General features: G+C 39.8%; 3 long non-coding RNA genes across 3 annotated transcripts; 1 reads left to right on the top strand and 2 right to left on the bottom strand.

Annotated features, from left to right (window-relative positions):
• Window positions 1-22,558: 22,558 nt before the first annotated feature.
• Window positions 22,559-28,964, bottom strand: LOC124857696. The gene is made up of 3 exons (XR_007035655.1): window positions 28,903-28,964; window positions 25,434-25,490; window positions 22,559-22,743 (listed from the first exon to the last, which is right to left on the bottom strand). It is a non-coding gene; the product is annotated as an uncharacterized LOC124857696 (long non-coding RNA).
• A 458-nt stretch (window positions 28,965-29,422) lies between these two features.
• LOC124858482 lies at window positions 29,423-34,252 on the top strand. Its single transcript, XR_007035856.1, has 4 exons — window positions 29,423-29,461; window positions 30,388-30,448; window positions 30,523-30,628; window positions 33,935-34,252. It is a non-coding gene; the product is annotated as an uncharacterized LOC124858482 (long non-coding RNA).
• Window positions 34,253-39,462: 5,210 nt separating this feature from the next.
• Window positions 39,463-50,696, bottom strand: LOC124858384. The gene is made up of 3 exons (XR_007035820.1): window positions 49,759-50,696; window positions 42,667-42,907; window positions 39,463-40,169 (listed from the first exon to the last, which is right to left on the bottom strand). It is a non-coding gene; the product is annotated as an uncharacterized LOC124858384 (long non-coding RNA).
• Between the last annotated feature and the right edge of the window lie 21,393 nt (window positions 50,697-72,089).

Below are 72,089 nucleotides of genomic sequence, written 5' to 3'. Positions count from 1 at the left end.
CCCTGCTGCATCCTGCCCCCACCACATAGCATGCAGCGACAGCAAGGCAAGGGCCCCGCTCACAGGCGCAACAGGGCAGACACCACCAATCTGCACCCACAACGGAACCCCCGACCTCACCAAGGTGGGACAAACTCATCCTGCAAGAGGTGCCAAGCAAGTGGCAAGCACCTGGGGCCGGCATCCCCCACAATCAAACAAATACACCACTTTATCGCCACTGCAACGATAACCCAGGGAGAAACATTATCCAGCTCAGCTCTACCATCGCCACTCAGCTGATCCAAATGCCGGTGACCCCACATCCAAGAAGAAGACACAACCCCAAATAATAACATTGCCACGTTGTGCACTGTTACTACCCTTGACTACACTCGCATTGTTCTTATGCGCATGCGGGTGAGTTTGGAGCCACAACATTTTCAAAGTAATGTGAACGACTACACAAAAAAATCTAATTTCTGAAAAAATCAGATTTGAGCATTGAGACCTGCATTGTGAACGTAGCCTAAGTTCTACCAACAACAATGAGTGATCTGACTAGTGATGTTTGGTTGCTATAAAATCTTGACACAATCTGTTTTTATATCTACAATTCAAGTAAAGGGAACAAAAATTACATTATTCTATTTACATATATACACCTCAAACACGCTGCTTCGTTTTGTGACATCATGGAAAAAAGATATCAGGAGGAGGATCGTGGAGCTCCACAAGTCTGGTTTATCCTTGGGTACAATTTCCAGATCTCTTAAGGTGCTTCATTCATTTCTTCAAACAATTAAATATATATATATAAGTATAAGCAGCACAGACTGAGCTTTTGTATTAATGAACATGGGTGATATTCTTATTTAGTTGCACCTGTCAACATGTAAAAGAACTAAAAAGTAGTGAAGAATAGATATTTAGAAAATGTATGTAACTGAATAATAAACTAAAATAAAACAAAGAGGAAAACACAAACAAAAGCACACGTTTTGGACTGAATAAGCATTCGACAGTCTCAGCTTTCCACATCGTTTTATTGGTGGAGTCTCAAGTCTCTGTGTCCCACTTATTGCACTTTATATGGTGCCATGTGTGTCTCTGGGGCCTCACCAAATAGGAAACAGAGATCCTTACGAGACAGTGGAGACATGCTTAGCATATGAGGTAGAACTGTAGAACACTAAGACCCAACAGGACTCCCAAGCCGAGCCTTCCTGTACACTCTTTCTATCTGTTCTTCCTTTTCATGAATGCATATATATGTCTCGATGTGGCCCCCTGAAATGCTCAGCTTCATAATTGCTGCTGTTATCTGTGACTGAACTCAATTTGTGACAAACAATTTCAAGGAAATTCATAAAAATGACAACATCAAAGCCCGGCACGTCTGAAAATACCAAAGAATTTTCATTCAGGGTTCATTTATGAGCAAGCAAATTATTTCTCACTGTGCGCCACGTAGGAAGTCAATTTAATATAATCACTTCACTCCCTCCATTTAAAATGTGTTTGTTAAACACAAGAAGACGTTACGTAAAGGTTTTATTTCAGAGGGTCAGAACAGAGCACAAACATATCAAAAACAAAATGATTCCTGAAGGTCAAACCCGATTACGATTAGTTGTTAAATTTTTATTCCGTTTTTAGCCATTATTACTGGTTATGGTTACGATGTTTTTGGTGGCTTGACCTCATTGGAAAATGCCACATTTATGATAGGAAAACAAATAAAACAAAAGCACTAGAAAGGGGATGATTTAAAAACAAATATGATGAGCCACATTATTAATAAATGCTAAAAAGCAGGTAATGGAAACTAGGCAGAAAAAACATTGAATGTCATTAGGGCTGAACACAAAGTTTTAATTACTAGAGATAAACCTGTCAAAAACTGTAACAGAATAAAAATGTTCAGAGCCATGCAGTTCAGATTACTTAATGCAAGAATCTATATTTATATGTTGCTTTGCAAATAGATTTGCCTATATTTGGTTTAAAGGACAAAGCAGCTTCAGACCATCACACCACCACCACCATGTTTGACTCCAATTATGATGTTCTTTTTGTGAAATGGTGCTTTTACGCCAGATGTTATACGACACACAGCATCCAAAATGTTCCCCTTTTGATAAGTCAGCAGTGTGTTCTTGGAGTAATTTTGGTTGGCTGGGCCGCTCCCGCTTTATGTTTCCTCGATTGGTGGATAATACGTCTCACTGTGGTTCACTGGAGTCCCAAAGCCTTAGAAATGGCTTTATAATCCTTCCCAGAATGATAGATGTCAGTGACTTTGTTTCTAATCTCTTGTTGAATTTCTTTAGATTATGGCATGATGTGTTGATCTTTGTGATCTCATATAGCCTACTTCATGTCGTCAGGCAAGTCCTATGTTAGTGATTTAATGAGTCTTAAAGTCTGGTAGTAATGAGGCCTGGTTGTGGGTAGAAAATGTGATCTTAGCTTTGAAAATATCTGGCAAATCACAGTAAATTAATTATTTAACACAGGGGGTAACAGCTGGTTTGGATAGATTTCTTTCCCATTATTAATAAAATAATCATTTAAAAAACATTTTTGTATTTACTCAGGTTATATTTGTCTGATGTTAAAATTAATTTGATGATCTGAAACATTTAAGTAGGACAATAAATCAAAAACAGGAGAAAACAAGAGTAAATTGTAAATATGTGGCACTTATATATGCATATATTTTAAACAAAAATAATCCTCTATTACTAATTTAACACACAGTTGTGTTTTTTTAAGAAAAATGTTTTTTTAGATTGTATTGTTTCTTATATCTACAGGTAAATACTATGTTTCTAGCTGGAATTTAATTTAAAGTGGTAAACGTGTTTAAAAAAAGTAAAATATGATAAAGAAAAAGAAAAATCTGACCTGTTTGCATCTAGGAAAACATTTTGAGCTCTGTTTTGTTTTCATATAGGTGCACAACTTTTACTGATTTAGAAAACGACCTCATACAGTATTATATTAGTTACAGATAAGTGAGGAGGCTCCCCTAATGTTGTTATGATCACTCCAAAGCAAGTGCCACAACAATCAAGTGGGCCAAAAAACTGACGCTTTGCCAATTGGCAAGCGGTTAGAGGTCAAGTGAGAAATTACAGGAGTTTGCATTGCAGGTGTTGGAAAAGCAGACAGCAGCAGGTGGTCTCATCACGTTGTTGTGCTCTACTGTTGCTTGTAGCAAGTCATGTGGAAAAGTGGAGAGGAGCACTTAGGGTTGTCTGTGCCTGATTAATAAGGACACAGAGAGGCAAATATGTGCACACAGTCAACGGGTAATGAGCCGCAAATGTGATTAGGTCTTTACGCCGCACCTGCTTCCAATTGGGCTTAGAGCTTAGCAACCCTGTGCAAAAACAACATGCGAGTGTGTGTTAGATGAGGGAGGAGGTGTGCTCCGTGTCTTCTGATCTTCTTGAAAATGTTGACAAGTAAGCACTTGATTGCATTGTTGTATCCTCTTTAGACTTAAGATACAGATGTTGGATCCTTTTCTAACAGATGCTTGGAGTGTGCAGTGTTGTACAACCAGCTCACAAAGGCTATGCAACTGCCAGCAAGCAAACATATAATTTCTTATTTTATTAAGCACTCTAGTAAAGGTTAATATTTAATTATGTAAGCATTTTGAAATATTAAAAATAGTCTTGAGGATGGCACTATATTGAATAGTCAGAGATGATCTCTATCAAGGAGAAAGGCTAATGTTAATTACGCTTGTTGTTGAAAGGTAGGAAGTGAAGAAGTGGGAAGGATCAATGGGCAAAAAAAAGTTACACCTTTCTAAATTCAATGCTGCACCTGGTTTTATACACGATAAAACAAACCCACTGAGCTCCTAGCAGCGCATTGCCTGCCTCCTGGTGATGAATATTACAGAACAGCATTAAATGAAGACTCCTGATAAACTCTTTTTATAACAGGTTGCAATATTCTAACATTACAGCCAAGCTCAACTTTGTTAAATTATTTATTTTACGAATATGACATCAAGACTTTTAAATAAATTGTTGAAAAAGAAAACCAAAGCCAGAAAACCTCTGTGAGGTGTTCAGGGTTCCATACGTTTCCTGTATTTTCGTAACATTTCTGTTCTAAGTATTCACCTCTGTAGATGCCACAAATAATGAAAATACCACAATGCTAACAATGCTTGGGCCTTTTCACTACATTTATGGCACCTGGACTTAAGGTGTTTTCACACTTGAGGTGTTTGGTCAGTTTAGAATGAACGCTGGTCGGGGTGCGGTGGTGGCGCAGGTTGTAAAATGCACAACACATGTTATGGAGGCATTAGTCATCGACGCAAGCTGTTACGGGTTCGAGTTCAGGTCTGTTGACCTTTGCTGCATGTCTTCCCGCACATGCGGCTCTTCCACCTGTCCTGCGCAACCCACGCTTGACTTATCTGACAAGGTTCTCATTTTAACTACAGTTTGGTAAACAGTAAATGACCTGCACTTATATAGCACTTTATCAGGTCTGAGGACTCCAAAGAACTTTACACAACAACCAGTAATCCACCCATTCACACACTGACAGTGGTAGGCTATAATGTAGCTAGCCACAGCTACCATGGGGCTGACTAACAGAAGTGAGGCTGCCATACAATCGAATGGAGTAGGGGTTCAAACCGGCAACCCACCAGTTATAAGGATGAACCCCACCACCTGCTGTCAGCTGTCATCTCATAACATTTACTGGCCTGCTGTGCCAACAGGCCAAAATTAATTATTGGCCTGTTGTCACAGTGCACAGATATGCTGCAACGCCTGCCGCCTCCCCACCAAGTAAAGAAGAAGAAAAAAACATTTGCAGCCTCATCCACGGAGATCTACCATCCATTTTAAAACAAATTTTGCCAGATTAAGTCCCAATCAAGATCACGGTAGGGCCGGAGTGCAGCTAGTTGATGAGAGCCAGGATTCACATGAACGCAAGTTTAGTGTTATTGTATCAACATGGAGTCAGGGAAGCGCAAAGCAGGAATAATAACAACTTAATGTTACAAAAACTACAATCAGCAAAATAACTGCTAGTGGTAACAATACCTGTTGCTTATTAAGCTAGAAATCATATAATATAAACACATTCATTAAAAACCAAATAATTTTAGCCCAACAAAATGTTTTATAATAGCAAACTCATGGCAGAAGAACAGGTATATTTAAAAAAGAATTTTTTAAACTTTGAATTCAGGATGGCTTTCTTAGCCTGCGTAACCTTATAACACCAACACAAATATTTCTGAGACCTTTAACTTGTTAGTATAGGTAGTACATTCCTCCAAAACCTACTTTAATGAGTAAACACACTATATAGCCAAAAGCATTGGGTCACACAACCAAATCAATGAATTCTGGTGTTCCAATCACTTTTATAGCTGCAGGTGTATAAAGTTTGGTGTGGAGAAACTTGACGGGCCTCCACAGAGTCCTAAACCTCAACCTTCTTGAATGCCTTTGGGATGAATTAGAGCAGAGGCTGCAATTCTGGTTTTCTCATCTAACTATGAACACATTCCTAAACCTTGTGAAAGATGTTTACTGAATAGTAAATATAAAAGTGCTAAATACTGTTTAAATGTACTTTGTATTTTTATAATGCATAAAGTAATACAACTGATTGATTATGATAGTTCCCTGACCACAAAAGCCTAACATATCAATCACAAATAAATGAATGCTGAGGTGCTAGTTTACCAGAGATGCATGGCGTCGAGGTTAGTCCTCGATGCAGGCATCCGGCGTTTGATTCCTGAGCTTCTGACCTTTGCTGCATGTCTACTGTCAATAAAAGCTGCTAATGCCATAAATTCATGAAAGAAAAAAGAATTACTGCTTATATTGACAATACTACATGGGTTGGACAATGAAACTGAAACACCTGGTTTTAGACCACAATAATTTATTAGTATGTTGTAGGGCCTCCTTTTGCGGCCAATACAGTGTCAATTCGTCTTGGGAATGACATATACAAGTCCTGCACAGTGGTCAGAGGGATTTTAAACCATTCTTCTTGCAGGATAGTGGCCAGGTCACTACGTGATAATGGTGGAGGAAAACGTTACCTGACTCCCTCCTCCAAAACACCCCAAAGTGACTCAATAATATTTAGATCTGTTGACTGTGCAGGCCATGGGAGATGTTCAACTTCACTTTCATGTTCATCAAACCAATCTTTCACCAGTCTTGCTGTATGTATTGGTGCATTGTCATCCTGATACACGGCACCGCCTTCAGGATACAATGTTTGAACCATTGGATGCACATGGTCCTCAAGAATGGTCCAGTAGTCCTTGGCAGTGACGCGCCCATCTAGCACAAGTATTGGGCCAAGGGAATGCCATGATATGGAAGCCAAAACCATCACTGATCCACCCCCATGCTTCACTCTGGGCATGCAACAATCTGGGTGGTACGCTTCTTTGGGGCTTCTCCACACCGTAACTCTCCCGGATGTGTGGAAAACATTAAAGGTGGACTCATCAGAGAACAATACATGTTTCACATTGTCCACAGCCCAAGATTTGTGCTCCTTGCACCATTTAAACCGAAGTTTAGCATTGGCATGAGTGACCAAAGGTTTGGCTATAGCAGCCCGGCCGTGTATATTGACCCTGTGGAGCTCCCGACGGACAGTTCTGGTGGAAACAGGAGAGTTGAGGTGCACATTTAATTCTGCCGTGATTTGGGCAGCCGTGGTTTTATGTTTTTTGGATGCAATCCGGGTTAGCACCCGAACATCTCTTTCAGACAGCTTCCTCTTGCGTCCACAGTTAATCCTGTTGGATGTGGTTCGTCCTTCTTGGTGGTATGCTGACATTACCCTGGATACCGTGGCTCTTGATACATCACAAAGACTTGCTGTCTTGGTCACAGATGCGCCAGCAGGACGTGCACCAACAATTTGTCCTCTTTTGAACTCTGGTATGTCACCCATAATGTTGTGTGCATTTCAATATTTTGAGCAAAACTGTGCTCTTACCCTGCTAATTGAACCTTCACACTCTGCTCTTACTTGTGCAATGTGCAATCAATGAAGACTGGCTACCAGGCTGGTCCAATTTAGCCATGAAACCTCCCACACTAAAATGACAGGTGTTTCAGTTTCATTGTCCAACCCCTGTACATGACACATATAATGCCGTATATGAGTGTATAAAATCAGGACAGTAACAACAATGGATACAACCGAATGAAAACACATGGGATGTTTGAAAATGTTAAAAGGTGTTCAGAATCATAATATTTACTGTACTTTTCAGACAAATACATGTGAATATAAAGATTAGGATTAGTATTAGTGTTCGACTTCACCTGTCTCTAAAGTCCTCCTCCAAACATGTATTTAGGTGGGACGAGAACACACTCTGAGGACAACATATTCATTCAGTCTCCAGCAGAAGTTCACATTTAAAGGGACAAGTTGCAAATAAGGAGAGTGGACATGAATACTGATGCTTTTCTCACATTTCTGCCATTTAGACATAGCAGAGTTTGTTGTGGTTGGTCTATTTTGCTCAGCTTCAGAGTGTGATGTTTTGTAGCTTTTTTGAGCAAGTTGTGCAGGGAATGTTTTGGTCGATATAAAATATACATTAAAGGTTCTACTGTAGACAATAGAAATTGAAAAATAGAATAGAAAACTTCTTTACTGTTCTGCAGTGGGGTATTTCAGATGTGTCAACAGCAAAGTTAAAGGCAAACTGAAGCATACAGGTGCTCACAAAGGTAAAAACTATAAGAGTAGAGTGTACAGTTTACAACATAAGAAAAATAAATACTGTACAGTTATAAAAAAAATGACATTTTCTGATTTAATGAATTGTGCATCTCAGTAGTGGTGATTTGAAAATTTACAAAATGTGCATCAGTAATTGTTCATGAGAAAACAGCAACAAACTATTTACAAAAAATGAAAAAACTGTGTAAATAACAGCAGGGGTGTGAACACCTATTGAGGTTGTTGGGAGCAGCGATGGTTATAATGTCTAACAGCTGCAGAGGAAGGATCTGCAATAACAGAAAGTCTAAATAACTCTGCAAACAAACTGAGTTTTGAAGTGTTTTGTTTTTAGAACAACACACGTTTTAACTTTTCCCTTCGTGCAATCAAGTCTGAATTCCACTTGGCCAAGAAGAGCTGGTCATTACAGGCAATTACATCAGCAGGACCACAAAGTTTGAACAGCATTTTCTTCAGCCAGCTGTAATGGACGTCTTAGCTGTGGCCAGCCTTCACAGGCCAACAACCCCGCCGACTCTCCGGTTGCTTAGCTTTAACCTCGTTCCATTGCTGCTCGCACTGCAAATGCAAATTAAAAGGTAATGTCCTCTCTGCTGGACAATCAAGGCTTTTCATGACCAAACAACTTTTACTGCTACCAAAACAAACTTATTTTGCAGTACGTTGGATGCATAGTGAGTGATTGGATGCAAAGTGAGCGATTTGTGCCCAGGATCAACCTTCAGTCTTTTTTTAAAATTTTTTAGCACTGTTAGCCATTAGTGCAACTGCTATGCGTGAAGCCGTTTGGTGCTGAATCTTTCAGTAACTGGAGTTGAAGCTCATATATATTTCATGTCATCTACCACTGGCCAATGTCAGGACTCAATAATAGATGAGAGGTTTCAGAGTTGGCATACACTTCTCATCTGCTAACATGTCTCTATCTACATTACCTAAACAGCTAACCTTCTGTGTTACTTTGTTCTTTTCTTCCACTGTCTTATTTTTTTGGGAGGAAACTAAAAAAAAATCATGTAAATTAAGTAATTTTAATACTCGCCGCCAGTCTTTGATGTTTCCCCCCCTTCAGAGTGCCTCAGTCATACAAGGTAAATAAACATGCCTTTATTGAGTTATAGTTGTGTTCACACGCAGGGTGGGTTCATCGAACCAGCTGAACCTGAGAGCTGTAGCAGGAGCCTGAGGTTTTTTTTTCAGCATAAACACAAAATATCTGATGGTTTTCAGATTTTGTTTGAGAAAAAAAAGAAAATTACAGATGTTCTGACGTCTAATTTAATTACATAATAATTTATTATAGTTTTCCTGAACACAAGTGAACAGTAAATTAACAGCCAGATGGAGAACGGACAAACACGCAGGCAGACTTATGCTCAAATCATAAAAGAAATCAAGGATTAAACAGAACGGTGTTGATCCATATGGCCGGTATATGTGTTGTGTTGTTATGCTGTTTGGCAGGTTTTTCCATATGGATGGCGACTGCATTCTGATTATAATAAACAACTTGACAGTTTTTTGGGGATACGTGTAAAAGTGTAGTCAAGTGGCAATATCATGTAAAACAATAGTTGTGTGGTGTAAAAAATAAACAAGAAAACCAAAGGCAGGTTGGTAGCCAGTTCCTACAGTGTTGTGAGGGATAAAGACTGGACGTGTTCTGCCTCAACTGTTAACAGTATGGCTCATTATCTGCACGTAACACCCAACAAAACCATCTCAGTTATGGTTGAGGTGCAAACACACCCTCCATTTCTGCTACCTGTATGACCCCTTCTCTTTTCCAATGGTTATAATCAGTCTGACAGAGGGAGGTATCCCAATCCTTGTGGTTTTTAGTATAACAATGACCATCAGTGGGATTCTTTGTGGGGTGCCTTGAGACGACAATGTTGTAAATAACGCTATATAAATAAATAAACTGAAACTATCTGTGTAGTTATGCTGCTATAGGCTTAGGCTGCTGGAGGACATAATGACCACTTTAACCCTCTTTGCTACATTCTTACACTACTCTCCAATTTTGCATCATTTGCTGTTATTTCAGCTTTTAACTTTGTTCTCTCTTTTCTCTTCCTAGAAGCTACACCTGGCCTGACTCTGTGTCTACATGTGACACCTTTCTGGAGAGGGGCATCGTCCGAGCTTCTACTGGCAACAACTTAATGCTCACCCTCTACCGATGATCCACATGACCATGTCTTTTAGTGTCTAACCTTTTCTCTCTCCTAGACATGGAAATTGACTGAGCTTTACTGTAACTAACTCTATGTGCTCTCTTTCAGACTCTAACCTTGAAAACTGGCTCAGAGTTTATCTGTTCTTTCTTTCTAGAAGAAACGACTAAAGGAGCTACATCCATTAACATATACTTTTCCTTCCCTTAGAAAGTACTCCTGGATCAGTGCTTCTTTTTTCTTTTTGTGTCTCTGCTCTGTTCTCTCTAACCCCCAGTCGGTCGTGGCAGATGACCGCTCACACTGAGCCTGGTTCTGCTGGAGGTCTCTTCCTGTTAAAAGGGAGTTTTTCCTCTCCACTGTCGCTACATGCATGCTCAGTATGAGGGATTGCTGCAAAGTCAGCGCCAATGACTGTCCACTGTCTCTACATGCTCATCTGGGAGGAGGGAATGCTGCAAGTCACTGACTGGATGCAATCTGCTGGGTTTCCTTAGACAGAAAAACCTTTTATCCAATTTGAATAAATAACTGAGTCTGACTGCGCTGTTCAATGATTAGGATTAATTGGAATGTATGTACCTGACTTTTGTGAAGTGCCTTGAGACGACATGTGTTGTTAATTGGCGCTATATAAATAAAACTGAATTGAATTGAATTGAACTAAACCCAGAAGAACAGCGGCAGGAGTACCTTCTATGGAAAAAACTAGTTATTGTCAGAAGTTTCTCAGGCTACGATTCTATCCAGGAAAGAGAAATTGTTAAAGAAGTGCAGAACCAGCGGTAATTTATTTTGAAAGAAAAACAAAAGTACACAAAGTGAATAGCAGCAACAACAGTCCAAGAATAAAACACAGCTAAACACAAAAACAAAGAGTACACACAATAAAAGGGAGCCCAAGCTGCATCAATAACTCAATCCAGGAAAGAGACACAGCTAAACCATACAATACTATACCGTCGTCATTGTTTTCTGTTTATGTGGGACTGGGTCGCGGGGGCAGCAGTCTCAGCAGAGACACCCAGACTTCTGTCTCTGAGACCTCTCCTCCAGCCCTTCTGGGGGGAGCCCAAAGAGTTCCCAGGCCACCCAGGAGACATCCAGGGTGTTCTGGGCCATCCACTGGGACTCCTCCATGTGGGACGGGCCTGAAACACCTCCCAAGTGAGGCGTCCAGGGAGCATTGGAGACAAATGCCCGAGCCACCTCAACTGCCTCCTCTCGATGTGGAGGAGCAGTGGCTCTACTCCAAGCTCCTTCAGGATGGCCGGAAGAGGCTCGGAGTGACCATACCATACCATACCAGATTTATTTACAATGTACTTTGAGAAAGTAGTTTGAAAAAGCTGCCTTGAAACTGCCTTGGTCAACTGCCACAACTGAAAAAAAAGCTAGATTTAACAAAGGCCTCGATCAGGCTTTTGAGTTGAAGATCTGCATCCATTTGAACTCCCACAACACATAGACACAGATCCAAGAGGACTTTCTATAGAAAGAAAAGGGAAAAAATGGCAGAATTGCTCAGGCAAAGTTTCCAACCAGATAAGACAGTTACACAACAAAGCAGAGGACCAGGAATACTTTCTACAAAGGGTCACAAAATACTGAGCAAAGTAAATGATCATAACATACTCCTCAATGGTTGTAGCAAGAAATAAAGCAGAACTAACACATGAACACCCTAACTATCATTTATAACAAAAAGGACTAGTTATAAAGCTGTGGTTTTAAGTATAACAATGGCCACCAGTGAGCTCTACATGGACACACTTTATCAGTGTATTATTTTACTCAGTACCCCTACACATAGCCCATTCTAAAATGGCCAAACTCTAACACTCAGTAGTTTAATCTAACCTCCCCAACAACCCTATACCATTCCAAACCCTTTGTGAAGTGCCTTGAGATGACATGTGTTGTGAATTGGTGCTATATAAATAAAACTGAATTCAATTTTTTGTATGTTCTTTGTGAACCCAGGAGGCTGCAGTCAGAATCAGCTGTCAACAACTCTATCTCAGCAAGAGCCACAGGTAAACACCCAAGCATTGAATCAGGAGTACTTTCTATGGAGAAAAAAATGAAGACATGAAAAAGATGCATGTTCAAACAACAAGTTAAAAGGTATAAAGCTGTCAGGTTCACAGAATAAAAATGTGTCTATGTGAAGTTGCTTAATGATGCATCAGTGTGGATAACAACATTATTAGAGTCGTTAGTGATTCTGACCACACAAAAAGGGCAAATTAAGCTAAAATGAATTACTTTTAATGTATTTTACTTTGCTACATTTTGATAAACTGCTTTTTCAGAATTACCATTGTCTGACATCTTACTTAGTAAATACTAAGGCATGTATACATGTATATATGTCTAGAAGCAGCCATGGTAGTTTTTTAACAAAGGCTCCAAAACAAAACCCCTAAAACAGACAGTTAAGCTGCATAGGAAATGCCTCAGTACTGTAGTCCACCAAACAAAAGCCAATGAAGAATGAACTGCTTGATGAATTATATGCTTGTGGCATTTAAACATGCTTGTAGAAGCACGGAAGCTGCTGCGATACAGAATGAAATGCAAATACTTGACTTACACTGACATTAGCTTTCTATCATTCCTGCAGCCTTCTTGAAAAACAGTGGTTTGTGTCCATGTGGGACTGGCAGCTGCTGTGCAGAAATTGGCCACCGCTGGAGCCAAATCCTACACAAATAAAGCCAGCCAGGGCACTGCAGTACAAACCATTTGGGTAACTTCTGAGGCAGCTTTAAGCTCCATCAGATATGTTCTGCTTTTCATTCAAGCAATGATTTCTGAAGAGATGCAGCTTATCTGTGGAATAGCAATAAGGAGCGTATTTGTTAGATGTTAATGCTTAATGCAGCTTTGATTCGCACAAACCAAACAGCAAACTAATCAGCGGTTACCCCAGCAGGACGGTCTACGACAGCAGGTTATATCACATGACGTGCAGAATAATAGTGACTGCAGAGTTTCCAGCTTACCTACAAACCAACAGCGCCTGCCAGGGTGACAGATGGTTTACTCAAGGTTATTCAAAACTACGCTCCTGACTTCTCTATTTTTTCCACTGACGACTATTCAAGGTTGAAAGGTGTAGATAGTGGTGTTATTCATCCTGCTGATGAGGAGCTCATGATGAAAACATTTAAACAAAGAAAACATGAGTTTGATTTAGAAGATGAACAAACTGACTGGAAATATGCTTTTAATTTTGTTGCACTAAAATAAAAATCCAAAACGTTTTTGTATTCAGCCCCCTTTACTCTGATAGTACTAAAGGGCGTACGGCCCATACATGGAGGTCTCAGTCCTTCACGCAAAAGCCCCAGGTTGAGACCCAACCCGGTGAGACCTTTCCTGCTTGTCTTCCCCCTTTCTCCACCCCATTTCAAGACTGACCACTTTGACATAAAGGTTACTAGTGCCAAAAACAAATTCACACTAGATGCAGAAGTGATAAAAGTATAAATATATAGATGTTGCAATAAAAAAAACTGTAGTTACACATAAATTAAACAATATATTGCCTGTTGGTTCCATTTCTGCAAAACCTTTTTCTTACATGGGCATCTGAGGAGAATGAAGTAGGTGTGCTAAAGTAGGACAGACGCATGAAGACTTCCTGGGAGATCTGCACTTTACTTCCTGTAAAGAATGAAATGTTCTTGTTGCAGCCTTAAGTAACAAAACAAATCTCTCTGTTCTTGCAGTGTTTACTGGCTTTTATTTTGGGGTCAGAAGGTGAAAACATCTGTGTAAACCTGCGTAAAATCTGATGTCAGTGCAAATGCAGCTGTTCTGCGAAGGTCGCCAGTGAACTAACAGCATCATGAAGTCCAAGGAACCCAACAGACAGGTCAAGGAGAAAGTTGTGGAGAAGTTTAAAGCAGGGTTAGGTAATAAGACAAAATCCAAAGCTTTGACCATCTCACAGGGATCTTTTCAATCCATCATCTGAAAGTAAAAAGAGTATGGCACCACTGGAAACCTACAAAGACATGGATGTCCACCTAAAGTGTAAGACCGGACAAGGACAGGATTAAGAAGAGAGGCAACCAAGACACCCATGGTAACTCTGGAGGAGCTACAGAGATCCACGTTTCAGGAGGTAGAATCTTTCCACACGACAAATTTTACTTGTGCACACAGCAAATCTGGCCTATATGAAAGAAAGGAACGAAGAAATACCGACACAAGAAGACAGGTTTGCAGCTAAACACAAGCCATGTGAAGGAAACAACAGGTAAGAGGTGCTCTGGTCAGAAGAGACCAAAATTTTACTTTTAGCCCACATACCAAATTCTATGTGTGATAGAAAAATAACACATTCCCACTGTGGAGCATGGATTTGGCACCATATTGCTGAGGGAATGTTGAGGGGATAGGGAAAGGACAGGGTCCGAAGTTTGCATGTTCTCCCGTGCATGAGTGGGTTCTCTGCAGGTACTCCGGTTTCCTCCCACAGTCTAAAATCATGACTGTGATTAATTGCTTACTCTAAATTGCGTTTAGGTATGGGTGTGCATGGTTGTTTGTTCTCTGATGGACTGGTGGGGTGTTCCCTGCCACTCCCCCACAGACCTATAGAGATAGGCACCACTATGCTTTGCTTTGTGTTGGTTTATTACATAAAATCCCATTTTAACTGGACTACACCAAACTAATTAGGCCATTGGGGCAAGATTACATGTTTGTAACTTTCGAACCTTTGGCAAAATCCGATTAAAGATCAACTCGGACATCTTTAAGATTCGATGGAATGCAACTTTTAAATCCACAATCAAAGTTGTTTTGTACCTATCACAATTTCCTATTGTCTTAGCTTGTCTTCATCTGGATTTCTGTCTGTCTCCCGCCCAAAAAATAAAAACATGGAGTATTTCTGTTTTAAACAGAGCCCGGATGTCATCGCAGTACTTCACATACTTCATGACCATCTGCCTTTCTTATTGACCAACAAAAACAGGTTAGAAACAATATATAAATTGAAAATATGAATATTTTGAAATCTCTAGCGCTGATTAAGCTGTCATAAATCATAAGCTCTGACATTTTATACCACTCAATAAAAATGTTGGAGCTGTGGTCAGGAGTGACTCATTTACAGATGCTCTGCATGAAAACCACTTTCCACCATAATCACCAGTTATGATTGATGCTGACTGACTTCTTAAAAATGTAGACAAATCGGCAACAAGAAACCAGATGCTTATTCACAGCATCTCAATAAATGATTAAGCCGCAATCGGTAGGCTGCTCGTCGATGCCTCATCCTATAATGTCAGTTTTATGAGCTTCAGTGAAAGAGACACTAATATCCCACACGAGTAGTGTAACCATTACATGAACATAAAGTCCATCAAATCAGAATGTAAATCAGAACTTATAGCAGAGTATTAGCGGTGGAAGATAGATTAAATCAGCTCTTCCTCTGGTTTAAAGAGGGAGCCGTGTGCAGCTGGGACTGCGTGTTTGGAAGATGGTGTCGATGTGATGCTTAAAGTCTTTACTTCACAAGCTTAGATTGGAGATTTGTAGGAGGATGGACAACCTGGGACACACATTCAAAGAAATAGGGAGAAAATCATAAAATTAGTACAAACAAAATACAGAAAAGGTCACCTGGTAGACCTTATCGGAGCTGAAGTCCTCACTGTGGCAAGACTTTGATTTTGAGTTATCATATCATTTCTAATCATATAACAGGAGCAAATACAAAACACAGTTTTCATCTAATGTTATTAAGTAAGGGAAAAAAAGCAACCCTAAAGCAACCTGGCCTTATGTGAAAAACTTTTTTTAAATCTGGTGCTAAATGAACTCCATTTTAGAAAAAGAGCATCATAACAACAATTAAACGCGGGCGTGGTAATGTGATGGTCTGGGGCTGCAATTACTTTTTTACAAAAGGTCAGCCTGGTCTGAGTAGCTTTTTTTGTAATAATTTGATCACTCAGATGATCTTTGTCTCATAATAAAATAAGCATAAGCTGAAGCATTTAAGTGGGACAAACAAGCAAAACAAAGACTGTTTTTTGGTCCAGCACCATTCCCAAAGATTCAAAACACTCTTTCCTCGACACATTTAGGCTCCTTTTTTAGTTTATCAGATAAAAACAAACATGTCTATTTCAAAATGTGTCCATAGGTGTCCCAGAAACACGTCCTACTAAAGTGTGTTTCTAACAGTCTTAAAAGGAGCACACTTTATGTACACGCTGTAGCTAAATGTGATTTACGTGACAGTTTTGCAGTGTTGTAGCTTGTTTACTGCATATCTGCATCATTTAGATGGTCATTTAATTAGGCCGGGATATTTGTGGGGAAACTCAACATAATGACATTCTCACAAAAATGTCCAGTTTATTCAACAGAATGTAGTCTAAAGACAGAGCCATGGGCAGAGAGAACAGACAGTGACCTCTTTCTGCATCAGTTTACCCTTCGTCTACAGCCTGCAGTTACTCCCCAGAGGTAAAGCAGTTTCTCAGGGAAAGAGCCAAAGTCCTGAGTTATCGTGCCTTTGGATCATGGATAAAGGTGCCGATTGATTCGTTATCCTTGTGCATGAGCCCCCTGAGGTTGAGATGGATACTTGTCTGAGCTTCGGTAGTTTAACAGGCAAACATTCAAGGTCACGGGCAACAAAATAAGGCAATAAGAAAACTAAAAGTGATGCAGTTTACTCTGATTAGCAGCCTAAATTAAAGGGGGTATTTCTATAATTGATGCAAATGTTTGTAAATGTGATCATTAACACCAGAGTGAACTATGTGCAAGGAAAACATTCACATGCTTTCTTAAAACATGTATAGGTGTATTCCAATCTGTCCTACTTTCATGATAACCATACATAACAGTATATAGGAGTACATTACAGTACAATGTCTTGCAAAACTAATGTACTGTAGGTATTTTACTGGGATTTTATGTCATAGACCAACATAGAGTAGCACATAACTGTGAAATGGAAAGAAAATAATACAGTTTTTCAACATTTTTTGGAAGTAAAGATCAAAAAAGTATCTCTTGCATTTGTTTTCAGCTTCCTTTCCTCTAATATCTTTCAATAAAATCCAGGACAAACAGCTGCAGTCAGAGGTCACTGTTCTGTAAAGGCCTCAGAGGCTTGTCGGAGAACATTATCGAGCAAACAGCACCATGAACTCCAATAGACAGCAGCAGACAGCTCAGGGATAGAGTTCTGGAGCAGTTTAGATCAGGGTTAGCAGCCATGAGAACCCTGTTTACTTTGGGGGAGCTGCAGCTCAGGTGGGAGTCAGCACAAATATCAGTTGTGGACTACACAAAGTTGGTCTTTATCGGAGAATGGCATAAAGAAAGCCATTGTTAAAATAAAGCTACAGAAAAGGTACATCTGGAGGAAAACATGTTGAAGGCTTCGATAAACTGGAGGGGTGAAGATTATTCTTCCAGTACATAACAACCTTAAACATACATCAGCGCTGCAATGGACTAGTTTGGATCAAAGCATATTTATGTCTTAGATGGCCCAGTCAAAGTCCAGGCCTAAGTTTGGTTGAGAATCCATGGTAAGAGTTGAAAGCTGGTCTTTGCAGATGTTTTCCACCCAATCTGACTGAGCTTCAACTTTTTTAATTTGCTAAGAAAAATTGATAAATATTTCAGTCTTTATATCTGCAAAGCTTTTTGAGAGAAACCCAAAAGACCTTTAACTGTTCTGCAGCAAAAAGTGGTTGTACAAAGTGTTGACTTTAGAAGAAGATTGCTGGCTCTGAATTTTCTTCAGGAGTGTCAGTGTACAGGGAGCTGAATACAAATGCTCTCTATAGTTTTAAAGATTGTAAAACATTTAGAAAATCACTAACCATTTTTATTCCACTTCACAGTTAAGCACTACTTTGTGTTTCGCATGAAATCCCAGTGAAATACATGAAAGTTTGTAGATCTTTTCTGACAAGATGTGAAAAATGTCAAGAGGTATGAACATATCTGAGAAGGTACTGTAACCCCCTCAGCTTCTCCTGCACAACTTAACCCGGTAATTTTCATTTCGAGCTGAACATCCTTTTATGTTCTTAATCACAATTCGTTTCCAAATGCTCTTCTTGGATTGAGTTTCAGATCCCATGCAGATGGATGGGGAGAAGATCCATTTTCTAGTTCAAGGGAGTTCAAATACGGGGAGGAAACGAGAGGCTTATCTGATCAGAAGTGAGGCCTTTGAAGAGAACTGCTGACATGATCATTAAATTGTAGCACACTGAGACAGTAATGTAGTACAGTACGGCTGCTTTTGTTCACCTATTGGTAGCATAACAGATGAGGAGAGCCCTGCGAGTTAACATGCTCCGCTTGTAGTTTTTGGTTATTTAAAGCCTTGTGATCAGTATGTTCTCTGGATGGATTTCATAGAAGATTCATGCAATGAATACTTAACGTCCTCCGCTGCGGCAAATATCTTAGACCACGTTAACGGGGTTTCCAATCAAAATGACCACTTTGTAATTTTTCATCTGGAGACTGAGCTGCTTCTTACTAAGGAATTAGGACATTTAGGCAAAAAGAAGACATTATAGAGGCAGGTTCTGTAGAAATTGATGCCTTATTGACTACAATCTCATGGCGAGTTACAGGAATTTGTTTAGATGCTTGCACTTAATTAGAGCTTATTTGCCAATTCCTCAGCGTCTTGCTAACAACTTCCTGGGAAACCTGGCAACATTAGCGTGCAGACATCTCACATCTGAACTTCTCCTCTTCTGTCATATCCATGGTAAATATATATAATGGTAAAAGAAACCAGCTAATCGCCCAAAGGTTTGTGAAGGGGTGTAGCGTTTTCACCAGGAGGATTTTCAAATAATTTGAAAAGCTGCAGGTACAAACATTCAAGTTGCAGTACTGTAAAAAAGTATTTACCCCTTACTGATTCTACCGTGTTGCTTTTTGGTTACACTTAAATGTTTCAGATCATCAAACAAATGATAAGCTGAGTAAATTTGGCCCCATGTAAACTGGAGCTGAAACTGCAACAGCTGCCATCACTTGTTTGTAATAACTGGCAATGAGTCTTTTACATCACTGTGGGGGACGTTTGGCCCACTCTTCTTTGTAGAATAGTTTTTTATTCAGCCACATTTGAGGGTTTCCAGCAGTGATAGCCTGTATCAGGTTAAGAGTCCAGTCTTTGACTAGGCAACTCCAAATTGTTGTCCAACTGCGTCAACAAAGTGTGCTGGAGCTTAAGGTCACAAACTAATATCTGGACTTTCTCCTACAAGATTCTCTGGTAGAGTGTAACATTCATGGTTCCATCAGTTATAGCAAGTTGTCCTGGTCCTGAAGCAGCAAAGCAGATCATCACACTACCACCACCATGTTTGGCTGTCTGTATAACAATGAATTTCTGAAATGTTAGATTTTTAAAAGATGCAACAGGATGCACATCTTCCAAAAAGTTCCACTTGTGTCTCATCAGTCCTCAAAATATTTTTCCTAAAGTCTTGGGGATCATCGAGATGTTTTTTGTGGTTTTTTGGGTCACCAGTGGTTCTGACCTTGGAATTTTCCCATGGAGGCCATTTCTGAGTAACTTTAGATGTTGTTCTGGGTTATTTTGTGACCTCCTAAATGAGATGTTGATGAGCTCTTGGGAAGGATAATGCCTGTCAGAGCCTTAGGAGTGTTTTTATAACCTTTTTCAGACTGATGGACGTCACTGATTTTGTTTCTTGCCTTGAATTTCTTTAGCTTGGGGCAACTCCCTGTACTCAGCATCTTGTCCATCTCTGATCCACTCCACTACTGCAGAATCACCTGAGTATTTCTGCAGATTTCTGCTTCGTGGCATTGTGTGGAAACAATCATCTCATCTTGAGTGTAAATAAAACAAAGGAAATGATTGTAGATTTTAAGAGAAACAGGAATAGTGGAGGTGGTGGAGGAGTATAAATACCTCAGTGTTCACCTGGACAACAGACTGGAGTGGAGATGCAACTGTGAAACCGTCTACAAGAAGGGACAGAGCAGGACTTTCATTTTATGAAGAATCCTTCATAAAATGAAGAACATTATGGAGAACCATGAGCATCCTCTTCATGAGACTGTTGTACAACAACAGTGTCTTCAGTCAGAGGCTTCTTCAGATCTTTAGTAAGACAGACTGCTACAGGAGATCCTTCCTGCCCATAGCCATCAGCATCTACAAGAAACCTGTATAATATGAGCTACAACATTTAATTTCTCTTTGGGATGAATAAAGTATTTTGAATTGAATCGATGTGTTGCTTTTTGAGATATTTTAGTCTAGTTGATGTTGTCAGACAGGTCCAATTTAGGTGATTTTTATAATTCGGTTAGTCAGATAGTGAAACCGAATTAAAAAATATGGTTACTCGTGGGAAAATCATGATTTATTTAACAAGGGGGTTGATACGTTTTTGATATACAGTAGGGGTAGGTTTTTGTGGATTCTTTATCCCCTTAAATGAAATCATCATACTCAGCTCTTCTTTGTCTGATTATAATTTTTTAATGATTTAGAACATTTTAGTTAAAAAGCAAAACAGAAGACATCTGTAGGGAGGACAACACATTCGCACTGCATGTAGATCTGTCTTATTTTTCTCTTAATACCATGAACCTGAGGTGCTTTTACTAAAGGTTATCTCACTGTGCGAATCTCATACCTCATCATGGGTAGTCAGATAAATATTGGATTTCTTCAGCAAATTGTTAGAGACATGTTTGTCTCCTGTAGACAGTTTGTCAAAAGATCCAACAAAAACCTTTAAAAGACCCCACGACGCCCCCCAACAGCTGCAGCCACAATCCATCACCCCCATCTCTCCAACCTCAAGAGGGGCCTTGGCACCTCCAACCCCCGCCCTGAAGTTCCCCCCCACCAGCCCCCTACCCACGCCGAGGACGGCTCTTTCCATCCAGGAGAGGGACGTCAACAAACTCTTCAGGAGACAGAACCCCCGGAAAGCTGCTGGTCCGGATTCTGTCTCACCAGCCAGCCTGAAGCACTGCGCTGATCAGCTGTCTCCAGTCTTCACAGACATTTTTAACACCTCACTGGAGACATGTCATGTGCCAGCCTGCTTCAAGTCCTCCACCATCGTCCCTGTTCCCAAGAAGCCAAGGACCACAGGGCTTAATGACTTTAGACCCGTCGCCCTGACCTCTGTGGTGATGAAGTCCTTTGAGCGCCTTGTGCTCTCACACCTAAAAGACATCACCGACTCCCTCCTGGACCCCCTGCAGTTTACCTACAGAGCCAACAGGTCTGTAGATGATGCAGTCAACCTAGCCCTTCACTTCATCCTCCGGCACCTGGACTCCACAGGAACCTACGCCAGGATCCTGTTTGTGGATTTCAGCTCTGCCTTCAACACCATCGTCCCAGTTCTGCTACAGGAGAAGCTCTCCCAGCTGAGTGTGCCCGACTCCATCTGTAGGTGGATAACTGACTTCCTGTCTGACAGGAAGCAGCGCGTGAGGCTGGGGAAGCACGTCTCTGACTCCCTGACCATCAGCACCGGTTCCCCCCAAGGCTGTGTTCAACAGCTGCACCTCCAGTCACCAGTCTGTCAAGCTTCTGAAGTTTGCGGACGACACCACCCTGATCGGACTCATCTCTGATGGTGACGAGTCTGCGTACAGATGGGAGGTGGACCATCTGTTGGACTGGTGCAGCCAGAACAACCTTGAGCTCAATGCTCTAAAGACAGTGGAGATGGTTGTGGACTTCAGGCAGAACCCAGCACCACCTGCCCCCATCACCCTCTGTGACTCCACAATTGACACTGTGGAATCTTTCCGCTTCCTGGGAACCATCATCTCCCAGGATCTCAAGTGGGAGCCAAACATCAGCTCCCTCATCAAGAAAGCTGAAGAAATTCAACCTGCCAAAGACTATGATGGTGCACTTCTACACAGCCATCATTGAGTCCATCCTCACCTCCTCCATCACCATCTGGTACGCCGCTGCTACAGCCAAGTATAAGGGCAGGCTGCAGCGTGTCATTCGGTCTGCTGAGAAGGTGATTGACTGCAGTCTACTGTCGCTCCAGGAACTGTACACCTCCAGGACCCTGAAGCAGGCAGGGAAGATTCTGGCTGATCCCTGCCACCCCGGTCACAGACTCTTTGAGACTCTCCCCTCTGGCAGGAGGCTGCGGTCCATCCGGACCAAAACCTCACGCCACAAGAACAGTTTTTTCCCATCTGCCACCAGCCTTGTTAACAAAGCCCGGAAACCACACTGACACCCTACCCCCCCCCCCCCCCTTTTTTTTTTTTTTTGCTGACAGGACACCTGTAACCTGTAACTCTATGCGTTACATTAACGCTCAGCTTAGACTCCTGCTTTACTTGCACACTGATCATCTGCACTGTTGTATTGCTCTTGCATCTTATACTGCTCTATATTTACTCTCACTCACTTAAAACTGTGCACATATATTTATATTATATTGTAGATATGTTTATACTGTTTAATTTGTACTGTATTGCAATACGCCAAAACAAATTCCTTGTATGTCCAAAAACGTACTTGGCAATAAAGCTTTTCTGATTCTGATTCTGAAAGCTTGGAGAACCGTTTAATAAGACCACTGTAACAGATTAGAAGGTCTGGCCCTTTGGAAGTAAAATATACCAAAAATAATGGGTGGTTTAAAACTTTTAAATTTTCCTTTCCAGAGAAAAAGTAGTAAGGCCATATGGTGTGTGGCAGCAATAACTCTCTCCATGGTCTGGCCGTCTCAGAGCAGATCTGAAACACAATGCAGGAGATGATCGAGTCTTAGTGTCAATACATCAGCCCAGAAAATTACCTCTTCTCTGCTTGGCCTACTTTAATCTGTGGCCCTCTATTGAAGCAATGAACACTCTCTCCTCTGTCCTATTGACGACGTAAAATAGGTTTGCCGGCTTGATTGACAACTTTGTCCAGCTGACAAAATGTAATGCAGTTGAGGACAAAAAACAGATCAGGAATTCTTTGGACCCAATCTGGTGCTGCCGATTACATTTTCTCCACTGTCTTCTTCTTTATTGTATCAGATGGGTCTTTTGAAGTATTGAGGGAGAGTTTTTTTATTTATTTATTTTGTATATCGGGTGCTGTTTGAGTGCTCTGAGAGTTTGAGAGTGGTCACACACATATATTCAGGTGCTTGTTTGAGAAGTCGGTTTTGGCTTTTTAAGTTTAGACTTTTATCCAACCCGACTCCTGAATAATAAACAAAAAAAGTTCTCCTGCCACCAAGAATAAGATCTCATAAAAACAGCAGCAACTCCAATTTATATTTTGTTTTCGCAGCTGGGTGAATTATTCAGGCTGGTCTTGTAGACATCAAACATATTTTCTGCTGACAGGGAGATTTAATGAAAACCAATCCGGCTCTCGACCAACATTAAATGGGAATAAAAGTGATAGTTTTAAGGGCATTTTGAGGGGTTGTTTTACATTTTATCTATAAAATATATCTGATCATCAGAGTTGGTAAACCGTGGCTGTGATACAATATTTGTGTGGGGTAAGATTTCAGTTTCAATTTGGGTGATAATCTTCACGATTCTTCAAAATATATTTTTTAAACTTGGAAGAACGAATAATGTCATTTTTTTGGCACTGAAACAAGAACGTCCTATCTCTGCAGTGCAATAGTATTTACAAACTTTGACCAACCACACATTTCAATGTACACTGCTCAAAAAAATTAAGGGAACACTTAAACAACATAATATAACTCCAAGTAAATCAAACTTCTGTGAAATCAAACTGTCCACTTAGGAAGCAACACTGATTGACAATCAATTTCACATCTTGTTGTGTAAATGGAAAAGACAACAGGGGGAAATCTTTGGCGATTAGCAAGATACTCAATAAAGGAGTGGTTCTGCAGGTGGGGACCACAGACCACTTATCAGTACCGATGCTTTCTGGCTGATGTTTTGGTCACTTTTGAATGTTGGTGGTGCTTTTATACTCGTGTTAGCATGAGACGGACTCTACAACCCACACAAGTGGCTCAGGTAGTGCTGCTCATCCAGGATGGCACATCAATGCGAGCTGTGGCAAGAAGGTTTGCTGTGTCTGTCAGCGTAGTGTCCAGAGCTTGGAGGCGCTACCAGGAGACAGGCCAGTACACCAGGAGACATAGAGGAGGTCGTAGGAGGGCAACAACCCAGCAGCAGGACCACTACTTCCGCCTTTGTGCAAGGAGGAACAGGAGGAGCACTGCCAGAGCCCTGCAAAATGACCTCCAGCAGGCCACAAATGTGCATGTGTCTGCACAAACGGTTAGAAACCAACTCCATGAGGATGGTATGAGGGCCCGACGTCCACAAATGGGGGTTGCAGGACGCTTGGCATTTGCCAGAGAACACCAGGATTGGCAAATTTGCCACTGGCGCCCTGTGTTTTTCACAGATGAAAGCAGGTTCACACTGAGCACATGTGACAGACGTGACAGAGTCTGGAGACACCATGGAAAGCGATCTGCTGCCTGCAACATCCTTCAGCATGACCGGTTTGGCAGTGGGTCAGTAATGGTGTGGGGTGGCATTTCTTTGCAGGGCAGCACGGCCCTCCATGTGCTCACCAGAGGTAGCCTGACTGCCATTAGGTACCGAGATGAGATCCTCAGACCCCTTGTGAGACCATATGCTGGTGCGGTTGGCCCTGGGTTCCTCCTAATGCAGGACAATGTTAGACCTCATGTGGCTGGAGTGTGTCAGCAGTTCCTGCAAGATGAAGACATTGAAGCTATGGACTGGCCGGCCCGTTCCCCAGACCTGAATCCAACTGAGCACATCTGGGACATCATGTCTCGCTCCATCCATCAACGTCAAGTTGCACCACAGACTGTCCAAGAGTTGGTGGATGCTTTAGTCCAGGTCTGGGAGGAGATCCCTCAGGAGACCATCCATCGTCTTATCAGGAGCATGCCCAGGCGTTGTAGGGAGGTCATACAGACACATGGAGGCCACACACAATACTGAGCCTCATTTTGACTTGTTTTAAGGACATTACATCAAATTTGGATCAACCTGTATTGTGTTTTTTCACTTCAATTGTGTGTGTGACTCCAAATCCAGGCCTCCATTGGTTAATAAATTTGATTTCCATTGATGATTTTTATGTGATTTTGTTGTCAGCACATTCAACTTTGTACAGAACAAAGTATTCAATGAGAATATTTCATTCATTCAGATCTAAGATGTGTTATTTGAGTGTTCCCTTTATTTTTTTGAGCAGTGTATTTTCTTGGGATTTTATGTGATTCAACTCATTTTTCAGCAATAGAAAATTCTTTGTCAATGTAGGAAACTGTTCAACAGAATGTTAGGAACTAAACTATGGTGTTCCTCAAGGCTCACTTTTAAGTCTTACTCTCTTTTTATTTGCTGCCATTATGTGGTGTCATCAGCCATTCATTCACAATAATCTCAACTAACCTGTTGAGTTGAACACATCAAGTAGTTTCTCTGCTGCAGCTGCATGTTCGGCTTGTACTGTTCAGCAAGAGATAAATCAAATTTATTGTCACATCTGTCCACACATGGAAGGTCCAAATATAATTTGTTTCTGAGCCAATAAAGTGTCTAATCCATCAAACCTTGCTGAACCTCCACAGAGACAGAAAAAAGATTCAACTGTGACTTCCAAATGGATTCTAACTTTTATTTTACTACATTTTGCCACATCTTTGACCTTCTCTAAATAAGTTCATTTCAGAAAAAAGTCTATTATTAAAAATTATTGTACAGCCTTCTATTATTATGCTGAAAGTGAAATAAAATATATCAGATGGTAAATATAAACACAGACACAACCAGCGTCTGCATAAATAAACCTTGTAATACAAACAGCTGCTCCAAGACACTCAACTCAAATGAACGGTTAATGACCAGGCCTTTTGATCCAGGTGTGTTGGAGAAGGGATATATCAAAATGTTGCAGGACAGAGGCACTCGAGGACCGGAGAGCTACAGTGATATGGTTTAGATCACAGCATATAGAATGGTCCAATCAAAGTCCAGACCTGAATTTTTGGTAATACTGGAAAACCGAACACTTTCAATAGCAGCATCTGCTGTCGTTCCTGCAATGGCATTTTAAGGGTTTTTGGAAACGTCTTTTAGTATCTCGCGGTCTGCTTTGAGGGTGAACTTGCTTGGATGGCCAGACCTGGGTATGTTGGCAGCATTTTGTTTTTCACTTGTAGACTATTTTGTAGTTAAATATTTTTCCTCTTTGGTTTTTAGATTTAAATTAGAACATGGGAACTTGAGCCTTGATATTAAATATTTATATGTCCGAATATGCTACAAAAGCGCCGGCCTGTGTTAAAAATATTTGAAATTATTTAGCACTTTTAGCCAGAATGAAGTGTTGAAGCCAATCATCTTCATGTCAAACATGCAGCCAACAGCCTGGCCATAAATAGTCAGAAAATGACGTGGCCTTTAGCTGGCCTTTAACACCAGTCTGAGATCTGCAGAAACACTCAGCCGATTGCACAGAAAGACTCGTGATTAACTGATATGGATCAAAGAAATGATTCCGCATTGCGACTTCATTCTGCTTAAACCTGAATTTCATTCTTTTTGTATAACCAAGTATTCTCCGAGTGTCGGTGGTCTCAACAAAGATCTATCACCCGGTGAGGACAAGTGCACTGACAGCATAGTGTTTCTGTGAGATGAGAGCAAATGAGTTTACAGTACACTCTGACAGACCTCAGCCTGCATTGTCTGCAGAAGATGCCTTTTCTTTATTCGTTTCAGAGCAGAAAGAGGTGAAAAATGTCAAGTTGTCTGCAAAAAAAAAAAACCTCTCAATTATTAGTGTTGAAACGGTATATGTACTGTATGCATCTTGCATAATTATGCATAATTATTCTGCATATTAGGCTAACAATTTATCCCCACTGTCTTGGTTTAGGACATATGAAATCAATTCAAATGATAGTATTTAATCTCTGTTCAGAGTGACCTTTTATTATATAGTGAGTCACTGCAATTACAGCATCAATCCGGGTTTCAGTCTTATTCAATAGTGCCATCTAAATGTGTCGATAATAATTAATTTGCAGAGGCTAATAAAGAAGGGCTTTGACAGTACCAATGAGATGTAATGCTGATGCAGTCTAGCTCACAGAACCCTGTGCTGCAAGTGCAAGAAGTTTCAGTCTGGTTGGAACAAAGGGTAGAGGCTGAAAATAGAAGTTTGACTTAGCATGATAAGCATAATGTCACAATAATGTGAGTCTTCTGGTTAAATCAAAGCGTGAGAGAGTGAAAGGATCTGAAAATACTGACTCACAAACAAATAATTTAAAATGGCTGAAATCAATAGTGGTAGGGATGAGTTACAGGAACAAACGGCAAGAACAATAAGCGAGGATAAATTAATTCAATTCATTTATGTAGTCCAATTTCACAATAAATGTCACCTCAATGCTATTTACAAGACAATTCACATGTAACTATAAAGTATCCAATTTGGTCAGAATTCAAATGTAATCGGCCCGGTCCACTCCTGCACTGCTCAACCATTAAATCAGATTCAGATTCCATTTCTTCCTGTTACTGAAAACATTAGCTAAGTACTGAATCAGGAGTACATTCTACAGGGAAAAAAAACAAATTAGACATAGTTGATGGCAACAACAGCTTTATAACTGAGTCTATATAGCAAAGAGACCAAGCTTAATAAAGAAACACTAAATCAGGAGTACTATCCACAGTAAAGAAAAACAAAGAGTGCACTGTTGTGATTATGAATCTGAGAATATTATTTAATATTAATATTTTAATATTTTATCAAATAATATTTCGGTCTGTTAAGGGTGGTCCTGTGAATACCAGCCCAGTAAGGCGGTGGTATTAGGACAAAATAGAAAGGTGTGAGACGAGCTCTGACATTATTGAACAGCATAAACTCTGCACATAGATGGAATGAATTCACACAATTTCTTAAAATAGAATAATTTATTAACAAAAATAAGTCAACTCAAAGTCAAACATATTTCAATTAACAAACCCTTTACTATGCTAAAACAATCCAACTAAACTACCAAGCAGAATTAAAGAATAACGAGGACTATGGGCTATGTACAATATAAACAAGTTGATTAAAGATGATTGAAAATCCTGACCAAAAGAGTGATGCAACATTACCATGCAATGTTTATGTTTGAGAACCAAGGATTATCTTGAAGAATCTGGAAATGAAGTTAAGTTAGTCTTGGAACCAACTTAGACAATAATCAGCAAACGTTTAGACAACTATTCACAATGCAAGATCAGATAAAATATTATTTTATAAAAATAATGTTTTAAATAATGATCTGCTGAATAAAACCAACCTTCTGGATGACCATTTCTCAACGGTGTCTCATTAGCTGCCTTTACTTACTAAAATAATATTCAAACAAATATTATTAAGGGGATGGTAAAATATTTAAAGAAGTATTTTGGAAAAGAACCAAATCTTTCTGGAGAAATGGGGCTTAATGGTGTTTACTTAGTTATCAGATTTAGTAAAATAAAGTTTAGGGACTATTATTTACTAGCTTGAAAATGAACAACCTTTCTGGGTGAATATTCTTTAACAGTTAAAGCTAACAAAGAAGCTGATAACTTAGCACCAGAATCAAACACGCACCTTTAAAAATACCGTCAATAAAAGGCTTAAAATGCATCAGCGTGGACGGCGTGTTATGGCCAATCTTCTGTGTTTAAAATCACCCTTTAAATAAAGTTTGTCTCAACTTTAAAAACACACAAACACAGAACACAAAGCTGAGCACGTGTGCAGCAGATATTCTGCTAGCACCAAAATAGCAGAGTTCAACACAAACAAAACCAAACTTCATAAAATGAAAAACGTTTAGATCATTTCATCTGCCCAAACCCTAACCTTGTTTGAATTGTGTTGAGGAGGAGTTGTCCAGGCGACAACGAAGTTTGAAGAAAGCTCTGTGAACAAAGGGTTAGCTTCCAGCTAACCTCCGTAGCTGTGGGTGAAAGACGGCTCGTTCTGTCCGCCAACCAACTGCACGTTACCGTAACCACGGTGATGCGGGGCCATTGTCCTTCCTTCAGACACGGCTTGGTAGAGACCGCGTCTCTGCATGGAACTCTCTGGAACACAGTTTGCTTCTGCAGGCCTCAGAGAGAAAGTAAAGCAATGCTTATACCTTAATTTCCCTTTTATGAATAAATACTGGATTCTTTCAACAGTAATTCATCAGTACTTAACTTGTGCATATGATCGCGTGATCTTAGGACACCCTTGGATCTAGTTTGAAGAGTTTATGTCTTTTCGTCAGCAAAGAGACATTAGCGTGCTGCCTCCCCTATCCTGGTCCCGCAGAGGAGCAGTGAAAGAGATCGGACCATTGGAAAGGTGGGGGGTTTTATACGGCAAGTGGCATCATGGGAAATCCGTTGTTACAATTTGCTTGGCTGTGCCGGAAGTAAGTTAAATGCAGTTTATTTTGAAAGTTCCAGGAAATTCTGTACTGGCGTTTCACGCTGTAACCATGGCTGTGGTCCCAACAGCACATATTTAACGGCTACGACGACTTTATACAGGATCAGAAAAAAGACAAATTCTGGGCCAGATCTACTTTCTATTCTAAAGGAAAATAGTACATATGGTTAATGATAGCAATAGTTTTGTCACTGACTCCATTCGAACAAAGAAACAGAAACAGATAAAACACACAAACTCACTGGACCTTGGGTCCTTTCTATACACAAAGTTTTCATCTATATTTTCTTACTCAGAAAAGAGACATAGCTAAAAAATTACATTGCCCTTAACATCTCTGCAGATCCCCCACACCCTGCATACAAACTGTTCAGAATTTTAACTTCAGGTGGCGCTACAGAGCGCTATTTGCAAAAACCATCTGCTACAGAGACAGTTTCTGTCCCCAGGCTGTTTATCTGATGAACACAATGAACACTTCACAGCCTGAGTAGTCTGCTACTCTGCTGGAAACAAAATAAGCATATCTTTTATAAACAAATTACTGATTACTTCATTTGGCGAAGCAACTCTAGGCTAGTAGTACTTTCTATGGGGACAACAATTACGCATAACGTTAGGGTGGAGACTATTAAGATCGAATTTAGAATAAACTAATAGATTTCCTGTATTTCACATAACACTAGAAATATTAATAATAATAACAAAAAACACATAAAAGTACACTCAACAGCAATCAACGCTGTCATATGTTCACTTATATTGCCATCTCAGAAACTCTATTAAAGGTTTCCACACTTTTTCAAATTCTTCCGCCCGTCCTTCGCTTATATAAGTCTTTCTAATATGATGCAAGACGCCATCTCTTTCAACCATACAGATTGTGAATGTGTCTCTGTTTGTTTCCAGTAAAAGGCTATCATCTCTGTAGCCTGCAGGAGCCCAGAGTCAATATTGGAATATTGTCATGGTTAGTGGTTTTTACATTGCATGAAAGACCTTTTAGCCATTAGTATAACTATTCTATGTATTGTTTCTTGAAAGAGAACCTGATTTAGTTTCTCCTCTCCATTCTGACATTTGGCGAACCAATCCTCGGAGATCCAGCTCAGGGAACATAGACTGTTTGCTATTCCAGCAGGGGATTAAGGTGAGGGGATACTCATTTTAAAGGATTGAATTAGGTCAGGGCAGTAAGTTCTCCAAAGGAAAACTTAGTCTGGAGTTTAGTGAGTGTCTGTCCTCTAAAATAAGAAAAAGGTTAAAGAAGATAGCAGCGATGGGGACCTAGTGCTCTGAAACTGCAGTGATCATGTGATATGTTGCACTCCTGTTGGTAAACCCATAAATAAAATACCTCACAGATTGTTCCTTCATGTCTGTAAAACCCTGGTTTTATGTTATAAACAAGCGGTTTTATGCAGCTTTAAATGCTGCCTTTGCAAGTTTCCCTTCAGTGGCATGCAGCTAATGAAAACATGTAGCTATTTCCATCAGAACATATTGGCTGGGAACAGAAATAGAGTTCTTCAGCTGCTGACATTTTAAACATAATTGGAAAGAAACCACAGTCACATATGGGAAAAGACAGCAACTTGTTTCAACGACATGTTGCCCAAATTTTAAACGTATTCCGTCATTTAAGACCTACAATAAACCAAACAGAAAGCTGGAGGAAAGAGACATTAGGCTCAGCAAAGACTAATAAGTAGGGATGCATGAAATATCAGCATTAGCATCGTTATCGACTGATGTTGGCCATGTTGTTTTTGTCTGGTCATGTGACAGTGATGATGGGGGATGCTTAACCGAAGCAAAGAAGCAATGTCAGCGGTGTGTTTGCTTTTACACCGTGTCCAAAGGGAAATGTATATGATATCAGTTATTGGCCATGACAGCGATGTGAATGCTGGCTCTCGATATCCGCTAAATGTTCATATTGGTGCATCCTTAGTAAAAACAAATGAAGTTTGAGTAAAAAATATGAATTGACACGCGGCGGTGTCAATTCATGGTGCATGTCTTCCCCCTCTCTCCACCCCTTTCCTGTCAGCTTACTGTGCGAAAAATTTTGAAAAATAAAGACCAGTGCTGCAAAAAAACAATACAAAAAATATGAATTGGCACAGAATAAATATTCATAAAAAGCTCAGCAGGTGCGGTTTCAAAACTCTGATGCAACCAGTAGGGATTATCTCGATACAGGTGGAGTTCGACTAGTGAAGGTCACCCTGATCTGGCTGTGGAACTGGCCTCAGAGAGTCTCGCTGGGTTCCTCGCTCTGACTTTGGAACCCAGTTGCAACCAGTTTGCGGAAAGGTTTACTTGCTGGTTAAGCTGGGTTTTAGTCTTTACAACAGGTGCACAAAGGCAAAACAAACAAAGCCGGCTGGAACTTTAAAGGTTGGACGATGAACATGAAATAAATACAATCATATCATGTCATTATGGTCAATCCCTTCAACTGTAGTTTCATAAGTTTGCAGGACATGTCCCATGAAAATGAAGGTATTTGCACCTGAGTGCATTTGCAAACCTTAATCTGTTTTTTTAAGTTACTTTCTTAGTAATGGCTTCTTCCTCGGTGAACGGCTTTTCAGCAAATGTTCATACAGGACTTGTTTCACTGTGGATTATGATCTCCTCTCACCAGCATAGGCAAATATCTTCACAGAGTAGACAATAAACAAAAAGGTTCCAATGTGTCCACTATATCTGTTACCCATCAACATTTAAACTCAACATTATTAACAGATGACCAAACTGAGCTTTTATAAATGAACAGGTTTTATCTATCTCACACACCGCCACATTAATCCCCTTGTCCCGATTCTTTCACCGTACTCGCCTGAAGGTTTGGCGCATCGGCGCCGATCCATTACGACCCCCGGACACCTCGTCTCGAACGCGACTAAAACCAATTTCTCCACCTGGTTTTATCGAGGTTGAAAGTGTCCAGATACGGCAGCCATTAAATTAATTAAAACAAAAAATAGAGTGCAGACATAACATAGATGGATAAGGCTCCGCCGGGGATATTTACAGGTAACTTAATTACATCCACAAAATAACACACATCTAGGTCACAAAGAGGGGAATTCTAACTAGGCAATTAAGTCGGTGGTAAGAGCCTTAATAAGGCAAGCAAAGTACATAAAATAAGGAGAAGTAAGTGAGTGCCAGAGCAAACGACTTTGCCTAACATTATTCATCATGGGACTAAGTGGTAAGATGGCTTCTAAATTCTAACAGCATTAATCCCTGATAGCAGAGCTCAAACCAGCCAGTATCAATAATGGCAATAATAACTCATCCGTCTGGAAGCCCTTCAAACCCTGACTGGTTAATTAGGCCTCCCTCATGAATATGCCTTCCGGATTTTAGCAGTCAGAGAAGAAGAACAGGTGACGAGGACAGAGCACGGGAACATTGGCGCTGCCTCACATCTCCAAGCTTTTGTTTGTAATGTGCTGTTCACCACGGTCATATTAGCTTCAGGGACCATCCCTCGATTATCTCCCTGATTGTTTTAACTATAAATAATCCAACTGCACCAATTTTTCCCTCAGGCACCTATTATTCGTCCTGTTCAGGGTTGTGAGCAAGAGGTGAGGGCTGGGGTCGGGGATCCAGTCCCAGACGGCTCACAAAGTCCATCAAAACACCAACACACAGTTGCACAGTCGCTTTCTAACACACAGTCGCTTTCTAAAAGTATTTTCACTCCTTTAAGCTTTTTATATAATATCCTCTTACAACTACATACGTAAATGTATTTTATTTAGAATTGAGGAAATGGTGATAAAGTGGAACATCATTTTTAAGTTGAAGGAAAGTGAAGGTTTTTATCATTTTCTACAAAAGAAAATCTGAAAATCAGATATTCCTAAACAAAATCCAGTGCACAAATTGTCTTTAGTCATAGGTTAAACCTAGAATAGTATGAAAAGTGTTTATATTCAGATTTTCTACAGTAATAAAACATGATTAACCTGATAACCTGGTAGTAAAACTGTGCACTGCCATAAACTAAGACCTGATTAAAGTTTCATTTAATTTCAGCATTTATCTTTTTTGGTATGACTCTGTCTGAATTCCTGCATCTTGATTTGGTAATTTAGCCAATCCACCTGGCGAAAAAATTCCAAATCTGTCTGATTATGGGGACATCTCAGTCCACAGCTGTCTTCTGTCATGGTTTTGGAGTGTGAGTGTGCTGGATGTGTTTGTTGACCTATTGCTTGAGATGTTCCACCTGGGGGTGTGTGGCCCAGGTAAGGTGTTGTAGTCGCACCTGTATTCAATCTTCTAATCTACCTCTGAGCAAATAAGGAGCTGTCTGACAACCACACAACACCTGATGGTCACCGTACTGGTTAGAAATCAAGCCAAACACTGACCTTCTCAAGATCTTCTTTGAGTATTCTAATGCTGTCCTGCTCTCCACATTTCTCAGAGCAAAACATTGAAGGAAAGACTCACCTCATCTGGGCCTCAGACTCCTCGAGCAATTGTTCCATCGGAAGCCGCAGACCAAGAGGTTTACTTTTTTCAAACCATATTCAGATCCTCTTGGATATCTCCTCAGGTCCCACGGTCATCTCCTGCAGCTCCTTCCACCTCCGAGTCCTTCGCCTGCCCGATCTCCCACTGACCTGCAACTTCCTAATACTGACATCCCTGGAAAGCATGCACCTCCAAACCAGACTGGAACCTCTCCATCTGAGCAACCCCCGGTCTGCAAACACAAGAACCAGAATAACCCGAATCTCAATCAACGTCTCTTCAATAAACTACTTGAAACTGTTTTCCTGCCCTGAGTGGTTTCCTGCATGTGGATCAGAAAATTTCATCAGATCATGCCATCTTCTGGTGACCCCACAGACTTTATGTCCAATTTAGGTCTGGACTTTGACTAGACCATTTAAAAAAACTAGGTCTTCTCAAAGACCTTTGTTGGTTGATTTTAATGTACACTTGTGTTTAAAGTGATGCTGAAAAATTAATATCGTCTTTACTTTGAACTACATTCTCTACATTAATTACTTTGCGCTACATTCTCACACTACTCTCCAATTTTGTATTATTTGCTGTTATTTCAGTTTTTAACTTTATGTTCTCTCTCTTTTCTCTTCCTAAAAGCTACACATGGTCTGACTCTGTCTACCTGTGACACCTTTCTGGAGAGGGGCATCGTCCAAGCTTCTGCTGGCAACAACGTAATGCTCACCCTCTACCGATGATCCACATGACCCTGTCCTCCAGTGTTTAACCCTTTCTCTCTCCTAGACATGGCACTTGACTGAGCTTTACTGTAACTAACTCTATGTGCTCTCTTTCAGACTCTAACCTTGAAAACTGGCTCAGAGTTTATCTGTTCATTATTTCTAGGTGAAACGACTAAAGGAGCTACATCCATTAACATTTACTTTTCCTTCCTATAGAAAGGACTCCTGGATCAGTGCTTCTTTGTTCTCTGTGTCTCTGCTCTGTTCTCTCAAACCTCCAGTCAGTCGTGGCAGATGGCCGCTCACACTGAGCCTGGTTCTGGTGGCGGTTTCTTCCTGTTAAAAGGGAGTTTTTCCTCTCCACTGTCGCTACATGCATGCTCAGTATGAGGGATTGCTGCAAAGTCAACGCCAGTGACTGTTCACTGTCTCTACATGCTCATTCAGGAGGAGTGAATGCTGCAAGTCACTGACTGGATGCAATCTGCTGGGTTTCCTTAGATAGAAAAACGTTTTATCCAATTTGAATAAAAAGCTAACTCCGAGTGCACTGTTCAATTGTTAGGATTAATTGGAATGTATGTACCTGACTTTTAATTGGAATGTATGTACCTACGTTTTGTGAAGTGCCTTGAGATGACATGTGTTGTGAATTGGCGCTGTATAAATAAACTGAATTGAATTGAATCTGAATTGAACTCTTTAAGATTTTGGTTTTAAACTGACTGGGATTTAGAACACCCCAGTTCCAGTATGATGCTGCATGATGCTGCTACCACCATGTTTTAATGTTATCTTCTTTTGGCTAGGCTCAGTGTTATTTTTGTCAAACGTACCTTTTAGATTTGCCTCCTAAAAATTCAATATGGTTTCATGAGACCATAATACACTCTCCCAGTGGGTTAAGAAATTCCTGCAGCTTCTTCAGTCTCTCCATCAGACTCTTCACAAGTTCCAATTCCAGTTTCCATCATCTCTTTTTATCAAGTTTGGAGAAATGTGTAGTTTTAGTAAGCTAAACAGTGTATAGGTGAAAGGAAATACAATAGACTGGTTTTCACATACATAAGTTTGTATTGGAAAAGGGCTAAAACCTGAAAAGGTTCAATAGGAGTGCAGACTTCTTCAAGGCACTGCATGCAGGGTCCAAACCACAAGACAATTTCTGCTGTTTTTTATACAATTTCTCAACATTAAGCTGAAAACTTTTCATAAAATCAAACCTTGGTGAGAAAATTACAAAAAAAGCAAACATTAATGATAAGAATCAAAATGTTTTTCTTTAAAAGTTGTACAAAACATATCTTAGTATGTTGAAACCTCTTTTCCGTTTTATCTTTATCAGAACCTGTAGCAAAGTACCTGGTACTGCTTCATTAGCACAGCAGCACCATAGAGTCTTCTAGGAACAAAATCTCCAAAAAACAGACTTAACCCTGCATTCAAAACCTTGGTGATGTTTTAATCCAGGATGTAGGAAACCTGGCTCTTTAGGTTATCAGTAGTCACACAGATCCTTTTAAAAAATGGACCTACTTGAGCTTTTCGCAGTTTTCCCCTTTTTATCACATGTACCGTTCAGGTAAGATTAGAAGCAGACACATCGGTTGGTCTGTTTTCTGCATGAGACATGTCCAGTTGCCATTACATCTGTCACAAAAACTATCAAACTATCATTTCAGACAAAGAACATCATATCTACAGTCAAACATGGTGGCGGTAGTGTGATGTTATGGGCCTGTTTGTTGCTCAAACTTACAAAAGAAAAAAAAAGCTGAAAATAAAGATTTTGGAGTGGCCCAGTCAAAGCCTGGACATAGGTTTTGGTCGAGACGCACTGGCATGACCTCAAACAGGCATTTTGTGCTGAAAAAAGTGTCCAATTTGATCAAATTAAAACAGTTCTGCAAAGAAGAGTAGGCCAAAATTACCTGCTCACCTGCAGTTTATAGATTTAGGGGGCCATTCACATGGGGCCAAGTTGGTTTGGATAGTCTTTTTTCATCAATGAAATCATCATTTAGCAACAGTATTTTGTATTTACTCTGGTTATGTTTGTCTGACATTAAGGTTTGCTTGATAATTTTAAATATTTAAGTGGACCACGATTGTCTTCCAACAATGGTGATATATACTCTAACAAATGATACAAAATCATCCTCGAAATGAGGACAAAACTGGAAGAACAGAAGCATCCTCTACTCTGTCCTAAGAGGCTTTTAAGTCAATTATGTTAACATGAGATTTACTAAAAGACGGTGCTTTGTGCTATTTTGATATATTTTGAACCTGAAGGAAGCAGCTGTAGAAAATGTAAAACACCATAAGCCAAGGTTTAAAAAAAAAGGAGAGAAACTGGGGGAAAACATGTGCAGCCTCCTCTAGGGAATCCTGATGTGTGGAGTATCCATTAAGAAATGGGACATCTCCGTACCTCCAACCCCAAAGAGCGTGGAGGACACGGTGCATGGCCTCCGGAAACACTTAAATGACATGGAGGAACAAGCTCTTCCCTTATTAATGTGCTGCTTTACAAAGCAACACTCCATGCACTGTTCCCCCAGGACAAGGCAGAGCAATGAGTGTGGCGAACGGGTCTGTTCATTTTTTAAACCTGTCCTTAAAGGTACTGTAGTAAATCAGGATGCTACTTAGCTGCTCCAGTAGGTTTTACTCACTCTGTGCCTGATGCATGTAATGACTCATGAACCATCAGTCTCTGACAGAAGCTACAAAAGGAGTTCTGATGGCTGGTTGCAAATAAAGCCAGCCCCCAGTCTCACCTTCCCTTGAATTCTTGGTTAAAATTAGAAATAATTCAGATTGCAGGAAGCACTGTGTCACACCGTGGAATCGATTGGCAGTTTCAGCCATGATGTGTTCACAGTCCAAAGGACAGGGCTGAACGCTTGGCTGGTTTTGTACCTATTAAAGGTGGCGCTTTAGAATAAGGGGGAAATGCTTACTTTGATTTCCCCCAGGCTTTTTGCTCTCAGAGCAAAATGAAAAGGCTCATTCTCCGGCACCGTAAAAGGTACAACCCGCCATGCAAAGGCCCATTTATCCTCAAAGAACCGATGCACGTGCACACACCCGTACATGCATGCACAAAGGCAACTTTTATGAGCTTGCAGTCTGCAAATTTTTACCCGTTAAAGGATTTTTTTATAACTGTACGACCTTGTGTGCTTTATAAAACATGATGGATGCAGCGATGTATTCAGGGATGACAAGAGAATCGATTGTTTATGCTGCAGTGGTACTCAGGTTTCACTGCATGGCTGAAAAAGCATGCAAGGGGTTGCCATCGCTGATCCATATACACTTATGGATTTCATGTGATGAGCCAACATAAAGTATGCATGATTTCGAGAACATTTGAGTTCTGTGCCCCAGAGTAAATTCTTTGTGGTACCACTGCAGTTCTTTTGGGTTATGTCTCCACCAGCTTTGCACATCTAGAGAAATTCTTCTTTGCATACAGCTCAAGCTCAGTCACATTGGACCGAGAGTTTCTGTGAAAAGCAGTTTTCAAGTCTTGCCACAAATTCTCAGTTGGATTTAGGTCTGGACTTTGACTGGGCCATTTTAGCACATGGATATAATTTCCATCCATGTCCTGTATTTCCACCCATCTTTCCATCAATCCCATGCTGCCACAACTGCGCTCTATGGTGGGGAGGTTTTGATAGTTTCCTGACACACATAATGTTTTGCATGGAAGCAAAGAGCAAAGATTTTTGGTCTCTTTTGGCCAGAACTCCTTGTGGCAAACTGCAAACAGGACTTGTCCAGCCATTCTTCATGCACCTCTGCTGTAGAGGCCAGATTTGGAAAGTGCAGGACTAATAGTTGTCCCCTCAACCAATTCTACCACCTGAGCTGTGGATCTCTGCAGCTACCCCAAAGTTACCATGCACCTTTTGGCTGCTTCTCTGATTAATGCTGTCAGTTTAGGTTGACGGCCATGTCTTCGATTTGCAGTTTTCCTATGCTCTGACTGAGCAGAGCTCAATTGATATATTCAAGGCTTTGGGTCTGCAGAATCAGAATCAGCTTTATTGGCCAGGTTTGTGCACATGAGCAAGGAATTTGACACTGGTTTTGGTCTCAGTATACAACAGATCGCGCAGACTTGTTTGTTCCCTATAACGGCAAATGTATCTCAGCAGATCTGAAGCATCTACCTCTTAAAGTTGGTGCTTTCCTCAAAAACCTGGTATGTCAAGTAAAAATGTTACCAACAATACAGATTCCCCATAGAAACACATTAATGAAAAAAGCCTAACATAGTTTAAAAAATGGCAAATTTAAAAATACTGCTAATCTTTTAAAATCAAATTTCTGACAGTCATGTCTTGTATCAGGCTTTACAGATTTAATTTTCTCCAGAACTTTCTCCCTGACCTGTCTGCTGGGTTCCCTATTCTTCGTGAGACTGGTTGTTCTCTGGAGTTCTCTAAGGCCAGGGTTGCCAAAGTGGGGGTTAGTACCCCAGGGGGTCGCGAGACATCAAGTGAAGGGTCGCGAGATGATTTTCAGAATCATCGTGATGTTATCCCTGAGGGTACGGAGGGCAAAAAAGGGTCAAAATTAAATAAATAAATGTATTATGAAAAAAATGTATGTGAATGTCCCATAAAAAAGTACTATTAAATGTACCATTTATTTATGCAATACATTATTAAACAATTAAAAATGCCATTAAATTATTAAATACACAATTAAAGGTTTGTGTCCCATTAAGTAATAAAATTTCACTTAAAATAAATAATTTAAAAATACATACTTATTTCAATCTAAAAATATATTAATTAAATAAATAAATGTAGAGGGAAGTAATTATACGTATTTTTAAGGGGTCGCCAGACTCTGGCACTTTTATTTTTGGGGTCACAGACTGAAATGTTTGGCCCTTAGGAACGGCTGCATTTATATTCCGATTAAATGGTTCCACTGGTTTTTATTTAGGGGTTTCACCTTAAAACTGGGACGATTACATCCTGATGCTGCACTTTTCAGATTTCTATTTGTAAAGTATTTTCAAAACCATGTGCCATTTTTCTTCCTTAAAGCGGTTTATCCACTACTTTTGATTTTTCACATAAATCCCAACAAAATACACTAAATGTCTGGTTGTAATGTGATAAAATGTGAAAAGGCTGAAAGGGTGACAAGATCTCTGCAAGGCACTGTATCTTCTGCATTGATAACAGCTCGTTCTTTTCATTTCCGTTAATCAGAACATTCGGCACCGATCCGAGATCTCTGACCCCTAGTTGCACATGTGGAGAAGGGTGATTCTGAGGGACAGGAAGAGCAGATGTGCTGCACGGCCAGGAGTGCTTTGCATCGCGGGGAAGAGAAGGGGTTTGACTCGGCCGCCGGCAGCTTGAACCAAGCTCAAACACTCCAGGTGGTGAAAGCCGGTGGGAGTCCAAAGGTCTTTACTTGTGTGTGTATCTGAGAGAGAGGCAGCAGAGAAACCGCTAAGAAGCAACCCTCTATGTCTCATCACACATTAAATTACAGCCTATTCCAATAATTTATCAGGTTTTACAGTTTGGTTCACTGCTCACTCCGAGCGCCTGTCAAATCATGCTGTGGCAGGAAGGGTTCCACATTTGATTAAGTTGCTTTACCCTCCGCATCCTTCAATCAAAAAGGTCACCACGCATCTTCTCATTTACATTTTGTAAAGCAACCCCAAAGAAGAGTTCATTTACAAAGCATAATCCATTTTGTTCACAATTTGCCTGAGTCAGGTGGCATTTTGATGTGGAACATGAATCAATGAGAAATTTCCTTTTAATGTCAGGTTTGTTGCAAAAAAGGTGCATCTAGGTTGGTGTAATCTCACTACTATAGTCTGCTTTTAGTTATTTTATCTCCTTTTTTAAGGTGATGCCACCCAGGGTTCCCACACATTCTCCACACTCAAATTTCCTACTTTCTTGCCTATTTTATATTCAACCTTTAATGTTTAGGTATGATCCAGTGCAGTTTATCTATATAAAAACAATAAAGGTCATCTTGAGGCCCAATAAAGTCAATCCAATTCAGATCAGATCAGATTCAGAAAAAACTACACATAGTCCACAGTATTATGCATTAAGGCCCAATTCAGTTAATTATTTAATGTCATTTGGTGAATAGTTCTCTGTTTGTAGAAGCCCAGCTGGTGATATTGGGCCTTTGTTGCAATCTGTAATCCTGAGCATGCATGTGGTGACAACGGAGAGAAACATTTACAAAAGTATTTGGGTTTTGTTACGATGGTCACATTAAAGTCACATTAAAAAAAGAACAATGTATACGCTCACCAGTCAGTTTCTTAAGCACACCCGTTTAACTGCTTGTAAACCCAAATAAAAAATCAGCCAATGACATGGCAGCAAATCAGTGCATTTATGGGGTGAAGATGAATTGCTGAAGTTCAAACTGAGCATTAAAATAGAAAGCAAAGGAGTTTGAAGTGAATTTGAACGTAGCATTGTTGTTGGTTTTTCACAAACAGCTGATCTCCTGGGATCTTCACTCATTATCATCTCTTGTGCTTGGTTCTGCTTCAGAGATAAGGTGTTGACTTCCTAAGAAGTGCCGCCACTCCTCAACATTAAACATATTGAGTTGAGGTGGATGGGATGTCTGATTGGATCCTCTTAGAGGCCCTCCGGATATTTGTTTTTTCCCTTCCTAGAAGCTACACCTGACCTGGCTCTGCTTTTAGCTGTGTCACCTTTCTGGAGGGGGGCATCGGCTAAGCTGCTGCTGCCAGCAACCTAATGCTCTCCTTCTACAGATGATACACTTGACCCTGTCTTACAGTTTAACCCCATCTCTCTCCTAGACATGGCTACAGGCTAAGCTTCTACTGTGACTAACTGTATGTGCTTTCTTTCATCCCTTAGACTTGAAAACTGGCTCAAAGTTAATCTGTTTAGCTGTGTTTCTCTCCTAGATGAATCATCTAAAGGAGCTACAACCTTTAATGTTTTGCTTTTCTTTCCCATAGAAAGTACTCCTGGATCAGTGCTTCTGGGTTCTTTTCCTGTCTCTGCTCCGTTCTCTCAAACACCCAGTTGGTCGTGGCAGACGGCCGCTAAGACTGAGCCTGGTTCTGGTTTTGCTGGAGGTTTCTTCTTGTTAAAAGGGAGTTTTTCCTCTCCACTGTCGCTACATGCATGCTCAGTATGAGGGATTGCTGCAAAGTCAACGCCAGTGACTGTCCACTGTTTCTACATGCTCATCCAGGAGGAGGGAATGCTGCAAGTCACTGACTCAATGCAAAATGCTGGGTTTCCTTAGATAGATTTAATCAACCAACCGAATCTAACTGAACTGTTTGGTAGTTAGGATTAATTGAAATGTATGTTCTTGACTTGGAATCTGTAAGATTCGATTGAATTGACTTTGTAAAGTGCCTTGAGATGATGTGTGGTAAATTGGCGCTTCGTAAATAAAACTGAATTGAATTAGATCTTTCTAAACAGAACTCTCAAGGATGACTATATAGTATATCCCTTCTGACCTGGGACCGCATTGGTATTCTCCTATTGAAAGCCAGAGAATATCACTTGGAGGAGAACCGTTTGGGTTTCGCTCCTGGATCTTTTACCTCCAGTACCAGATCTTAGATAGGCAGAAGACTATGGAAAGAGAAAGCTTTCTAACAGCAAATGATAACATGTTTTATAATTTTGTGATCTTGATTTTTGTTATGGGCTTAATTGCTTACTTTAATCCTCAAAGACTTTTATTCTGAGTAAAAATGGAGAGGACCTAAATTTGAGAATATATTTAATTGATAATTTTTTATTTTGTCTTAAACAAATTACTGCATCTCAGTGAAGACAAACTCCTACGTAATAACACTTTGAGGAAATTCAGTAAAATTATGTCCTGAGCATTTCTACAAGAAAAGAAGGCAAGCTATTTCTGAATCTGAATAATTTTCTACCTGGAACATTCATCCATTGTCTAAACCTGCCTGTCCTTGCATGGTCTCAGGGGGGGGTTTGGTGCATATCTCTGGCAGTCAGTGAGCAAGAGGCGGGGTCCACCCTGGGCACGTCGCCAGTCCATCACAGGGCAACACAGAGACACACAGGACAAACAACCACGCATACACTCAGGCAGGTTAAAGAAAACAATTAACCTAACAGTCACGCTTTTGGCCAGTTGGAGGAAGCCAGAGTACCCTGAGAGAAAGAAAGGAAGAAAGAGTTTGAGTTTAAAATTACTTATTATTATTATTTCACACTGTATTTCACACTCTAACAATCAATAAATAATAAAACAATAATAATAATAATAATCCATATAACAAAAACCATTCAAAATCAAAAAATCAAAAAGCAAAAACTAAATATGCATCATCCACTGAACACAAAACATCATTAATACCCCACTTACTTACAAAGACAGCTATTTCCTTTGTCAACTTAAAAAATTCAAATTCCACACGAACACGAGCAACTACCAGTCGCTTAAATAAAACACAAACGTCTTCCGTTTGATGTCCATTAATTTTGTTCTTTCTTGATATCCATATTGCTAATTTTGCCATCCCAGAAATAAAATTTAAAAGTATGTAAATAGTTTTCTTTCTTGCACAATACCGTGGACCATAAATAAAAATACAATTAGAAAACTGTACACCAAAACCACCAAACAAATGATTCAAGAGAACAAAAAGAGAATTCAATCTTGAACATTCAACAAAAATATGATACAAAGTTTCCTCCTGCAAACAATAAGGACAGGTAACACTAATGTCAGGATTAAGGTGTGCCAGATACATGTTTGTAGCTATGGCCCCATGCACAATCCTCCACTGGAAGTCACCCAACCGTTTCTCAATAGGGGGTTTGTATAGGGACCACCAACAGCCTCTTGGGGTAGAGCTGTTGTCAAAAAACTCAGTCCACTTTGACACCCTCACCTCTGCCAGAAAACGTAAATTCAGAACCTTCACGCAGATATTGTACAAGACTTTCTTCCCCAAGCCTTCAAAACAACCTAGTGGTGCATCTTGTAGAGTCATCAGTTTTCCTGGCTCATCCTGCCATTGGTCTACTGCAGGAGAGACAATTAGGGAAGGAAACACATACTCATACTCATCATCCCATTGGTCAAATAAAGCACTATTAGCAACAAACACTCTGATGGAGTCTGGCAGAGAAGCGCAGGCTTCCTCTTTCAGTCTTAACACAAGTCTGTTAGATCACGCATCAAGACTCTCAGTGAGACTGGACACAGACAACTTCATCAGATGACCCAGCTTCACATGGCCTGCTTCTCTCATCTTAGATCTTAAAGTAACAGATGAAAACAGCTGTGACGAAATAAAATTATTTTCAAACAGAGGTTCTTCAAAAACCCACATCCCTGGCATTGTATCAGTCTTCCTCTCAAAGGTGAGAATCTGCCTAGCATTTAAAACCGATTGATAAAAAGGAGTAACACCAGTTAAGTCCAAGGATCTTTGTCATAGCAAAAAGAGATGTTTATCATATCCAATACGTCCTGCTTTCCTCAGAAAAAGACGTGCAGTATCCAGACATGGTAATCCAACACCATATAACAGTTTCTGTGCTGTCTGAAGCCTGAAAGCCGTGATACGTGAAGTTATGAGTCCTTGTCCTCCCTCTTCTACTGGTAGGTACAGGGCTGCAGCTCTCACCCAGTGTGGTCCAGACCAGAAGAAATCCACTAGAGTCCTTTGGAGACGTTGTATGAGAGATAATGGTGGTGTTAACACTGTCAGTTTAAGCCAGAGGGCCGAAGCAACCAAGTTATAAACAACCAGAACCCTTCCCCTGTAAGACAGCTGAGGCAGCAGCCTTTTCCTTTTGGATATTCTGGCACAAACTCTCTCCATTACACCCTCTCAATTTTTTTCTAAAATGGTATCTGCCCCCCAAAAAACACCCAAGAATTTTAAACCTTAGTTAGCCCAATGAATATTACCTGGTAATTTAGGGAGACTATTAGTCCATGGACCAATTTTTAAGGCAGAGCTTTTTTCCCAGTTCACTTTAGCTGAAGAAGCTTTTTCATAAAGTTCCAAACAATGTTGAAAACCCATAACATCATTCAGATTTTTAATAAAAATGTTTATATCATCTGCATAAGCAGACCACTCAACCTGTGTTGGGGTCATCCTTTTTGGTCAAACATTTTGACATGCGCAGCTCAACAGATGTCGCAGCTCTGACGTCACCGAGAGTATAAACCGGCCGAGGGGTAAAGTTTCGTTGCCATTTCCTGCGTGTCTCACAGGAGAGCGCATCAGAGACAAAAGCTTGCAAGCGAACTTTTGCTCCACAAGGCCATTCCCGGAAGGGCTTGAAAGCTGAAATCTGTCTGATACAAGAAGATCAGAAGATTTATTCACCGATCGAAGACCACGCCGACAACCGGCGCAGGTGATAACCTACAGAGGTTTTCTTTCCAAGGAGATGAGTTTCCTCCTTGTTGATTCAGTTGACTAAATGGTTCTTCATAATTTGTAATTATTGGTTAATAATTTGTTAATTATTAAAGAGCTTTGAGCCCATATTACAAGACCAGAGTACATCCCTGATTTCTATTCGTGGTTAAGAAATTAATTTTTTTCAAATTATGATTTTAAACTATAATTCTTGATAAATATTAATTCATCAATACTCATAATCATTACACCTGGATAATTTGACAAACCTGGGAGAATTACACCAGTTAGAGCAGAGCGCAGTTTGTGTAAGAGGTTCCACTGCAATAGAATAGACCTGTCCCGATATGGGACATCCTTGTCTAAAACCTCTCTGAACTTTAACTGGACAGCTTAATCCTCCCCCAACTTTAATAACACAAAAGACTTCTTTATACAATAAACCCAATAAAGAAATAAACCCATCACCAAATCCAAAAGCTCTTAATGTTGAAAAGAGAAAACAATGATCAACCCTATCAAAGGTTTTTTCCTGATCTAAAGAAATAATACCAACATCAATTTCATAAAGTTTACAAATGTCAAACAAGTCTCTTAAAAGAAAAAGATTATCCATGATAGATCTGTCAGGTACACAATATGACTGATCTCTGTGTATGATAAATTCAAGAATGTTCTTCAACCTATTCGAAAGCTCTTTAGAAAATAACTAATAATCCACACAAAGAAGGGTCTCCAGTTTTTCAACAAAGTCAAGTCTCCTTTTTTTGGAAGTAAGGAAAGAACAGCTTTTCGGCAGGATGGTGGCAAGATACCTGTCAAGGTGCACTTCTTGAGCACCTCCCACAAGTCCTCTCCCAACAGCCTCCAAAACTTTTTATACAAATCTGCAGGCAAACCATCTAGACCTGGAGTCTTGCCAGGAGCCATTTGTCCAACAGCAGCAGTCAGTTCTTCCAATGAAACTTCAGCATCCAGAATTGCCTGATCTGCAGCGGAAAGTTGAGGAAGACCATCCAGTAGAGCATCCACACAGCTTCTGTTACAGGCCTGCTGTCTAAAAAGGTCACTATAGAAAGTCACGGCATGCTCCGTCATGGTGGTGGGATCAGTGGTCAGAGTTCCATCTGGAAGCCTAAGACACATCATCTGCTTTGTCTGGCTGACATTTCTCTCCAAATTAAAAAAGAAGGATGTAGGGGCATCCATATCCTTAACGGTAGAAAAACCTTGACCGAACTAAAGCCCCTTTAGCTCTTTCTTGCAAGAAACAACTTAACTGATCTTTCTTATGTTTAAGCTGTTTGTAAATCCATACAAACTAAATGATGGTCAGAAAAACCAACTAGATAAATTAAGCAGTTGGATAGTCTATGTCTATGAATTTTTGAAATATAAAATCTGTCCAACCTGGCCCCAATCACTATCCCCTCATTCATTTTTACCCATGTATATTGTTTAGCTTGTGGATGTTTAATCCTCCCAGCATCAACCAAATTAAGCTCTGATATAACCTGAGCTAATTTAAAGGATGATGGAAAATGAGGTTCGTCTCCTGTTCTATCTGTTGTAAAATTAATAGTGCAGTTCGAATCCCCACCCATCACAATACACTCATTTTGATTAGACTGCTGCAAAAAAATAGTATATTTTCTCACAAGTCTTCATTCTGTTATCCCCCTGATTTGGTGCAAAAACATTAATAAAACAAAAAGAGAAACTTTCTATCTCTACTTTAATCCCCAGGACCCTGCCTGGGATTAACTCAATACAGGAAATGATGTTAGCATCCAGTCTTGGTGAAAATAAAATTGCTACACCAGCAGATGACCTGGTCCCATGAGACAAAAAGTATTTCCCTTTCCAACTCATACCCCACTCTACCTCATGTTCATGATCTGTATGTGTCTCTTGTAAACACACATTAAGCTTCTTTTGGAAAATCAGCTCTAAACTAACCATCCTTTTCTGTGGATCCCTCCCACCATTGATGTTTAATGATCCCACCCTGAAAATATTCATGTTGGTTTGCGACAAAAAAAATCAGACAGAATCCAGAAATTGTAGAGCTCTGACTTTTTTTTTTTCTATTCAATTCTTCAAACATTTCATTCCAGTTCACAGCATGACATACAGGTCCTTCTCAAAATATTAGCATATTGTGATAAAGTTCATTATTTTCCATAATGTCATGATGAAAATTTAACATTCATATATTTTAGATTCATTGCACACTAACTGAAATATTTCAGGTCTTTTATTGTCTTAATATGGATGATTTTGGCATACAGCTCATGAAAACCCAAAATTCCTATCTCACAAAATTAGCATATTTCATCCGACCAATAAAAGAAAAGTGTTTTTAATACAAAAAACGTCAACCTTCAAATAATCATGTACAGTTATGCACTCAATACTTGGTCGGGAATCCTTTGGCAGAAATGACTGCTTCAATGCGGCGTGGCATGGAGGCAATCAGCCTGTGGCACTGCTGAGGTCTTATGGAGGCCCAGGATGCTTCGATAGCGGACTTTAGCTCATCCAGAGTGTTGGGTCTTGAGTCTCTCAACGTTCTCTTCACAATATCCCACAGATTCTCTATGGGGTTCAGGTCAGGAGAGTAGGCAGGCCAATTGAGCACAGTGATACCATGGTCAGTAAACCATTTACCAGTGGTTTTGGCACTGTGAGCAGGTGCCAGGTCGTGCTGAAAAATGAAATCTTCATCTCCATAAAGCTTTTCAGCAGATGGAAGCATGAAGTGCTCCAAAATCTCCTGATAGCTAGCTGCATTGACCCTGCCCTTGATAAAACACAGTGGACCAACACCAGCAGCTGACACGGCACCCCAGACCATCACTGACTGTGGGTACTTGACACTGGACTTCTGGCATTTCCTTCTCCCCAGTCTTCCTCCAGACTCTGGCACCTTGATTACCAAATGACATGCAGAATTTGCTTTCATCCGAAAAAAGTACTTTGGACCACTGAGCAACAGTCCAGTGCTGCTTCTCTGTAGCCCAGGTCAGGCGCTTCTGCCGCTGTTTCTGGTTCAAAAGTGGCTTGACCTGGGGAATGCGGCACCTGTAGCCCATTTCCTGCACACGCCTGTGCACGGTGGCTCTGGATGTTTCTACTCCAGACTCAGTCCACTGCTTCCGCAGGTCCCCCAAGGTCTGGAATCGGCCCTTCTCCACAATCTTTCTCAGGGTCTGGTCTCCTCTTCTCGTTGTGCAGCGTTTTCTGCCACACTTTTTCCTTCCCACAGACTTCCCACTGAGGTGCCTTGATACAGCACTCTGGGAACAGCCTATTCGTTCAGAAATGTCTTTCTGTGTCTTACCCTCTTGCTTGAGGGTGTCAATAGTGGCCTTCTGGACAGCAGTCAGGTCGGCAGTCTTACCCATGATTGGGGTTTTGAGTGATGAACCAGGCTGGGAGTTTTAAAGGCCTCAGGAATCTTTTGCAGGTGTTTAGAGTTAACTCGTTGATTCAGATGATTAGGTTCATAGCTCGTTTAGAGACCCTTTTAATGATATGCTAATTTTGTGAGATAGGAATTTTGGGTTTTCATGAGCTGTATGCCAAAATCATCCGTATTAAGACAATAAAAGACCTGAAATATTTCAGTTAGTGTGCAATGAATCTAAAATATATGAATGTTAAATTTTCATCATGACATTATGGAAAATAATGAACTTTATCACAATATGCTAATATTTTGAGAAGGACCTGTACATACCAACAACAGGAGGAAGAGCCCCCTGATCTAAACCACCTGGCTTTTAAAGCATTGGCTCCTATCTGGACTAATTAAGGGGTGGAGACAACATTTACATTTCCAGATAGAAAAATATTTGTACTAAACTATATTCCTAGAAAAATATTTACATAATTACAAGAAACAACTTCAAAACTAAAACAAAAACAATCTGAGCCCAATCAAAATCCAGAAAACATCTCCCCTCCCTCTCAAACAATGGATTTTCCCAGTGAGGCTGATTGAAAACACCAGGTCCTTGTCAGCACTGCTCATGGGTGCGCTTCCATGGCAACACAAGACCAGGTGACCTCCAAGAGAAGAGAGAATGATTAAAACAAAATATTAAATAAAGTAAATCATTTCCTCACAACAAAAGCAATACATTTACTAACTAAATAAGAATATTGGAAGTACAAAAAACAGCACCTGTTAGGGAGGGGGTAAATCCCTCACAATTCATACAGGTGAAACGGAGAGGTAAAACAGACAAAGACAGCAAACATAAAACCACCCAGCGTATTATAATCATAGTTTTATTTCTACATTTTTTTTAACCGTTTTGAACCTTTTCCTTTGTTTGCTAATAACTGTTTCCGGACGTTTGTTATGTGTTTTTTTAAACGGAACCGTTTCTTTTCGTCTAACATTCCAAAACCTACTATGTTCTGTACCATGAGAGCGCTCTTGATACATTTTTCCGCATCAGGAAAATAATCAAGAACTTTAACATGTTTTCCAAAAGTTTCATCAAGGAAAACAATGATTCCATCCAAAGTGTACAAATCACCACCGGATGTTTGGGAATCTGCTATTGAAATGCTGTCTGAATCACCGTCATACTCCATATTTTCTACCTGTGCGTCTTCAGCTGCAGGCTGGGCCGCTACCCCCTCACCTGCGGGCAGCACCAGGGTTCGAGTTAGCCGTAGGATCTGTTTCTGAGTCAAGATGGCCACAGATTGGGGAATCTTGTGGAACACTGATTCCAATTTTCTCAAGGTCATTCTTAACAGGATGTATATCCAGATCGCTGCTTCCCTCCCCAGCCTCAGAGACAGTTGACGGGGGAGGCACCGCCCCCTCCGCAGCCGGAAGAACACCAGCTGCCAGCGACGCTTCTGCATTTGGATTCATCTTAACCGGCATTGTCGAGTTTTTGTGCGGGCAAGCGGCTCGTTTATGCCCGATATCCCCACACTCAAAACATTTCATGTTTCCGGTGCTCGCGTAAACCATATAAGATCCTTCCTCATATTTAACTCTGAAAGACACTTCCAGCGTTTGTGAAGCAGAGTTTATCATCCTTACATCCCAAACCCACAGTTTTGAAACCGCTGGCAAGTTTTACAAAACACTGGAGTTATTTCTCCAGCAAGTTATTCGGAATGAAGGGCGGTACACCCGAAACAACCACCTGGGTGGAGGGCACTGCAAGCGGGGACACCTGCAGGTATTCTCCGCCTATTGTCACCCCGCTGACAGTCAACTGAGTAACAAAGCGCTCTTCTTTAAAAAAAAAAAAAATATACAAAAACAAATCACTTATGCATTCTTGAAGCATAAATTAAATTGATGTGACCGACAATATCTCCTACAGCCAGGAGAACTGTCTCAACTGAGATTGACGGGTCAGGTTGAATCCGAATCCCATTCCTTAAAGAGAGGGGCGGCGCCCCTAAAGACGCCATCCCCGCAAACAAACAGCGCTACAAGCGCTAAAAAAAAAAGAAACAACTCCGAGACTTAGAATCAGTACAAATAAAGAACATTAAAAAAACAACACATAAAAGAATAAATTGTTAGAAAAACTGTTAGAGACAACTCTCTCAAACTCACCACGTGCAGCCTCACCGTCACCAACACACTCCCAGCATGCAACGCAGAAAGAAAGAAAGAGCCCAGGCCAGGATTCGAACCTGGGACTTCCTTGCTAGTAACTGCACCACTGTGCAGCGCCTGGAACATAATACTTCACACTCTACTCTTTTCATGCTGAGCTGAATAACCAAGTCTGAAATTATAAAAAATCTTCATGCTCCCTTGACTAGAACTAAAAATTAACTTCATTCAATCTAAAATATCATCTGTAGGGATGGAAAACAGCCGTTTGACTGATGCACCTGTTTTAGCAGTGACTCTGATTCCCATGCAGCAAAAAAGGGACAAGGCCCTTGTATTCCCTCTGAAGTGGGATCAGAGAAACTACTACATAAATTAATGAATAAACACCACATGCAGAGAGATCTAGAGCAACCCCTTCATCATACTGATGCAACAGCGAGGCAACCCCCAGACTTCTAGTTGTTGTGATGGTTGAGAAATTTATTAAGCTAATTCAGGTGTAAAGAAGTGACAGCAGGGACAATGTGATCCCTGACTACCCCTCCTATATCGAGGTGGTGATTGATTAATTATTTTTGGGTGGGGAGGTGGGGTTCAGCTCATCCTGACAAATTGGGCTTGAGGTACTTATTTAGTCAATACAAGTTTATGACGACATAAATTTCTTATTAGGAGCAATATTAACAAAATAAATATAAGAAGCGGTAAAGTTGCTGAGATTACTCAGACAGTTCTTGTCACAATGATATACAAGCAACATACAGACCATTTCTGATAAATAGTAAAGTAAAGTAAAGTAGTAGTAGTATGAAATTTTCACATTATGTCATTCAAAACAGCAAAGTTTAGTGTATTTTATTGGGATTTTATGGTATACACCAATACAAAGTAGTGCCTTATTGGTGTTTTTTTTACAAATACAAATACTAACTGAAAATTGTTGAGTGTTTGGGGTTCAACCCTAGTTTATATGCCCACCTTTCAGTGCACTTAAAGCTGGAAGTCCTTTTGTATTTCTAGCAACTGGAGACCGAAATCTTTGCTCGTTCTTCTTTGCAAAGCAGCTCAAGCTCTGTCAGATTGGATGCGTCTGTGAAAAGCTAATTTCCAGCCTTAACCCACATATGAACTTGAGCAAGATCGTATTCTTAATCCTCGTTGTCTTCCGCTTTATCTGGGACCGGGTCGCAGGGGCAGCAGACCCCTCTGACCTCTGCTTAGTTTTGCACTTGCTTATGTAAGGCTTGGATGAATCTTCTCAGTCAGGGAAACACATTCGATGAGCCAGTCTACACACAGTTGTTGAGCTAGTCTGAAGGCCACATGAAGCTTGAAGGTCTGTAAATTCTGAGTGCAGAAGTTGGCGACCTCTGCACGCTGTGCTCCTCAGCATCCGCTGACTCCACTCTGTGATTTTATAAAATCAGCCATTTTGCTGCCATTCCCAGTTGCCTCCAACTTGTTAAAATACCACTAACAGCTTACTGTGAAGTTTTTAGTCGTGAGGAGACTTCACAACTGGACTAATCGCACAGGTGTCATCCTTTCCCCTGTGGACATGGACACTATTGGAACACCTGCATTCAGTGATTTAGAGAGGTGACCGAATACTTCTGGTACTATAGTACTGGTCACACAACAGAGATAATGGTCTCATTGTTTCTTTTTACATCATAGAAATCTGCTATTTTAACAGTCATTTGCACACTTTTGAGTTGTCTGTTGTGTAAAAACAGACTGTAGCTCTGAACTGTTCAGAGGGGTCAGTCTATCCATGCATGGCTGACCACTTCTTGTGTCTGTATGGCGCCCCTACCTTCACAGACAGGTAAATTGAAGTGAAAATGACTTTCATGATGTTTAATCTGTTTCTGATCCTCGCATGAACTGTGTGTTAAATCTTTATAAATGACTGTTGTAGTGGCCAGGATACAGAAAACCTTATTAATCCCAATAATCAGTTTGTTGTAGCCAAAAAGTCCATGCATTCACCTCCAACACATATCCACCAACCAACTAATCAGAGTTCACCTAAATATATTTTCTTTATACTCTATATCTGACATGGGTAATTTAACCAATTTAAGACCTCAAATGCAGCAAAATACAAGCCACGTTGTTCTATTTTCAAACATTATTGAGCCAAAGTAATCATACAGGAGCCACTGTTTCAGTTGCTTTTGGTCCCAAATGAAATGTCCCTCCTGAGAACTCCACACGCTGCAGATTTGTTCACGTTTTGTCTTCATAAATCAGAAAACATAATTTAACTGAAAGGGGCGCAAAAAAAACCAACAGCATGATTTTAAATGTAAAAACCAAAACACTCCTGACACAGGTTTTAGGGTTTCAGCGCACGGGTAAATCAGATGTGGAAATCTACCGGCGGGTGATGAATATTTTATTGTCAGATGAGCGCGGCGACAGAGTAAAAGCAAAAAAACGAAAAGCTAATGTTGAGATTTTTATTTATTTATTTAGAGACGCGTTCAATGGGAATCCTGCTCTATCTACCTGGAGGGAATTCCGGATTCAGACACAATTTATATCGGATAGCTGTCAATACGAAAGCTTTCCATTAGACAGCAGTTTACCTCCAGTGATCTCTGAAGAATTCATCAACAGTCAATCAAAGGGAGTTTATGCACAGCCCTGATTTTGTTTCCTCTTCCCAGCAAACACGATTTAAATACCCGAGGCATCAACACAGCGAAAGGCCATTATGCATTCATGTTGCCCTGTCTTTCACTAACATGAAGGAGTTGTGCTTCCTCTGTCAGTCAGTCAGGGACGTTCACAGATGCTTGTATATCCGAGGATCTTGTTTGCAGAAAATGAGAGGAGGCCCTTCCCACCTGATGGGTGAAAAGGTTTAAAAAGTTAAATCAGCTCAGGATTAAAAGCTTTTATGCTTCTATCATATTCATATGATGATCTTAAAACACAATTTAAATTAAAATAGTTTCATCAACAGGTAGATGGAAATGTTTAAAAGATAGACCCAGAGGTCATCTTATTCTAATTTCAAGTGCAATTAATGTGTTATGAGCTGTTTACTTAAAATATCATCAAAACATATTTTATTATCAGACAAAGATAACCTTTTAAATAATCATTTCATTTATTAAAGGAGAAAAACTTTCCAGACCACCCTGAAAGCACCTAAACTGAGGCAAATGCAGAGGTTTACATGTTGCCTTGAGATTCTTTGTGACCTCCTGGATGGACTTTGGTTTCATGTTTTCTCCATTTGTTTATATTTGTTTTCACTGTTATTCACCTAAGTGCCGAAGCCTTATAAAAGGCTTTGTAATGATTTACAGACTGTTAGATTTCAATTACTTTGATTGCCATCTTCTATTGAATTTGTGAGATATTTTGGCCTACTTCATGTTGTCGGACAGGTTCTATTCAAGTAATGTCTAGATTGTACAGGTAAAGGAAGTAATTAGGCCTAGGTGTGGGTAGGGAAATTTGAACTCATGATTTAACTTGTAGAGCATTTATATTCCACATATGGATAGCTGTTGTCCTTTAAATTAAATTAAATCTTTTAAGAAAATATGAAGGGTGCCTATACTTTCATACAACAATCGTTCTTTTATAGTTTATATTTTTCATTTTCCTCCATTGGAAAGGAGAACCCATTTTTCGCTGATGACTTGGTCAAGTTTGCAAAACTGAGTATAGTAATTCTTTTGTTTTTCCTTACTTTATCGAACCTTAAAACATACCTTTAGATTTATTGCCTTTTCCCTTTCAGACGTTTCACTTTAGGTGCACTTTTTTATGACCTTACAAGGCATTTCCAGATGATAGATTTTGGCGGTAATAGCCATTTCAGTATTAGTGTTTGTTACTAAGAGCATCTGAGTCAGCAGGGCATAGCTTCAAAGGCTTAATGGGGCAAAATAAATTGCCACACCAAGGGATAGATACAGCACTAATCACACCATTAACATTGAGCGTTGGCCCAAAGTGGCCGTGTTTGTTTGAAGTGTCCAGAAATGAACTCGGGTCAAATCAAATGAGGGGCACTGGGACCACATAAAAAGAGACAAATATGTGCTCCTTTCAATTTGTTATACTTTTTTGTCCCCAACCTTCAGTATTGTATTAATAAAGGGATTTTGTATGTGTCCTTCAGAAAATTGGACTGTATTCAGCTTTTTCTGTATTTGCTTAATACCAAAGGGACTAAGCTGGAAAGGGTGAGGTAGGTCTTTTGTGACTCTTTGGATAAATAGACAAAGAATATTTAGTTTTGCAGAACCAATACATTTCCTGCATAAAAAGTTCTAAGCCCCATTTATGATATTTGTAAAGCTTAATTATTTTCCCTGAACTACCAAATTAAAGATGCACTGCAGTAAACTAATCCTGTCACGCCCTCTGATGTGTGATAGGAATCAGTTTTGTTTTGAATGTAGGTCAGTGGGGTCCAAACTTTCTGAACTGCAGGCCAAAATCGTGAAGGTGAAAGTACTCATGGGCCATAATATTTTTTTTTAACCTAAAATGCAAAATAATTAAAAATGTGGTGCCTTTTTACTTGCTCAGCTCCAGGAATCCCCAACCACTGGTCCATCTACCAGTGTTTGTTTGAATATCCTACAATGTTGTTTGAAGACATGCGTACTAAACAGTAGAGACAGGCAACCAGCTTGTTGTTTGTTGTTGCAGGGGGAACATGATCATGATAACAATGTGTCATGCTGTGATGATCACATCCATCCATTTTCTATACCAGCTCCTTCCGTACAGCGTTACAGGCTCCCTATCTATAGCGGTATATAAGTGAGAGGCGGGGTTCACCCTGGACAGGTCGCAAGGATAACACAGGTCAGATAATCATGCACACACACATTCATACCTAAGGGGAATTTAGAGAGCCAATTAAGCTGGCAGTCATGTTTTTGGACTGAGGGAGGAAGCCGGGGTACCCAGAGAGAACCCACACATGCACGGGTAGAACATGCAAACTCCAAGCAGAAAGACACCCCGCCCAGAGTTGAACCCAGGACCTTCTTAATGCAGGGCCACAGTGTTACCAATTGCGCCACTGTGCAGCCCAATAATAACAATAAACTCTAATTAATGATGTTTGCAAACCTTAGAAACAACAGCATTATGATGTGGATTGTTACGTTTTATTGTTTAAACAATTTTTCTCCTCTTGGTTCCGTGAGAGTATCAATAACAGCAGTATTTATGTTTCAGAATATTTATTGAATGCAGTTTCTGTGTCCTTTGCAACTACATTTAATCTTTTCTTTTATGTTGTATCTTCTTATGTTATCTTTTAAGCTTTTTATTCATGGTAAAGTACTGTGGTTTTTGACCTGTGAAAGGTGCTATATAAGTAAAGTTTACAAACTGCAGTCAGGGGCCACACTAAATTATTCCAAGGGCCACATATGCCTCCCAGGCCACACTTTGGACACCCATGCTCTAGACAAAAAATTTCTTGGGTCTTCTGGACAATCAGGGACGTGTCTTTTAAGGTCTACAGAATAACTGCATTTAATCTTTACAGCAACATGCCTTTAAAATCCAAAAGAGGTTGTTTTGTTTTAGAATTATTGCCTCTCTAATTTGAAGAAATTGGGTTTGACTTCACGTTCCTTTATATGAAAAAAAAAATAATAATAACATCGCAAGCATTCTTGTGGGCTCAAACTATATGAAACACCATTCAGAACTGAAGGATTTTCAGAGAAAAGAAACTAGCAGAAGATCTTTCACGTGCAGAAAAAGCCTTGAATCAGGTATAGCAACTTGACAGCTTGTTTCTCAGGGAGAAACCTTGACAATGTCTTTACAGAATTCATTGCTGAAATCTATAAATATAATGGCTACAAGTGCCTCTTACAACTCTTTTGAATCATTTGGGACCATTTGAGTTTTTAGAGCTGGAATGTGCCGCTTATAGAAGTTTTTATGGACGTGATTTGTGAGGAAGATCTTGAAAGTTTACCTTGACGTGATCCAGTTCAATATGCAAGTTAAAGAGAAGCTGAAAACAGTAGGGGTCATGTTGCTTTGGTTTTTTCCCCTTAATATATCAAATCATGAATAGAAAACTCGACTTTATATATAAACTCAGGTGATCCTTGTCTGATTTGCCCTGTGATGGACTAGGAACCTGTCCATCGGGTTGTACCCCGCTTCTCACCCAATGACATTTGGGTCTTTGGGCCTCTTGCCCACTGATTGTTACCCGACTCCCCCAACCGATAAAACCAAAGAAACTGAGCAATCTTCTGCAGGTGGCATAATGTATCAGAACAATATAACCACATTTCCCTAATTTACTTTAGATCATCAGCTGTCAAAACATCCTTCTGAACTGATGCATAATTATAAAATGTCCTCTGGAAAACATTGAACAAGTCAAGATTAATGTGGGGATTTGCTTCCTCAGCAAGAAACACGTTTTTACAGTATAACCTGCAGGTAAGCCGAGTTTCTTGAATTAACCATTGTTTTAATGGAATTTAAGGATAATTTTCCTTTTTCTTCTAAAGTCAAATGACTGAAAACAATATCTGACCAGACAATGCTCCTGCACTGTAAACTGAAATCATATTCCCAAGGGTTAAATGTAATTAGTGGGCTTTATGCTCTGGCTAAGTGACCTTTCCAATCAGATGGTAATTTTAGAGGCTACAATCATATTTAATTTGACATGGGAACAGCTTTCTGGCATTAGGTTTGATCCTGGCTCAACAGAGGAGGTGCAGTGTGACCAGAAGAAAAGCAGCTGAAACATAACCAGACTCCATAAACTCTGGTTTTTACAGTCGCACTCCCAAAACTGATAAAAGTTTATTTTCTCCTTGTAACTTGATTGCTGGTTGTACAAACCATTAAAGCTTGCAGTCAGGCTGGGGATGTATTCACTGTGACGAAGATGAATTGCCTGCAGCTTATCAACATGAGCTGGCATATGGTGTGAAGACATGGCTTGATGGGGTGTCCATCAATCTGTCTGTGATTTGAATGCGCTCATATGATTTTTCTTTCACCCTGTGGTGAAGAGTATTCCCATGATGCCCCTAAGTAAGCATCATTTCAGTGGCAGAATGTTTTTGAGGTAAATCCAGTGGCTATGAGCCTGGAAGCCATACCTATCCACTGAATTTTACTCTGTTCTAGTGGAAGAGACATATTCATTTTGGTATTATTAGGACCTTTAAAGCCATATTGTTCTGTGCTCATTAAATCTGACCTTTTCCCTGTACCAGGGAATGGATAAAGGCGTAATATAATCACTTTGAATATAAGGAGTAGGTGTAAAGTGGTAAAAGAAAACTATGATTTATTGGCTGAAATTTAGGTTTTGATCAGAGATATAATGCCAAGAATTTCCCAGGGACATGTTCTCAGTGCTCCAATTTACAACCTTACCTATATAATGTCTCTACCGATACCTTGGTGGTTTGACAATATCAGTTGTTTTTCTGTTTTTCTAGAAATGTATCAAAATAACCTGCTAACCTATTTGAAGATATATGTAGCAGATGATTAGTATTTAACTCATGTCTATCAGAGACAGGACAAAATCCAGGAATAAATGACAGGACCTATGCTTCATCTACTGTATGCCAAGTAGCTCTCTGGAAATCACTTTGCTGAAGCTAAGATCCCATTTTCTGTGTTATCATTGAAATTTTTTATAGATCTTAACCTCTCACTATCCTTTTAGCTAAGTAGCAGTTAGGTGGAGTACCTTTCAGCTTGAATTGCGGTGAAGTTGAGTATTCAATGGCTTGAGTAGCTGCTAGAGTGTTTAGCAGTTAGACTAAGTAGTTTTTAGCTTGAGTAGCTGGTCCATCTAAATTAGTTTTAACTGCAGTTACAATAGTAGCCTTTAGCATAGCATTAGTAGAACTTAGCTTGGGTAGCAGTTAGCCAAGTAGTTTATAGCTTAAGTAGCAGTAAACTGGAACAGCACAATAAATGTTTAACTTAGCTGTTAGCTGGAGTATCAGTTAGCTTATGTAGCTTTTAGCTCATGTATCAGGCAGAGATGTTCTACAGTCCAAGTCTTGGTTTGATATTTGTAGCTGGAAATGACCTTTTAATGATTCAGTAGCTGAGCAGTGAGAGAATGGCTGAGGTAAAGGCCATTACATACTCAGTGAGATCAGAGAAAATTGTTCTTTTACACGAGATGGCAGGAACAAGAAAAAATTTCTTTCTGGCCAGGACATTTCATACCTCACCGTTGAAGTCCTTAAAGGTCTGCTTTATTTAAGGCCTTAATATATTCAGGTACGTCTTAAAAAATTAGAATACTATGAAAAAGTTCAATATATTGGTAATTCTCAGTTCAGAAAGTGGAACTCATAGATTCATTACACATGGAGTGATATTATGAAGGCTTTCTTAATTTTGATGATTGTGGCTTACAGATAATGAAAACAAAATTCAGTGTCTTAGAAAATTTGAATATTACATAAGATTAATAAAAAAAAGGGATATTTTCAACAGAGATGTTTAGGTTTCTGAAAAGTATGTTCATTTCTATACACCCAATGACTGGTTGGGCCTCTTTTGTATAAATTACAGAAAACACAGTGGACCAACACCAGCAGATGACATGGCTCACCACTCGTCATGGCTGTGGAAACTTCACACTGGACTTCAAGAAATGTGGATTTCGAGCCTCACAACTCTCCCTCCAGACTCCAGGGCCTTGATTTCCAAATAAAATGCAGGCTTTGCTCTCCTTGGGAAAGAAGACTTTGGACCACTGAGCAACAGTTCAGTTCTTTTTCTCCTTAGCCCGGGTTAGACAACTCTAAATCAGAAACAACGTGGCTTGACATAAGGAATGCAATATTTGTAGCCCGTGTGTAGGATTCATCTATGCGTAGTGACTCTTGATAACTCTCTACAACCTCAGTCCACTCCTTGTGAAGCTCCTCCAAATTCTTGAATGGATTTTGCTGGTGCACCTTTACCTTTACTTTCTGCTTCCAATCAATTTTAAAAGAATATGCTTGGATATGTAGCAACCAGATAATCTATGTCCATAAGTTAAGTTTATTTTGTTGTGAAATAAACCAAAGTCATTTAATATGGCATTGAGTTGTAAAGACATTTATTTGATCATTATTTTGAATCTGCAACTAACATGAACCAATTGTTATGAGCAGTTACTGGCCTGTGGTCACAGGTCAAGCACAACCTTTCACAGTAAAGTATATAAGGCAGTGTATCACCTTTCTGAGCTGTGGTCTGTCGCCTGTGTACCAGCTTCCTTGCACTCCCGATTACATGAAATAAAGACTGTTATTAATACTACAGTCTCAGATCAGGGCACAAGTCTAAGTCTTTAGTGTTTTTTACACCACCTTTGATTTACCATATGAAAAGTAATGCAGACCATACTGTGGATGAAAAATGAAAGCTTTAAAAATCATTACAATTTACAGTGATGCAATATACAGGGGTTGGACAATGAAACTGAAACACCTGGTTTTAGACCACAATAATTTATTAGTATGGTGTAGGGCCTCCTTTTGCGGCCAATACAGCGTCTATTCATCTTGGGAATGACATATACAAGTCCTGCACAGTGGTCAGAGGGATTTTAAGCCATTCTTCCTGACTCGCTCCTCCAAAACACCCCAAAGTGGCTCAATAATATTTAGATCTGTTGACTGTGCAGGCCACAGTTAATCCTGTTGGATGTGGTTCGTCCTTCTTGGTGGTATGCTGACATTACCATGGATACCGTGGCTCTTGATACATCACAAAGACTTGCTGTCTTGGTCACAGATGCGCCAGCAAGACGTGCACCAACAATTTGTCCTCTTTTGAACTCTGGTATGTCACCCATAATGTTGTGTGCATTTCAAAACTGTGCTCTTACCCTGCTAATTGAACCTTCACACTCTGCTCTTACTGGTGCAATGTGCAATCAATGAAGACTGGCTACCAGGCTGGTCCAATTTAGCCATGAAACCTCCCACACTAAAATAACAGGTGTTTCATTTTCATTGTCCAACCCCTGTACATGACACATATAATGCCGTATATGAGTGTATAAAATCAGGACAGTAACAACAATGGATACAACCGAATGAAAACACATGGGATGTTTGAAAATGTTAAAAGGTGTTCAGAATCATAATCTTTACTGTACGTTTCGGACAAATACATGTGAATATAAAGATTAGGATTAGTATTAGTGTTCGACTTCTTGTGTTTATTGATTTGAGATTTAATTGAATATGTAAAATGTCCACACAGAAGGGCAGGTTTAGCTTGTAGCACCACTAGGTCATAGCTAGATGATCCATGTTAAGGCTAAAAAACATGGTTTGGATAATATTAGCCCTTAATGGATGCCATTGGTGACATGTTATGTACCGTTGCCCCCCTTTTTGTTTGTTTTATGTAAAAGGTCAGAACATGTGTGTTTAAAATCAATGTTCAGGCATAGTATTTGTACAAATCTCCATAGTGACCTAAACTAGTACCATTTTGACACAGAATCCTTGAATGAGATGTTTTTAGGAAGAAGGAAAAACTGAACTTCCTGCAGAGTTTAAATTGATGCATGTAATTTCTGCCTGTTGGAGCAGCAGCCTGATCACATGAAATGAGAGTAACAAAGTGAATGAAAGCTTAAAAACTGTCTGATAGAAAATCATTTGCCTTCTGTTCTTTTGGCGTCATTTTAAAATATAGTCATGGGGGTTCAGTCCTTATTTTCAGTGGCCTGATTAATTCATATTGGCCCTAATGTCTCTGCATCCTTCACACAGCCACCCTCTCTTCATTTATTGCAGCATTTAGCAAGAACAACACTAAAAGGCATCATGAGCATGTCAGTAAAATCGATGTTGCTGATTAAGTTGATTGTTTGAATAAGAGACCCTGGCACTGGCGCTAGTCTTGGAAAAGAAAAAGACTTATAAACATGCAAAAACAGGTGATAAAACATATTTAATGAGCTGGAGTGAATACCTATCTGCAGTTAAATTATGGGCTGTTTCAGGTCCATACTTTTTAATTTTGACGTTGCAGTGTTTTAGTGGCGGTGAAGGCTGTGCCGTAAATTTGGGTTTAATTGAATTTAGGTATGTGATCCAAGATAATGAAACGTGTGTATGGTAATGGATGATATTGGGAATGTTGTAGTGCAATTAGACGTGATAGCTGCTAAAATTCTGTCATTAATTTTGATTAATAAAATTCTCCTGCTGTGAATTATCTTCTAACGATTAAACTCAGAGACAGTTTCACAGACTTTTAAAAAATAAGACATGACATAAGAATAGGGCATTTAAATCCTATTTTACATTGATGTCATAGCTAAATAGAGCGATGCTCGATTTTATTTACCCAGACAATCAGCTTGTATAACTCTGACCAACCACTAAATCAATCAAATGAATTATTTATAGATCAAGATTCTTGTAATTTTTTGACTTCCAGTGTTTGTGTTGAGTTTACTGAGCACATTTATAAAGTAGGGGAGGGAGGGGTCACAATTAGGCACAGATCATTATTTTACTTTCAGTTAATTCAAGCAAAAAATCAGGGAAGACATAGTTCAGGTACATATTTCTGACGCAAAGGTAATCATGTGTAATGAAGATAAACAACAAGCTGATTGTTTCCATTTGAAAAAGCTAGAACAATGTGTTAGAGTTCATAGTATGAGAAGAACGTTTTAATGCTGCAAAATGTGATAGTTGATAACAATGAAAACCAGAAAGTACATGATTTCAAATTTCTGAATATTGTTTTTGATTCCCAACCTAAATTTGAAGCTCATATTAGGAAGGTTTCTAAAATGGTAAAAGTAATTTATGCTTCTTTCATCTGATAAGACCATGTTTGTCTTATTTTCATGCTTTTATTTTGCCACACCTTTCCTCTGGTGTAACAGTCTGGGGCCAAACTAGCCAATGATGTGATGTCCTTGTTGAAATACAGGGGTTGGACAATGAAACTGAAACACCTGGTTTTAGAACACAATAATTTATTAGTATGCTGTAGGGCCTCCTTTTGCGGCCAATACAGCATCAATTCGTCTTGGGAATTACATATACAAGTCCTGCACAGTGGTCAGAGGGATTCTAAGCCATTCTTCTTGCAGGATAGTGGCCAGGTCACTACGTGATACTGGTGGAGGAAGACGTTTCCTGACTCGTTCCTCCAAAACACCCCAAAGTGGCTCAATAATACAGGTCCTTCTCAAAATATTAGCATATTGTGATAAAGTTCATTATTTTCCATAATGTCATGATGAAAATTTAACATTCATATATTTTAGATTCATTGCACACTAACTGAAATATTTCAAGTCTTTTATTGTCTTAATACGGAGGATTTTGGCATACAGCTCATGAAAACCCAAAATTCCTATCTCACAAAATTAGCATATTTCATCCGACCAATAAAAGAAAAGTGTTTTTAATACAAAAAACATCAACCTTCAAATAATCATGTACAGTTATGCACTCAATACTTGGTCGGGAATCCTTTGGCAGAAATTACTGCTTCAATGCGGCGTGGCATGGAGGCAATCAGCCTGTGGCACTGCTGAGGTCTTATGGAGGCCCAGGATGCTTTGATAGCAGCCTTTAGCTCATCCAGAGTGTTGGGTCTTGAGTCTCTCAACGTTCTCTTCACAATATCCCACAGATTCTCTATGGGGTTCAGGTCAGGAGAGTTGGCAGGCCAATTGAGCACAGTGATACCATGGTCAGTAAACCATTTACCAGTGGTTTTGGCACTGTGAGCAGGTGCCAGGTCGTGCTGAAAAATGAAATCTTCATCTCCATAAAGCTTTTCAGCAGATGGAAGCATGAAGTGCTCCAAAATCTCCTGATAGCTAGCTGCATTGACCTTGCCCTTGATAAAACACAGTGGACCAACACCAGCAGCTGACACGGTACCCCAGACCATCACTGACTGTGGGTACTTGACACTGGACTTCTGGCATTTTGGCATTTCCTTCTCCCCAGTCTTCCTCCAGACTCTGGCACCTTGATTTCTGAATGACATGCAGAATTTGCTTTCATCTGAAAAAAGTACTTTGGACCACTGAGCAACAGTCCAGTGCTGCTTCTCTGTAGCCCAGGTCTGGGGAATGCAGCACCTGTAGCCCATTTCCTGCACACACCTGTGCACAGTGGCTCTGGATGTTTCTACTCCACACTCTGCTTCCGCAGGTCCCTCAAGGTCTGGAATCGGCCCTTCTCCACAATCTTCCTCAGGGTCTGGTCACCTCTTCTTGTTGTGCAGCGTTTTCTGCCACACTTTTTTCTTCCCACAGACTTCCCACTGAGGTGCCTTGATACAGCACTCTGGGAACAGCCTATTCGTCCAGAAATTTCTTTCTGTGTCTTACCCTCTTGCTTGAGGGTGTCAATAGTGGCCTTCTGGACAGCAGTCAGGTCGGCAGTCTTACCCATGATTGGGGTTTTGAGTGATGAACCAGGCTGGGAGTTTTAAAGGCCACAGGAATCTTTTGCAGATGTTTAGAGTTAACTCGTTGATTCAGATGATTAGGTTCATAGCTCGTTTAGAGACCCTTTTAATGATATGCTAATTTTGTGAGATAGGAATTTTGGGTTTTCATGAGCTGTATGCCAAAATCATCCGTATTAAGACAATAAAAGACCTGAAATATTTCAGTTAGTGTGCAATGAATCTAAAATATATGAATGTTAAATTTTCATCATGACATTATGGAAAATAATGAACTTCATCACAATATGCTAATATTTTGAGAAGGACCTGTATTTAGATCTGGTGACTGTGCAGGCCATGGGAGATGTTCAACTTCACTTTCATGTTCAGTAAACCAATCTTTCAGCAGTCTTGCTGTGTGTATTGGTGCATTGTCATCCTGATACACGGAACCACGTTCAGGATACAATGTTTAAACCATTGGATGCACATGGTCCTCAAGAATGGTTCGGTAGTCCTTGGCAGTGACGTGCCCATCTAGCACAAGTATTGGGCCAAGGGAATGCCATGATAGGGCAGCCCAAACCATCACTGATCCACCCCTACGCTTCACTCTGGGCATGCAGCAGTCTGGGTGGTACGCTTCTTTGGGGCTTCTCCACACCGTAACTCTCTCGGATGTGGGGAAAACAGTAAAGGTGGACTCATCAGAGAACAATACATGTTTCACATTGTCCACAGCCCAAGATTTGCGCTCCTTGCACCATTGAAACCGACGTTTGGCATTGGCATAATTGACCAAATATTTGGCTATAGCAGCCCGGCCGTGTATATTGACTCTGTGGAGTTCCCGACGGACAGTTCTGGTGGAAACAGGAGAGTTGAGGTGCACATTTAATTCTGTCGTGATTTGGGCAGCCGTGGTTTTATGTTTTTTGGATACAATCCAGGTTAGCACCCGAACATCCCTTTCAGACAGCTTCCTCTTGCATCCACAGTTAATCCTGTTGGATGTGGTTCGTCCTTCTTGGTGGTATGCTGACATTACCCTGGATACCGTGGCTCTTGATACATCACAAAGACTTGCTGTCTTGGTCACAGATGCGCCAGCAAGACATGCACCAACAATTTGTCCTCTTTTGAACTCTGGTATGTCACCCATAATGTTGTGTGCATTTCAATATTTTAAGCAAAACTGTGCTCTTACCCTGCTAATTGAACCTTCATACTCTGCTCTTACTGGTGCAATGTGCAATCAATGAAGACTGGCTACCAGGCTGGTCCAATTTAGCCATGAAACCTCCCACACTAAAATAACAGGTGTTTCAATTTCATTGTCCAACCCCTGTAAGTGTTTTAAATCAAAAGCCAATCATTGTAAAATCCAGAAAGTGTGCAGTCTTTTAAAAAATTTACTTTTAAACCTGTTTATAACCTTTTCCCAGAGGAGATTATTTAAATGTCACCCATGCAGTCAAAACAATGAGAGCTGTAAACTGAGACTGCAGTTCAGTAACATCCTTTGGACATTCATCTTTCTCATTCAAAGGACCCCAGATCCAAATAGTTGGCCACCACTAATCAAACAATTGACTAAATTCAGAGATTTTACATTTAACACTGAAACGTCCACATCTTACACTGTTCAACACTTTTTATGCATTATTTGTTTCACTGAAGTCCTTTTTACTGTTAATTTTAAATAGGTTAAATTCTGCAAGCCTAACAAGGGACTGGTCCTCAGATTTAGCCTTTGACTAGAGGGCCTATTAACAGGATTACAGTTTAAAAAAAATGTATTATTATTAAATGTCTTGTCCATGGTTAAATACATTGAAATAAATAAATTATTAGCAGAAATGTCCAGAAAAACAAATCTCCAGATCTTGCTCTTGATTTCATGTCCAATGGTACTCTGTACCACTGCCTTGGAAAAGCATCCCCATCTCTATGTTGTCACATCACAGCCACACATTTCTATGTCTTTTATCAGGATTTTTATGATAGCAGGGATCCTGAATAAAAATCAAACATTTTTAATTAAATAAAGTAAATGCAAATTTTATCTGTTTTTATGACCTTTGTACTTAGTGAAAAATACTAATTCAGGAGTAGTTTATTGTAAGGTTTTGTAAAGTAGAATTAGCATTTTTTTCAAAAGATATAGATTTTGTTTTAAGATGACAAAATGCGCATCAGGAGACCTAATGTCATTAATTTATCTCATAAAGCCGATGCTGGAGGCCTGCAACAAGCGGCACTTTGGACCTTCAACAATGGCTTTCAATAACACTGACTAAAAATAATAAAGAACTAACAAATATTTTAAAATATAGATATTATAGCAAATGCAGGTTTCAGAAGTTTTTACAGTTATTTCCGTGTAATAATTGCACCGAATTTCTACAACAAAATTACAGTAAAAGTAGCAGTAATATTTTTTAGATCAATTGTTTTGTCATTAGGTTAGAAACTATGTGCTTATATAATTTTCCACAAATATCAACATCCCATAGAGGAAAATGTATCCATCCTCTTTATTGTAAACGTTTAATTTTTGTTTAAATCCTAAAATAAAAAAATTAATTGGTGGTTTGATAAAAAAAGACATAAATTTTCCTATTGTAGATATTTATCAAGTTGTCTTTTTTCAAATGGTCATGTAAAGTTAGGAGCTTTAGTTGAGTTTTATTTATAGTAATAAATAGCAACATGTGCAGCTGTCTTTGTTGTCTATCGCAGGTAGCATAGTGATGGCTGTCAACTATTCCACAGAACCTAATCTGGAGCAATCCGAACTTTCTCTTAGCCATGTCCACTAAAATCTGGTCATGTATGAGCCACATAAAAACTCACCAATTCAGCTTTCAACAGTGAGCTCCTTCTGCATCAAACTTTGGGTTAACTTGTCATTTCTTTGCCGTCGCTTGCTGCAAAAGATACCATTTCTGACAGTGGGTAGACTGCCTTTCTGACCGGGTGAGTCGGTGTCCTCTGTGTAAACAGCAGTATAAGAAAACTCAATCTAGTGGAACTCACTTTAGGGAGCACAAATCTAAGCAGCAATTACATTTCCCACAAAACATACAAGGCTAAACAAATTAGTAGTGACACGGTTCCAGAGAAGACGTAAATCAGCAGTTTTATCCCACCGCATGGATACAGGAGGCCTAATTTATTTAAACAGAATAAACAAAGCAAAATGCTCCAAATTAAGTGTTTAACATTTAATTAAAAAGACTGAAATGATCAGAGCCTTTACTGGACTTTGCATCTTAATTTAATATAACGTTTCTACATTCTGCCACGATCTGCTAGAAACAGTAAAAGCTTTATTTCTGGAGAACCCCTTCAGCAGTCCAGAATAAGTAAAAAAAAAAGGACCAATGTGGCAGCTGGTACCTTTTTTAAAAGAAGGCAAACAGTGCTTCTGAAAAGAGCTCATAAGGTACACAAGATTGGGGTTTATGACTCTGGGGCCGGTAATAAACCAAGGCCTGGGGTTGTACACTTATTGAACCATGGCAGTTTATCGATCGTTTGCCTGTTTGTACTCTACAGTTTGACACAAATGCAGAGTTAGTAATGTTGATGGAAAGGAGGGACACTTATTGGATTAAAGGCCTAATGCCGTTTACATTACTTTAGGCTGTGTGGTCAACAAATAGTTATTCTAAGGCATTGCAAATGGGTGCAATGGTATCGTCTACCCGGCAACATCTACATGTATTTAGAAACCTAGAAACCTTACCACTGCATGTTTGCCCTTTTTCTCAACTTTAGATTTTACCAAAAAAACTAAAATTCTTCATGATTTTAAACATCAACTATGAAAAAACAGGTAGCAACATCTGTTTTTTCTGTTTAATATACAGTACCATGAAACAGGAAGGTGGCAACATGATGCTGTGGGAATGCTTTCTATAGCAGAGACAATGAACCTGGTCAGAGTTGTAATTAATGCAGGAAAATCCTGGAAGAAAACCTGATAGAGGTGAATTGTGACTAGGGAGGAGGTTCACCTTCCAGCAGGCCATGTCAAAGCCCAGACAAAAATGTAATTGAGAATCTGTGGCAGGACATAAAAATGTATGTTTTCAGATGCTCTCCATCCAGTGAGACAAAGCTTTAGCTGTTTTGCAAAAAGATTTGTTAAAACAACATTAGGCACAAGTATGTGTTGGTCTATCGAATAGAATCCAAGTAAAACACTCTGAAGTTTGTAGTAAAATGTGGGAAAATGTGAAAAAGTTCAAGGGTTGTGCAAGGCACTGTGCAGCCAATTCTAATCACACCACATGTTGTGCACCAAATAAAGGTCTTTCCATCTCGCAGCCTCTGCAGTGTCTTATTCTTTGAATGTAGCTGGGTAGTATTCACTGGCAGTCTGTCTCCTCTGATCAGCCTGCCGGATTCACACGGATACAGCAGGAACACAGGATGTTACAGAGTCCATGCCAAGCAGAACAAACACCATCAACACTGCACCCTGACAAAATTTTCTGAAACACTTCCTCTTGGAAAGTTTTCTTACTTTTCTGTCTGTCTTGTGACTCTGGCTTAGTGATTGTCATTACAAATATATATTTATATAATTTGGGACTTTCTTTCAGACAACAGCTACTTCAATCGTTTGGCATTTTGTAGTTTTTGATTTATGACGGATCCTTTTCCTTTTTGTCATGCATGGTAGGTATCTAAATTTAAATGCTTTCCATGGGTAACTAACTCAAATTCTTCCGTTTAGCATTTCTATTTTGTTATTTGATATGTGAACTTCCCACACTGATAACAAATTGTTTGCACCTCCCATTCAAATGCCAACTTAAGCCCTGATCCAGCTTGCTTTTCTCCCACTGTTAGCTTCAGTTTTTGACCATCATTTCTGTTGGCTGTATGTTCTAACTCATTATTTTGTAATTCACAAAGCAAATAGCCCTAATGATATACTGCAATAAACAAGTCTATAAAGTGTAGCAGTGGGGAGGAATTCATGGATCTTCTCAGTTGTTGTCATACTGGCTCATTTGAATATGAGAGTGTCAGCATATGTTTCTTTGTTAATTTGATTTACTTTTCTGTTGGTGAGCAATTTGTGAAAGTAATAGTCATTCATTCAAGTTTTGACCGGTTACCTGTATTGAGGTATACTAAGGTTTTAAAAAAGTACGGTTTCAAAGCCACCAAAATAAATTCACTTGAGAAACCACCTGTGGGATTAAAGTTGTTTTAATGAGATGCCAGAGACAGAGCCGTCATGACAAGAGCTCACCCTGGTTGAATGCAGCTTAGAGTAACAGTGCTGTTGCAACCACCACCTGTAGCTGCACACTGCCAGGAAGCTGGCTGAAAAATGACTACTACACTTTCCTCTTGCATACAAGACAAATTTGTCAGTTAGGAAATATTTCTCTTTGCAAAAAACACAACGCGGCTACCTGAGCAGATAGCCTGACTAACCATCTAATATTGTGAACACAGTAAAAATATATGATATGGAATTAACAATTGTAACAAAATTAGGATGATTGTTGTTTTTTGATTTAAATGAAAGCAGGTTGATTACCCAAACTATGAGAATCTCAGACAGGTGCATGTTTCAACCCTTGGAGCTTTGGTGAGAAAAATGGTTTTAAAAGTGGTGATTATGTTGTGATTATGAATATGTATATATTATTTAATATTAATATTTTAATATTTTATCAAATAATATTTCGGTCTGTTAAGGGTTGTCCTGTTAATACCAGCCCAATAAGGCGGTGGTATTAGGACAAAATTGAAAGGGATGAGCCAAGCTCTGGCATTATTTAACAGCAAAACTCTGTACACACACTGAATGAATTCACACAATTTCTTAAAATACAAGAATGTATTGATAAAAATAAGTCAACTCAAAGTCAAAACATATTTCAATCAACAAACTCTTTACCATGTTAAAACAGTCCAACCAAACTACCTTGCAGAATGAAAGAATAAGGAAGACTAATGGGCTATGTACAATATAAACAAGTTGATCAAAGATGGTTGAAACCATGACCAAAAGAGTGATGCAACATTACCATGCAATGTTTATGTTTGGGAACCAAGGATTATCTTGAAGACTCTGGAAATGAAGTTAAGTTAGTCTTGGAACTAACTTTCAATTTCAGGTCCAAAATTCATTTTTTTGGGTCACACATCCAGATCCTTGAGGATAGCCACAGATTAATCAAACACAGATTAATCGATTTGTTTTTCACATCAGGTTAAACTTCCTTAACGGCATGTTGAGCTGGAGCAGTGCACCTACTTGAGCTTGGCGGATGTCAATCACCAAGTCAGATGAGCATCTATAAGGTCGGTAGGTAGGTTTATTTATATAGCGCTTTTCAGTACTGTGAAGGCCATTTCGGGGCGCATGAATTAGACAAACAATAAATGTTTTGGTTCAGGCCGGCTGTGATTTTCTGCCTGCCTTCAAAGTCTTACTGGCATTCTCAATTTCAAATCCAAATAGACAAATTTATGGTACTTGGAGTAGATCTTGAGTAGACAACTTTCTCCAAGATTAAATCATATCACCTTTGAGTCCGGGAAAGGCAGCCAGCCTGCGATTCTGTTCAAGGATCGCGTCCAGCTTGCGATTCTGCTTTCTTAACATTTCAGTCTGAGTGCTGACAGCTCTAAAGATCCCTTCAAACATCCCAGGCAGCTTTGGTGTGCTTTGAACAGCTGCCGATGTTTTACAAATCTTTTGATAAGCCAGGTAACCGCCAACTCCAAAAAGCAGAAATCCTGTTATCAGAAATTCAATAATGTACAAATCTTCCACGTCCTCAACTGACATTGTTGTCAGGCACACAATCTTCCACTGCTGCCAGGAATCCATTGCCTATCCGGAGAAGAACGTCTGGACAAGAGGGTTCCCCTTTACCCTGTCTTCCCGTCGAGAAAATTTGATCGATTGCGTTGAGATACCAGCTGACCAAATCCATAATGAACAAATTAGGAGGATATGCGAATAGAGGCTCTAAGAAAAACAGACAAAAAGCTGAAGCACGGCAAAAAATGGGGGAGGATCAAGGAGAGTGAGGAAAAGCGTCTGACCCCATCGAGAGCAGAAGAGAAAGAAACGTCATATAAACAAATAATGGTCAAACAGTAACACTTATGCTACCTGCAGCTATTAGCTAAACATTCCACATTAGCATAGCGTGCCACCGGTATTACATCGGTCTATGTTTCTCTCGCCCTTACCTCAGCGTAACTTCTGTTGCCTAGCAACCGTGTTAGCGTGAAGCACAGAGCTGTGAAGCCGAACAAATGGAGCCTGAAGGTTAATAACGCTGTCTCTACTGCAAGGTTTTTATTTACCCTTTCACATATTGCTGATGACTTATAATGCTGTTTTATTTTAAAATGTTATTGTTTTATGATCTTGTTCATTGTTCAGCCATTAAAAATGTTGAAAATATTTTTTGTGTTCATAGATATAAATCTAACACTAGATAAAATACTTTGATGACAAATACAATTTGTTTAATTTATTTGTAAAACTTTCAACAACTTAAACACTAACATATTAACTTTAACAAAGTTTAAATCAGTTTATTTGCAAAGCATAATAATAATAATTATAATAAATAAACCAAACATTAACATTAGATTTCATCTGATTGAATTATATCTGTTTAACTTCCACCCATTGGGGAAACCCAGCGAGATTTTGATAACAATGTGCCAGGAGTCAGCTGTTCTCTCTGGGTTTAGCGCACCTCAACCACCCGGTCAGCTAACAGCTGGCGAGGCGAGCGGGCTGCTGGGGCTGCGGACGAACACATCGGCACATTTATGTAATTAAGTGATATCTTGATAAACTGATCAGATATTTTAGGTTTATACAGCTACATTCTCATCTGAAAAC

This window comes from Girardinichthys multiradiatus, chromosome 21 (genome assembly GCF_021462225.1).
Source record: "Girardinichthys multiradiatus isolate DD_20200921_A chromosome 21, DD_fGirMul_XY1, whole genome shotgun sequence".
NCBI classification, from domain to species: domain Eukaryota; kingdom Metazoa; phylum Chordata; class Actinopteri; order Cyprinodontiformes; family Goodeidae; genus Girardinichthys; species Girardinichthys multiradiatus.
The sequence above is the reverse complement of the archived record's forward strand: the minus strand, read 5'-3'. Positions and strand labels throughout refer to the sequence as shown.